Source organism: Onychomys torridus, chromosome 11 (genome assembly GCF_903995425.1).
Source record: "Onychomys torridus chromosome 11, mOncTor1.1, whole genome shotgun sequence".
Classification (NCBI taxonomy): domain Eukaryota; kingdom Metazoa; phylum Chordata; class Mammalia; order Rodentia; family Cricetidae; genus Onychomys; species Onychomys torridus.
Window position 1 is genome coordinate 57605854 of NC_050453.1, and position 69630 is coordinate 57675483.

Sequence of the window (69630 nt, forward strand, 5' to 3'; positions counted from 1 at the left end):
GGAGCAGTGACTCATTGTAATGAACATTTGCTAGCTGTGGTGGTTTGAAAGAAAATGACCCCAAAGGGAGAGGCACTATTAGGAGGTGTGGCCTTGTTGGAGGAAGTGTGTCACTGTGGGGGTGGGCTTGGAGGCCTCTTTTTCTTAAGCTTCTGTTAGTGTGACAGTCAGTCAACTTCCTGTTGACATCAACACAGACTATGGCTGCAGTAGGGCCATGGACCCAGACATGGCCCTCACTGCAGCTTGGCCTGGATGTCACCATGGCACTGGGTAACAGTGCAGCACCACATCTGCCTGCACGCCTCCATGCTCCCCATCCCACTGTGATGGACTGAACTCCCTGAAACTGTAAGCCACCACCCTAATTAAATGTTTTCTTTGTAAGAGTTGCCGTGGTCATGGTGTCTCTTCACAGCAGTAAAAATGCCCTAAGACACTCGTAAAGCTGGTTGGACAAAAGGGTACTCTGACACACCAAGGCTCCCAGTGCCACCAGCACAAATGAAGAGGCGTTGCAGAGGCAGGAAAGATGCAGGAGTGAAGAGGGTGTTTTGTCTGTTTGTTGTTTTGCTCTTGTTTTTGTTTGTTTGTTTGCCTTTTTTTTTTATTTTCCTTTGGCAGGGTGCTGCAGGGGTGAGGGGAGAATATGAGAGACTGGGAGGTGAGTGGAATTAGGGTGCATGATGTGAAATTCCCAAAGAACCAATAAAGAAATTAGGTTAAATTAAAAAAAAAAAGGTGAGGAGTGATAGAGTAGGACACCTAATTGCCTCTTCCCTTCTCATGCAAAGAGGGAAGTGCACCTGCACACACACACATGTATACACACACACACATACACAACACGAAGACACACCACATGTAGACACAACACATATAGATATACCATGTACAGACACACCACATATAGACACACCACATATAGACACACCATATATAGACAGACCACATACAGACACAGCATGTATAGACACACCACGTATAGACAGACCACATACAGACACATCACATATAGACACACCACGTACAGACATACCACATACAGACACACCACATACAGACACATCACATATAGACAGACCACATACAGACACATCACATATAGGCACACCACATACAGACACATCACATATAGACACACCACATACATACACACATACAGACACACTACATACAGACACACAGACACACCACATACAGACACATCATGTACAGACACACCACGTATAGATATACATACAAGCCAAAGGATGGAGGGAAGTGCCCTTGCTTCTCTTTCTTTCTTCAAGGACATTTCTCCAGACACAGGATTCTGATGGATGGTGGTGTTCCTCTTCCATCACGTTAAAGATGCTGTTTCTCCATCTTCTCACTGCCATTATTATTAGCAATCATGTACCTCTTCTCCAAGTGTATTCTGTCATCTTTTCCACTTTCCAGACATTACTGTTTTCGTCTGTAACAACAGCACGCCCAGATGTGGCCTCGCTCACACGGCTCGTGCTTGAGCTCTGCTGAGCTGCTCGGTCTGCATGCTGTGTCTTCCAGCACACTGGGAAGTTGGGGGCCATTCTGTTTTCAGTTGTTTTATATCTCCTTTCCTTTCTCCTCTCATGCTGGAACTGGGGTTCAAATGTGCTAGACCTCTGGTCATTGCTCCACGGATCAGTTTCTAGTCTCTGCTCCTCAGTGCGTTCATCCCTGTTGATCTGTGCTCAGGTTCAACACTTCTGTCATTTCAAATGTGAGCTTGAACCTGTCAGTGGACTTTCATTTTACATACACTTTTCAGCTTTAGAATTTCTATTTGGTTCTGTTTAATAATTTTTGCTTTTTGGAAATGTTCCTTTTACTTTTACAAACGTTGCTTATTTGTTACATTTTTCTTCATGTCTTCTAGCAAAATTATAATTTCTGTGTTTAAATTATTGAATTCCAATATTTAAATAGTTTGTTTCCCTTTATTTCAATTATGGACCACATTTTCTTATTGTTTATTTATTTATATTTGTTTGGTTGGTTTTTGGTTTTTGTCTGTTGATTTGTTTGGTTTTGTTTTTTATACAGGGTCTATCTACATAGCCCTGGCTATCCTGGAACTTGCTATATAGACAAGGCTGGCTTTGAACTCACAAATATCTTCCTACCTCTGCCTCCCAAGTGCTGAACTAAAGGCCACCATGCCTGGCTATATTCTCTTATTTCTAAATTTGCACCCCGAATGTAATGAATGATATTTGTGTATTTTCTGGGTTCTCCTCTTTGCCATCTGAAGGATACTGACATTTTGTCAGGCTATTAACTGCTGAGCTCAAACTCCAGCCTCCATTTCCCTTATGGTGACCAGCAGCCAAACCTTTGGTCAGTCCTTTGGGGTCTGTTTGAGCTACCCAGGTACTCTTCCACACATGCATGGCTGAAGAGCCGATCGGAGATTCAGGTGTGGTTTATTTATCGTTTTTAAATGTCTATTGCATCTTTACTTATTTCAGTGTGTTTAGTGTTCATGTCTGTGTGCTGCACACGTGTAGAACTAAGAAAACAATTCTCAAGAGTCAGTTCTCTCCTTCCACCAAGTGGGTTCTGCGGATTGCACTTGGGTCTTCAGGCTTGATGGCAAGCACCTTTACCTGCTGAGCCAACTTGCCAGTCCTTAGCTATAGCTCATATTTGAGATTTGAAGCATTTGCTCTGAGACTGTATCACATTTGCTATATCCTTTTTTTTTTTTTTTTTTTTTTTTTTTTTTTAATTTTCTGGCTGCCTCAAACAGTCTCCTTTGGTTCTTAAAGCCAGTGAAATGACAAGCTTCGATTTGACTCTTAGTCTGTATGGAGCCAACTGCAGCCTGCCCTTAGATGAACATAGAAAACTCACTGAGTGAAATTTCTTCTCCCCTGCCTGCCTTTGGCCAGTCTCCATTATCTTTGGGTAGTTGTTACTTTTTACCTGTGTCTGGAGGGTGTGGCTCTTATCTGCAGCCAAACGGTTTGGTAAGAGCCACTCCACCATTTCTGGAAACAGAACTCTCTGGCCACCAAATGAGTGGCATGGAAGATGTCAGTGTTTGCTACGTTCAATTATGATTGAGTGGTGGGGCAGACATTTGACTGGAGAGCATTCAAGCAGAAGGAAGGACTTACAAAAGCAAGGTGCTAGTTTCCTGAAAAGTTCTTGGTAAAGAAACAGGGGGGTGGTAACGGTTCAGCTCACAACTGGCTTCAACTCCAGGGGACCCCAATACCTTCTTCTGGCATCCAAAGGCACCATGCATGCACTTGGGACATAGATACACTATACACGTAGGCAAAGCATCCATGCACACATAATAAAATAATTTAAAAATTTTTAAATAATAAGAAAATAGGTGCTTAGGGGAAATGAACGTGGCATTGAGATGGGCCTTTCTGTGAGATGTTCTGATGACAAGGAGCAGCTGTTGGTCCAAGAGGAAAAAACTGTTGAAGTGAGAGGTCCTTGTGTGGATGAGAGAGGTCAGGACCAACTATCCAAATGGCAGCTGTGGCTAGCCAATCTTCTGCAGTCACAGACACAAGGGTAAGTTAATGTGACGGGAGCTTGTTGGTGTTCTCTCTGGGTCGTTTCCATGTTCTCAGTGAGACAAGCCTACCTGGGGTCCAGCATGAGGATAATGGAGACACATAGGTATTTGGAAAAAGGGAGAAGACATGAAGGGAAGGGGAGCTACTCTCATGGTCATGACCTTCAGCGCAGGTAAGCATGCATTCTTCTCTACCCATTTTGCTACCACCCAGGTGAAGGCACAGAGCAAGGCCAGAGCCATGCCCACTCCACCAAAGCCATGCCTCCTAATAGTGCCACTCCCTATGAGATTATGGAGGCCAATTACATTCAAATACACATGAGTATTTGAAGCTAGAAAGTAATGGCCCAAAGGTGCACTGCTTCAAATTGAAAATACATAGAAATGGTTGGTCATGGTCACAGCAAAACTGGTCAGTCATGGGGGTGAATGGCTAAGGTAAGAGAGGACCAACCAAGCTCTTGGAGAGAAGAGATCAAGGACCAAGAAGCTGGGACTGTAGAAGGATCACACAGCACATATAAGAGAATCAATAGTCAGTGGAGCAAATTTTGAGAAAGTGATGGGAGATCTTGCTGCAGGCCGCAAGAATGTGAAATAGAGATTCAGCTGTATATGATAAAGTTATACCTAGAAGGATCTAAACTCTTTAGGGAAATGACGGGAGTGTCTGGGACGTCTGTCAGTGTCTACAGCAGAAGGGACAGTGATGGTGTAGTGTACAGATAGATGTCTGCTACCTACTGAAATAAAGGCTCCAGAGCCCCAGCACACGTCCATTCCAAGACCAATCCATGGCCATTTCCGGGCAGATCACAATCAGCTGCTGGGGATGAGGAGAGCCTCCTTCCTTCTCAATCTTCTGACTACATGTTAGAGGGAGAAGGCTTTACCAGTCGGTTCCTAGAGTCCTCTAAGTTTAAAAACCCTGTGGACAAACCAGCTCTGCTAGTGGCTAGTCTACCTCTCAGCAAGGCAGGTGGGGAAGAGGGGCCCTCTGGAGGCTGGTACAGGGGACACTACAAACACGCCCATGCCGGTTTCCACCAGCTTGTGACCGATTATTACAAATGAGGGTTGAAATGGCGCAGGGGGTGGGGCGTGGATATGCAGGTGGGAAGAGGCAGAGGAGACTGCCTGGATCTTTAGCAGACAGGTGGGACAACGTCTGTTGTCGCCCCCTGTTCATAGGAAACAGCGAGCCCATGACACGCACGTGCCTTGGCTCGGAGTTCCATAAAGTTCAAAACCATCCTGAGCTACAGGTAGTTTGGGCTTGTTCGTGTTTAAGAAATAAAGACTGACAGGAATCGCTACCCACCCACCCTCCCAGGTGAGTGATTCTGCCCTCGTCTTTAAGTCTTCCTTTCCCGTTCAGGCAGCAAGTCCTGATGACTGAACTACCCCCTCACTAACCACTGCAGGGGAACATCAAGCCTGGCCCGTTCATCGCTCTATGCTGCCACCTCCTGGCCGGTTCACTCCTATGCCGGCCCACTGCCGCCCCAGGACTGTGCCTCCACCAGACCCATCTGTCAGTAACGCTACCCACACCCTCCACCTTTTGGAAAACATCAACCAACTCCGAGCTTCCACGGGTCTCTCAGGCCAACCTCTGTCTATCTGCCATGTCCCCTGTTTCTCTCTATTCTCTGGGCTTCCCCTAATGGCATCTCCCCAGGAGTTGCATGGATTCAAGGCCACTGCCCCTGTGTTGCTTCTGTGGCCTCATGTGGCCTTCCTCAGAGTGCGCTCTGTCCATCAAAACGCTGTTCACCCTCCAAGAGCCGACTCCCACGCTGTTCCCTACATGAGGTCTTCACATCCATGCCACTTCTCAGGCCGTGGCCTGTGCCTGTGGAAGGATGACCCACTTATTTTTGTGTCTCAACACTAGCCCAGAGTCCATCCCAGAGTGCATGTTCAGCACTCCGTGAGCTTCCGAGTGCAGATTCAGCCTTTCCCAGAGAATTGATCTTAAAAGCCTTTCCTGACTCTCCATAAAGATCCGATCCATTTCAGCTGTCTGTCTTAGCCAGGTACCAGCTCTGAGCTCTACAGGGAAGAGACCCCAAGATGTGCTGATTTCCAGTCATGTCTGGTTCCTGTGACAGCCACCGGCTGGCCTTGTGTCTGCCCACAGGGCCCATGGAGAGTAGGTCTCTCTTCTTTCCCTAAGGCGGCCATCCATACCTTTGAGTTTTCTCATATCCAGCCTACACCGTTTCTCCAGCCCTCCCTGAGCGGTGTGGTTTCATGTTCCTCTCCTGTCATGGTCACCTTCTCTGAACACATCTCAAGTTGTCCTCATTTCTCTTAAGAACTGGAGCACTGACTAGAGGAGGGGACAGAAGATGTCATCTAAGGGTGTCAAGTACAGTGTGGGGCTAGAATCCGGGTTTGGAGCATCCATTTCTAGTGTGTTCTGCCATACGGGACCGGGACCACCAAGTGAGGGTGGTTTCTAGGACTCCTTTGCTTAGAAATTCATGTGAAGATCTATCCCTCCCTCCCTCCCTCCCTCCCTCCCTCCCTCCCTCCCTCCCTTCATCCCTCTTCCTCTCCCTCCTTCCAGCCTCCCTTCTTGTAGAACTAAGGATAGAAACCAGGGCTCTTGCATGCTGGACAAACACTCTACCACAGAGTGGCATCTCCAGCCCACGAAGATCTCTTCTGACTGCACAGGCTCCACACAGTCAAGCTTCTTTGGCCCGCATTGGCGGCTTCCTCAGGAAGCTAACAAAGAGGAGAAGACAATAGGTGTGGTGGGCTGCTATTTAGAAATGGGGTTCCCCAGAGCTGGTGGATTCTGCTCTGGGATGCATTTATTCTCAGGTTATTCTGAATACAACAGGAAAGAGGCCCAGATGCCACAGAAATGGTGTCTCAATGTGACCATCAGGAGATCGCCACAGTCGATACCCAGCCTTGGAAACCTCCTCAATAGCTTCTTTCTACCAAAATAAGGGAGGTTCCTGGGGTCCCCCTGTGCTGCTGCATTAGGTCATTGCCTATGATCTCGGTGTCAGTGCCGGGTTTCTGTCACCACAGATCCCAGGGTCCCCAGAATCTCTGCAAACCCCAGACCTTGGCCGTAGCTCACTGGCCAGAGAGAGAAGCCCTCTGCACTGCATTCCTGCAGATTCCCACACGCTCCCCGGCCCAGCCTCCTCATCCACGCTGTTAGTGGCGGGAGGCGGTGGTTACAGAAGCCGTGAGTCAGGCTGTGGGAACCAACCCCGCCAGCTCCACCTTCCATCCAACCACAAAGTCAGCAAAAGGCAGTCCAGGGGTTGGCTGGAAACCGCTGTCACTACATACTCTGCGGGTGGGCAAGGCAAATGGAATTTGCCCGTGTGAATTGTCCTCCTTCTGGAGGGACCACGCCTTCCTTTCCTATGGCTGGCAGCAGCGAGTCTTGTCTCCTACATCAGGGACTCCAGCTCTGGGCACAGGCTGGAGCACTTGCTGGAACATAGAACCGTTGAGATTCAAAACAAAAGTAGAGGCATCCAGAGCAAGAGAGGTGGAGATTGGTGTGTTGACACTGCTCCCCATCCCCCAACCCCAGCCCACCTGGGAAATGAGCGCAAGGGTCCATGAGGGACCAAAGTCCCTCCAACAAGAACCTCAGCCATTGGTGTGTGGGTGTGGGAGTAGAGAAATTAAGGGATCCTGACATCATTTGTACAGGCTCACAGGTGCTAAGTGACAAAGGTCTGAATTTTGGAAGCTCTGAACCAATGAGTTAAGTAGTTTTCTTTGCCCGAGATTTCCTTAAGCTTTACTGTGCCGAGGTGTTTTGGGGCAGAGAGAGTGGGAAGAGAGACAGTACCAAACTGTCCCGTGAGCCTCTGCAGAATGCTTTTTAACGGAACGCTGGCCAAGGAGCCGCCTGGGCTGCAGCCTCAGATTGTTTAAGCTCACATGTGGAGAGAGATTTCATATTCCTAAGCCAAGGGCTCCTGGAACACACCATGGCAAATTAGTACACAAGGAGAGATCTGTCTCTGCTAAGCCTGTGCTGGTAAATGAGGCCTAGTGTGAGGACCCTTGGCAGGTCCAGCCCTTTGCCAGCCACGTGAATGGGCTGGCATAGGAGTAGGATTCGGGTGTCAGACAGGTCCATGGGCTGCTCTGTTGTTCATGGAATTGGACATGCTCTCTCCTCTGTCACCAGTCTATCTGTACCAGGGGACATCTCTGCCTTCTCAGGGATTGAACACCTCACCAAACCATGAGTCAGAGGACCACCCTTTGAACAGCAAGTTCCTAGACAACCTCTGAAAGCTTCCTGGAGGGGCGGGCTGATTCGAGTGGAACAACCTGGATGGGAAAGGCAGAAGAAAGCAGAGTCAGGGCTACAGAATGAATGTGAGGACAGTTGATCAGTGAGGCAGGTGCCGACAGCTGAGGCATCCAGGAAGTCGGGTCCTATGGAGACCTGGACTTTACAGAGAGGACTAGAACAGGAGACGCAAACATGTAAGATAGACTACAGCATCCAGTCCTTGACAGTCTCTCACAGGCCCATACTGTGACAGACAGAGATGGTAGAGGGACTGGAGACCATAGCCGGAGACCTGCTGACCCCTCTGTTAACAACAGGTGTGCTTGGGCTCTGGGTTCCTCTCCTCAGAAGAAATCTCTGCCTTCCTGATAGGAGATGGGATGTCACCAATACCTCACTTTTACCTCCTGTAGCTGGTTGGCTGCACGCAGCAGGGAGGCAAGGCAGCATGGGCTGACTCACCCCACCAGGACCATCTTCCCATGACCTGTAAGTCCCAGGCTTGGCAAGGGGAAGGAAAAGGTAGGAGGAGGGGCCTAGCTACAGACACCCTACGGCTCAACAGGGTGGGAGGAAATGGGGCCCTAAACTATGGGGAAGGAGGGGAGCAGGACACTGGAGGAAGAACAGAGGAGGCCAGTGGACACCCGCCATCTCACAGTGTCCCAGAGATCACAGTGAATGTTCACAGGCTTCCAGCCCGTGCTGTTTTGAGCCTGATATTTACACAAGCCCGTTTAATCCCCACAAGAACCCGGTGAGGTCATTGTTAATATCGTTCTCATTGTGGAGAGGAAGAAACCCAGACATCGTAACGCTGCCAAAGCCACTCAACAAATATGTGGGGGAGGTGGCATTGAACCCGAGAAGCCTGGTGCCACAGCTTGTGCCTCCAATGACGCTCAGAAGAAGCTGATTCTGAGCAACGCGTAACTTCTCCTCTCCCTACCCGCCCCCTCCCTTGACCGAGAGAACAGAATGCAGAACAGGTTGCTTGCTGGTGGCCAGGCCCAGAACTCCCTGGCTCCAGGAATGACAGTCGGCCCTCATGGAATCTCTTCAGGCAATCTCTTCTTCATGAAAGCCTTTTTGCTCACTTCCCTTCTGGCTGAAGTAACCCTGGCTTTATCCTAGATGGACCTCTTCAGACATCCAGCTGCTCCTCCCACCTGGGGCCTCCGAATCTGTTCACCTTTCAGAGTTGCAAGACTCTGTCTTTTCTAGATCACTGCGTGTGTGTGTGTGTGTGTGTGTGTGTGTGTGTGTGTGTGTGTGTGTGTGTGTGTGTGTGCTCCTGCAGCCTGTTCAACAAGAGGCCAGGACACTAGGAGAGAGTCATTCATCATTCCTCATACCCAGAGAGTAGTCACTGAGTGTCACCAAGTGCCACCATGTGCTTAGTGAGCAAAAGCAGTCACTGAGTGTCACCAAGTGCCACCATGTGCTTAGTGAACAATCCCAGCTCTGCTGTGCTTTCGCTCAAGTGGAAAGACGCTGTGAAGACAAGATGAGCCAGGGCAAAGAACAGCGTGTAGCAGCAAATAGAAAGGAACAGACAGACAGACAGTAGAGCACCTGCAGAGCCAGCTTTGGTAGCCAGGGGTGGCCTCGCCGTGAGCCGGGAAGACTGAAGAAGGTGAGAAGGTGGGGTTGACCACAAAGTTTCATTTGTGCTCCCGGTGGCCCTCCCCCCTCCAGGGGGCCGGCCTGCTGGACTGCGGGCCTGTGACAGCTTCCAAACCACCACACTCGCTCTTGCTTCCTACACTTGAGTTGTTGAGACTCCCTGATCCAGCTGGAGCTTGCTCTCCAGTCCCATGTTCTTCTTCCTCCTCTGACCAGTATGGACTAGCCTGTGGGGTGAACCGGGCGGAGGCGGGCTACTGCCCTGTCTGCTGCCGGGAAAGGAGAGGGCTGAGTTTTGGTTTCATGGCTGTCTTACTGATAGCCTGGGGTAGATGCTCCAGGTTCCTCTGACTTTGTGCTAGACTCAGAGAGGGTCAGGGGTAGGTGGGTGGAGGGTCAGAGGCCAATAGTGAGTGTCAGTCCCATACAGCAGCTTCAGGGACTGGAGAGTCTCCCACTAGCTCTCCAGACCCCAGCCCTGGGCCAATGCTGAGATGTATCTATCATCTTCAGGAAAGGTACCTTGTCATACTGCCTGGCCTCTCATGGCTTTCCACAATCCACCCCTCCAAACTGCAAGGGCAAGGGTAGTTGCTTGGAGCCTCTAAAGGTAGGAGAGACTCAGCCAGTTGTCCCAGGGCCCTGATTCCTTCATGGCCTCCAGAAGTCTAGAGGATGTCAGGAGAGCTTTGATTGCTGGACCGTGAGAGGCAGGCCTCCCTAACAAGACAGGGCCATCCTATTCCTTACTAACAGTCATCCATCTGACCCTACAAGGGACCCAGAGTCCATCCCAGGCCCAGATTCAAGCCATACACTGTGGTTGTAATTTGCTTGCCCAGACCCTGGGCAATAGTCATAGTCTAGAACTATTTGGCAGGAAATTGGAGTGGCCTAGGACATCTTTATTAGAAAGGAAGACTCTGTTTCTATCCACCATACACAAGAAGCTGGTGTCAAAATGCAGAATGGCTATATCCCCAAGTACACTGCCTATCCAGCTGAGTTTTGTCATTTGAGAAAGAGCGAGAGAGAGAGAGAGAGAGAGAGAGAGAGAGAGAGAGAGAGAGAAGAAGAAGGAGGAGGAGGAGGAGGAGGAGGAGGAGGAGGAGGAGGAGGAGAGGAGAAAAGAAGGAAAGGGAAGGGAAGAAAAGAAAAGAAAACTTGGTTGCAAGTTTTTCTTTCTCTGAAGTAGGGACTTGACGCCCACTGGCCAACCACCCTAGCCTACTTGGTGAGTTCTAGGCCAGTGAGAGATTGTGTCTCAGAAAGCAAGTAGAAACACCAGGGGAACAATTCCTGAGGCTGTTCTCTAATGTCCATCTTACGAACGTGCATACATGTACACATACACCCCTGCACTCAGATAAAATAAAACGCAGAACCCGAAGACACCCCTAGCTGCCAGTGTAAGGACGGTGCTGTAGGGAGCATCATGGGGGAAGGGAGGGGAGAGGAGGGGAGGGGAGAGGAGGGGAGGGGAGGGGAGGGGAGGGGAAGGAAGGGGAGAGGAGAGGAGGGGAGGGGAGGGGAGGGGAGGAGGGGAGGGGAGGAGGGGAGGAGAGGAGGGGAGGGGGGGAGGGGAGGGGAAGGGAAGGGAGGGGAGAGGAGAGGAGGGGAGGAGAGGAGGGGAGGGGAGGAGGGGAGGGGAAGGGAAGGGAGGGAAGAGGAGAGGAGGGGAGGGGAGGAGGGGAGGGGAGGAGAGGAGGGGAGGGGAGGAGGGGAGGGGAGGAGGGGAGGAGAGGAGGGGAGGAGAGGAGGAGAGGGGAGGAGGGGAGGGGAGGAGGGGAGGGGAGGAGGGGAGGGGAGGGGAGGAGAGGAGGGGAGCGGAGGGGATCCTCAAAGGCAGCACATCTCCTCCTCCCTGATTCTGTGGGCTTTGCCTTCACTCTGCCCGACCATTCTCTCACTCCACTTCCTGCCCACATCACCAGCTGGACCCACCAGACACAGCGTCTGGTCCAGTCTTCCTGTGTCCCTTCTGGTCCTCTTCCAACCAAAGAGACTTTTTTTTAAAGCATAAATCAGACTAAACTAGTTGTACACATTTGTAATCTCAGAAGGCTGGAGCAAGAGGATTGCAGAGAGTTGGGAGTCATCATGGACTACATAAGGAAACTAACTTAATGCCTTGTCTGTCTATCTATCTATATCTCCCTCTCTCTTTCACCTCTTTCTTTCTTTCTTTCTTTCTTTCTTTCTTTCTTTCTTTCTTTCTTTCTTTCTTTCTCTGTCTCTCTCTCTGTCTCTCTCTCTCTCTCTCTCTCTCTCTCTCTCTCTGTCTCTCTCTCTCTCTCTCTCTCTCTCTCTCTCTCTGTGTGTGTGTGTGTGTGTGTGTGTGTGTGTGTGTGTGTGTGTGTGTGTATGGACTGTAATGTAAGCGCTAGATAGTGGCACAAATCTGTAATATTATCTCAGTACTTGGGTGATGAAAGAAAGAGTATCTCAAGTTCAAGGCTATCTATCCTCAGGTACGTAGAGAATTATAGCCTGAGCTAAACAGGCCTTTTCTTATGAACAATAGGTAATAGGTAGATGATAGACAGACAGACAGATAAATAGATAGATAGATAGATAGATAGATAGATAGATAGATAGATAGATAAGATATATGAAGAGAGAGACAGGCAGGCAGGCAGGCAGGCAGCCAATGTGTTTCACTCTTGCTAAAAACCCTCAATAACTTCCCATGATGCCCTTCCCCATGTCCTGCAAGGACTGGCATGATCCTGGCCAGCCCTGGTCTCTTCTCCCATCCTTTCCAGCCCCCTCTCAATGCCTTGACCACATCACATCCCCTGCCATCTCTCTGCTACCAACATCCTCTCCACTCGATCCCTATGGCTAGCTGCTGTCAACCCAGAGAACCGAACCCAGGGAAGGTTTCTGCAAGGAAGCTTGCTCATCAAACCTTCAGCTAAATCATGTCCCATGCTGAGTATTTTCTCTCTCTCTCATTTTTTCTTCACAATTTGAAACAGGCACACACAGGTTTAACTGTATGTATGAATTATTTATAACACGTCTTTCTAGCTTGCGCTGGTGTAGTGTCTGCTTATTATTTCTCTCCCCTGGTCTGTGAAGATCAGTCTTGGTCTGTCACCATGGTAACCTCATAACCAGACAGTAGCTGGCATATGGATGTGTTCAATAAGTATGTGTTAAATTTATGGATTACTGAATCGATAAGCTCTCCTAAAAGAAACACCTAGACAAACAGACTCAGTGCTTACACTGACATGTGTATTAGGTAAGTACATTACTCCCCTTTATTCATTTTTTATTTTCTGTGTATGTTTTGCCTGCATGTATGTATGTGCATCGCGTGCGTGCCTGGTGCCCAGGGAAGTCAGAAGAGGGAATCAGAACCCTTGGAACTGGAACTATGAGTGGTTGTGAGCCACTGTGTGGGTGCTGGGAACCTAATTCCGATCCTCTGAAGAGGAATGAATGCTCTTAACCACTGAGCCATCTCTCCAGCCCCACCACATACACACACACCACCACCATGATGCTTTTTAATTTGTTTGTTTTTAGACAGGTTCTCTCTGTGTAGCCCTAGCTGTCCTGGAACTGACTATGTGGACCAAGCTGGCCTCAGACTCGTAGAGATCTGCCTGCCTCTGCCTCCTGAGTGCTAACATTAAAGGAGTGTGCCATCATGCCTGGCCACGTGACCTTTTAAGATAAAAAATTGTTCTTCTAGAGCAGGAATGCCTTTTGACATAGTGAAACGCTGTAGTCATCTACAAATACATTGGGGTCATGCTCATCAGTTTCCTAGGACCCAGGCAGTCTGTGACCTGCAATGTGGACAGCTTGTTATAAAAAGCTACTACTTTGATTTATTACAGGACACTCTGCCACTGCAAAAGATATTGTCTGTTTTGCTGTGTGTTCCAATTACGTTAATAATATCTGATGTCCACAAACCAGGTTCTATGTAGGTCACCTACCGTGGGAATGACTTCTGTACTCAGTCTGTTTGATAGGACAGTGGGATCTATGAGGAATGAGCTGTGGCTCTAGGCATCAATTGACATAAGAAGGGAGAAGAGGGCATCGATAGCCACAGCTAAGTGAGAAAGGGGCTTTAATTCACAAGCTGTGACCTGACTGACAAACAGTGATAGCATCTGACTGGCCAGAGAGTGATCAAAATTTTGCAACTGATAGATTCATACATTATTTCACACAAGTTTTCATATGACAAGGATTGGTACGCACATATTTTGCTTTGCATAATCAGAAATCATTCGAACATTTGTTGGCTAGAAGACTAAGTAATCTCTTAGAAACAGACTTCTTCTGTCTTCCTTCATCAGATAGAAAGCGTGTTGTGCAAATAACCTAAAATCATAATAAAAATGATCCTATGTGCAATCATAATAAAAATAATCCCTGCCCTACGTGACCTAGGATGAGTCACTTAATTTCTCTGGGCCTCAATTTCCTTGTGTATAAAATGGGTTTACTTATATAGGACCTAACTTTGAGTGTTATTGTAATTAGAGTTTACATAGCACAGTGTCTAGCACACTATGGACACCTGGCACATAGGGACTAATACTATTTATTAGTATTATCCATAGCTCATAAACTATACCTTGTGTCTCAGCGGAATCCATCACTCACTCCGTCTTTCTCTGTGAGGGCCTAAGTCAGTGAGAGATGCCAAGCTAAAGGGTCCCCTGGGTCAAATTCTCAAGGAAAAAATACTTTGTTCATTCCCCAAAATCTTCATCCCAGTTGCCGGCCCCTTCTGGGAGCTGGCAGGGCATGGTGGGTGGGAAGAAGATGAAGCTAGACAGCTCATCCTCAACAGGCCTTCAGACCTGTCACTCTGCTCTGCCAGCCCAGCACAAACTCAGCAGGTCTCGGCCTGGGAACCGCCCCACCCCATGCCTTGCCCACTGCTTTCCTCAAGAGCACCTCAGCCTGGCTCAGGCTCTGCATTGCCCAGGCCTGACTTTCCAGAGGAAGCTACTTTGGGATTGGTATGAGCTTAAGGTGTGGCTGCTGTGGCCCTGGCCGGCGCTGAGTGTAGAGCCACAGGGTGGAGCAGGGGTGGGGTGGGGCAGGGTGGGATGGGGAGACACAATGCACACCCACTCCCCAGGGCCTGGGTGCTTTGCACAAGTGTGGAAACATTTTTCTCCTGAGTCTTCAATTGAGAGCAATTTAAATTCCTGTAGCTGTTGGGGTGGAGGCTGAGAACCTGGGGTGTGCCGGTGGGTGGAGCCAGGCAGGGAGGGTTGAGCAGAGCACCCAGAGCTGACTTCGGGGAATCACAACCTGGGTAAATCCTCAGTGCGGGGAAACTGAGGCCTCTCCAGGGGAAACAAGAAGCACTAAGGGCATAGTCAGAGAAACAGGGATTGGCCACGGCCCGGAGAAATGGGGCCACGTGAGCTCGGGAAGGAGAAGCAGTGAGACCAGGGAGGGCATTGCAGAGGCAAGAGTGATAAAAAATGGGGGTAAAGGGAGCTGTGAGATGCCTCCGGGAGTCAGGGTGCTTGCTGCCAAGTCTGAAGACCCGAGCTGAATCCCTGGAACCCACATAGTAGAAGGAGAAAATTGACTGTTCTCCGACAGCCACACGTATCCCCACGCATGCGCACGGGCACACACAGTGTAATTTTTATCTTTAATTTTTAAAGGTAATGTTGATCCCCTTCTCTCTAGAAATAACATGGATGGCAGCTGCAGCAGGCCAGGCAGTGACTTCCAAGATCCACAAATCCTTCACCAATCCAGGACATAAGAATGGGCTATGGGTTCCGACCCACCCACCCACCAAGAAGAGGGAGCATCCTATGGTTCTTGAGTGCCCTCTTCAGGCTGGCCTCCCTCTGCTGGATCTCACATCTCCCATTAGGTCCAGGGTAGGGAGAGCAGGAAAGGGGCAATGGGAGCTGAGTCCCTGGACTCACGCTTTGGTGCCCTGACCCAGGTAGACCCACAACTAGTTCACAGGAGACTCCGACTCTGGCCCAGGCACTACATTTTGATGAGGCTTGGAATGCTTCTCAACCTACAAGGTCCAAGCGCTGAGAGGGAGTGAATGGACCTAGGTCAGTAGCAGTACCCCCTCTCATACCCTAGCTTCCTCAGGAACAGAAGCAGCAAGAACTTGCCCAGAGCTCCCAGAGTCAGACTTGGCAGAACCAGAATTTGACAAGTTCTCAGTCCAGAGCACGGGTCTACAGCTTCAAGAGTTGATCTCAAGGCAAGTGGACCCCTAGAGGCCCCTGATATTAGTTGTCCCGCCTCTAAAGTGGGCGTAGTAGAAAGGCGCTCTGCCCAGGACGTAAGATTGAGAGCAGACATGAGGACATGAGAGCAAACCTGTTGGCAAGATGGAGTCAGGGTCTCTGCCGCTCCAATCCAGGGCCAAGTGGGGCACGTGAGTGGACAAGGGGCACCAAGAGCTCCTTGAGGACCCAGAGTAGCAAAAGGTGGATAGAGAGGTTGTTCTTAGAGGTGTTTAAGAAAGATGGGCATGCAGGAGTCAGGGTGCCAAGTATGCACTGCTCCTACCCCCATCTTCCTGACACCCCCACCGACACTTAGGCAGTCATGAGGCCCAGCCCGTCGTGGCCATCCTGGCACCTCTGGTGTTAGACCCAGTTCCACGGTAAACACAACTGTGTTGTATGGAATGGACGAAACAAGTAAGGCTGTGTACTTGCGCTCCGGAATCTATCTGGCTGTTTCTGTGCACATGTCCATGGTCCCTCTGTTCCCTCGGAATGTCAGGCAGAACGTGGAAGACCACTTGGCCTCAACACATCCCTTGTCTGTTGAATTTAGAAGGGCTCCCTGACCTGGCTCTCCACCTAGGTACGGCCCTGCACTCTGTCATTCTCTTGTTCTCTCCTCCGTGAGTAAGATAAGACAGGGCTAACTCCTTTGGCTCCACTTATGAGTGAATACTTCACGACTCATGAAGGCCAGGGACTTCAGCCAGGCACAGGGTCTCACTTGGATATAGAATCTAGAAGAATGGAGCTAATAGGGAGACGGTAGAATGGGAAGGTGGGGGGTGGTGTATGAGTTCTTGGGTTCTCCCAATCGATAATAATTCATTGTGTGTCATGTATTTCAAAACAGAAGAGTCTTCCATTTTCTGAGGAAAGGCTCTCTCCTTCCCGACACCTGAAACAAGGCTAGTACCAAGCCCTGCCTATGTATGTGGTGGTTTTCCTATACACGCTTGAGTTTCCCTTGCAATTTAGGCACTGGAAAAGACTAACAAAGTAGGAAAGAGTAAACTAGAACAATAGCACTAACATATACCTAACATATACCGCAATAAAGAGTTATTTGTGTTCCTCCTTCTCTTTTGCCTCACCCTAACCTGTCTTGATACCTTTTTGAACTGCTTGTGGTCACACTTCTTGGTGACAGAGAGTGACCAAAGGACTGTGTACTGGGGTCAGGCCATGGGAACTACTAGAGCCAAAAGCTCACGACAAATATCCCCACTACAAAGAAATGGTGAACATTTGGGTTTTGTTTTTTAAAATCTTCCCAATACTCCTGATGACCTTCGGGGAAAAGATACGATTGGGAGCAAGTTCAGAGCAGGAGAACAGGCTGCCTCCTGTTTCTAAGATTTGTACACACACTCCCCCATACACACCTCCCCCGTCCCTGACTTCCCCTCCTTCCCACTAGGACTCAGTAGACACACTTTCCTCCAGAAGCCCTCCTGCCTGCACCTTTTATGCCCATCACAACCACTCCCTGTCTGGCACAGTGTCCAGCATATAGTCAGAGCTCAGGACATAGTTATGAGGGATGGATGTGATATGGTTTGAATGGGAAATGCAGCCTTCACACACACACACACACACACACACACACACACACACACACACACTTCTCTGCCCCACATGCACACTGGCTCATGTGTTTAAACACTTCATTCTCCAATAGTGACACTGTTTGGGGACGTCATAGAACCTTTGGGATGTGAGGCCTAACTGCCAGGCAATGGACCTTGGAGGTGGGACTTGAGGGTTCGAGGCCCACTCTACTTCCTGTTGAAGTTGCCTGTGCTTCCTGATCCACAGAGCTACGAGCAAGCCGTCTTACGCTCTTCCCTGTGGTTTTCCCACCAAAACGGGCTGTGCCCTCCGCTGTTGAAGCTGTGAACCAGAATGAACCCTTCTTTTCTTAAGCTGCTTCTGTCTGGTATTTTTATCACAAAATAGCAACTAATAGAGAGCGCTAAGTAAGTGAAGCCATGACCACAGGCTAAGCGCCTAGAATGGTATTCTTTTCATGTCTGTATCACTAATGTCTGTTACAGGAATGAAGCTCAGGATAAATAGGGAGTACAGTGTCCAGAAAGCAGGACAAGTGATGCCTATAGGAGCAAGGTGACCAATTAGTGTGCACCAGAAGACATACATTGAGCCCAGATGCTCAGTGCAATGAGAGGTGAATCCACCATGCTTGGTAGATCCCAGGGAAAGTTCTGAAACAGGACTCACAGGTGTTGCTGATGGATGGCACAGAGAGACCAGGAGAAAGGATTCCAGCAGAGCGAGGGCCTGAGAAAGGCCTGGTGGTATAGGAGAACCTGCCCCCTTGGGGGATTGCCCTAGAGAGCTGTTGATTGTTCTACTATGTCTTGTGGATTATCTATCCATCTGCTCAGAAACTGTGCTACCATGCTGTCTTTTTAGCTCTGGGATTTTTAAAAATAATTTATTTAAATTTATTTTATGTGCATTGGTGTGAAGGTATCTGATCCTCTGGAACTGGAGTTACAGACAGTTGTGAGCTGCCATGTGGGTGCTGGGAATTGAACCTGGGTCCTCTGGAAGAGCAGCCAGTGCTCTTAACCACTGGGCCATCTCTCCAGCCCCAGCTCTGGAATTTTTAAGCCCTGGGAGATATGCAGATCATGGGAAAGGGGAAACTGAGGCACTCAGACTAGCCCAAGCCTCTTGGCAGCCCTGGCCTGAACAGCTGCCCGATGAAACCATTTTTTCTTCCTCCCTCCAGGGCTCCCTGCCCCTCAGACAGTGGGCTCTCAGTGCCCAGGCCAGGAGGAGAAAGAAAACAGGAACCATCCAAAGAGGCTCCATTGTTCCCCAGCAAATGACTCACATGGGGAATGCTCCCTCCCTATGTGACAGCCCTCTTCCCCAGTGTGCTGTTCCTGGTGACTCAGAGGCTAAAATCACAAACCCTGTCCGCTGTTCCCACCTTCCTCCTGGGCTCTGAGAATGTATGTGCCTTACTCAGGCATCAGCTTCTCTCCTGTAGGTGGGTAAAAGCTGTAGGTGGGTAAAAGAAGATCAGACTGGCATAAGTTCCTCCAAGCTGGGCAGATAGGAGGGTCTTGATTCCCTGTGACATTCTGGAGAAATGACAGAAATACCATTCCGTGTGTGCAGTGTGCTGGCCTTTTATTCTTGGAGTGGTGCTGGCATAGGGGTCAGGCAGAGTACGGGCTTCTAGCTGGCCCAGCTCCCGCTTTCCAGACAGGAGTTTGCACAGGGTGCCCAGGAGGACCCAGAGCTGGGATGCTCAGGACAGGGACAGAGGCAAGAGGCAGAGCTTTGGCGAGAGCAGCGCTGTCTCTATTTCCAGCGCCCGGTGACTTTGGCCTTCCCACGAGTTTTGGAGCTGCAGGAGAAGCAGAACCCCATGAGATGGAGGGGGTGGCAGTTTCCAATGGGGCAGAGGGCAGGCTAAGGAAAGCTAAGGGCTGAGATGAACATTCTGGAGCAGGGGTGGGATATGACAACTGCCTTGCCCCTCCCCATCCCACCCTGCACAGGTAAGCAGTGGCTAAGGCCTAAAGAAGGAAGCTGTGAACTGAAGAAGAGGAAGGGCTGGGGTCCCAACCCTCACAGCAGGATGGGGAAGAGAGAGGCAGGATGCACCATGAGAGAGAGGCCGTAGACACTTACACTTTCTGGTTGTCATTGATCCTGTTTCGCAGGACATTGATCTGGAAGGAAAACAGGGAAGATAAAGGCTAAAGTGGGGGTTCATTCAGTGAGGTCTGGGAGGAGGAAGGGGGTTCAGCATAGAAGCAAGGGTGCAAAGTGGGAGGAGGTAAGCACCAGAACACTGTGGGGAGCTGGTGAGTGAGTTGAATGGACTGATGGAGGATGGGAAAGAGGCTTTGAGGGTCAGCCATGGTGGGGAGCAGGTCAAACCAGTGCACGGCAGAAGGATGGGCACAGCGGGCAACTCACCTCATATTTCTGCTGCTTGAACTTCTCCTGCAGGTCGAACTTCTCGGCCTCCAGGTTGTGAATGCTCTGCCAGAGCTCCTTGGCCTTCTCTCTGCAGGAGCCGCAGTGGGAGGGGAGAGAGAAGCAAGAAAGACAGCCACTTTGGCTTTCACCCCGGCCCGACTGGCCTACGCGGTCCCCCAGCCTGCCCTTGCACATTCAGGTCTGCAGAGGGTGCCTCCAGCCTGTGCTATGGGGCTAACCATTCTGAAATTCTGGGTCCCAGCTACCGTGCCCAGTGTTCAGGGGCAGGCACCAAGGGCTGCCAGAGCAGCGTTCTGAGAGTCCTGGAGTCGTGAAGGCGGCCTCCCGGTACTGTAGAGCATCTAGTTCAATCCTCCTTCCCACCTTCTGTGTGAAGGTGGGCAAGCAGGCGCTTAGACAAGAAAAGGGCCAGCTCAGTTCTCCTTCCCTGTCAGCAAAGGTCCCACCTGAGGCCTGACCTGTGAGGCCCAAGCCCAGCCCTGGTCATGAGCCTTGGTAAATGTGTGAGGGAATGACTCCCCCTGGTGGTTTGCAGTAAGAAGTACCCTCCACCCCACTCCAGAGAACAGAGCCAGAGGCCACCCAACTGGGCTCACCTGAGCTGGTCTTCATTCAGGTGGTCGATGGCCAGCACCTTCCTCCTCTCAGCCAGGATCTTCTTCTTCTTCTCTCGCTCGGTCTGTCTCTTTCCGCTCTTGCGCTCTGTCTGAAGGGGGTGGTGAGCAGGGACACTTGTCTAGAGATGGCTCCTCCCTGTCCCCTGACCCTCCCAATACCCTGGGGGCGTAGGGCCAGGTCTCCAGAACACCAGGTTCCTATCCTGTTGCTCTGGCAACATGACACACCATTACCTTCTAGATTCCCCCAGAGAAACTGAGGCAGGGGCAAGGAGCGGCCTAAGTGCCCTCCCTCCTCCCACAACTCCTCCTCCAACAAGGTGTGCTCCCCTCCCAGAGAGCACTCTACAACCAAAGGGAGGACTCGAGGTTTTGTACCCACCTGAGCTTGCTAAACCAGGAAACCATGAGAGAAAGACCCAGAGAGAGAGACCAAGACCGCCACAGAGACACGGAGAGAAGCAGGGTGGGAGACAGGAAGACAGTAAGGACAAGGTGATTCGCTGCTCAGCAGGGGCTGGCTGCTGTGCCAAGCACAGGTCTGGGGCTCAGGGAAGGGAAACTTTTAGAACATTTGCCTGGTATGGTCATTGTGAGGACAGAGACACGGGGGCAGAGCTAGGGACTTAGGGTATCTAAAAGAAAATATTCCAATGCCTCCATGCATAAAGAAAATCAGGCCTGGTTGGGCATGGTGGCCCTTGCCTTTAATCCCAGCACTTGGGAGGCAGAGGTTAGGTGGATCTCTGTGAGTTCAAGGCTAGCCTGGTCTATAGTCAAGGCTACACAGTGAAACCCTGTCTTTAAAAAACAAACAAAAGATGAAGAAAGAAAATCAGGCCCCAGCCCTGACTGGGTTGCGGGGGGGGGGGGGGGGGGGCGTATCTAGTAAGCATGAGTGTCCATGAGCAAACCACCCCACATTCGTGCAGCACACACTCTCCATGCTAGCTCGTTGCCTCTCTAAAGCTGCAGGGCAGGCAATACTAGGTCATGTGAGGAAACAGGATCGGAGGGTATAGCAGGCCATGCTGCTGTGCGTGACAGAGTCAGCTCTCTAACCAGAGCTCCAGGACCCATGATTCTCCCAGTTGCACCCAGTCACCTTGGGGAGCCAGCGTGAAGAGGCATATTAGTGTTCTAACCTTTGCCCACAGCAGAGCCCTCCTAGTGAAGCCACAGTCAGACCGATAGCCAGCTTGAGGGGGTGTTGGGGGGACTAAGCAAAGCATGGGGAGACCTTATACTTCAGCCACAGCAGTTGGGAATTTCTTCATGGATCCAACCAAAGGCAGTCTTGAAGATACACTGAGATCTCCTGGTTCCCGATGCCGCTTCCCACCTACCTTCTGGATGTACCCTCCAAAATGCATCATGTTAGACAGAGCCTTCTTCTTCCGGGCCTCATCCTCCGCCTTCCTCCTGTTCTCCTCCTCCTCACGCCGGGCCCTTTCTTCCTGATTTCAGGGAGGGCAAATGAACGCATTAGTGTCAAGGGTAGGAATCCAGACTCTGGGTTGAAGTTGGTGTTCTTTACAAATGAGCTCAGCTTTCTTCCCATTGGACAAGGAGCTTTCTGAGGTTACCCTCTGGCACAAGATGGGCAAAGTGGAGTTTACTGAATGGGTAGACGAATTGTTGTATGAGTGAGTTAATGAAGCACTGATTCACATCTGTAAAAGCCCACCATCCCCGCAGGCTGAGAGGCCCTCTGTCCTCACATCCTGTAGTAGGGAAGGGATGGGAGGGGGGGTCTTAAAATCATGAGCACAAGGCCCCAGCGAGTCTGTCCTGTTCGTTGGTGTGATATCAACACTGAGCCCATGACCTGAACTTCTGTGATAAATGCTGCCTCTCAAACTGTGATATCGTGACTGGAGAGGCCACTGGGACTTCCGGGGCTCCAGGGATGGTGTGGTCACTCACAGCCAAGCGGTTCTGCCGTTCCTTCTCTCGCTCATTGCGAATGCGCTGCTGCTCCGCCCGCTCGGCCCGCCGCTTTTCCTAGGGAGAGAGGTAGAAACTCCTATGTGTGCCCATGAGGGGTGTCATCCCCAGTCCAGGAACTGGGACGCAGAGGGAAGCGGCCCATCACAGGTGGAGACTGTCTCGATTCTGTGGGAGATGCCAAGTGGCTTCTCTTGTCTCCCTTAAGGGCTGTATCCACATCCTGGCCCCAGTCCTGGCCCTGGCAGCTTTTCTGTGCTCAAAGATACATGACTGGAGTGCACCTCTGAGGAAAGCAGGCTGGGTACAGAAAAACAAGGAATCAAGTCATCTCCTCTCTCAGCGTGGAATTCTGGGTGTCGCCTAGGATTCCGCAGGCTGATGCCGCGTCTCCTGCAGTAGTGAGGCAGCTATGCCCCATGGGTAGGAAAGATGAAGATGAACAGGGAACACAGACATTTGACGGCCGTTCCACAGCCCGTGGTGCCTGGTCAAGCCCAGCTAGAGCCAGAACTTATCAGGCTCCTGTTGGCAAGGAGCATCCGCCCTGATAGGCAGGTGGCAGGGACCCAAGGAGACCAGCATCCAACAGGTTGGGTTGGCAGCTTGAGGCAGACTGCGGGGTGGGGGTGGGGGAGCCGGGGGGGGGGGAGGGGCTGTGGAAGATTGACACGCACAATTCTGTCTTTGAGCGAGATTAGCTCCTCCTCCTCCTTCTTCCGGTTCTCAAAGTGAGCCTCGATCAGCGTCTGTAGCTCATTCAAATCCTTCTCCATGCGCTTCCTGTGGATGTCCTGTGGGGAGAGCCTGGCTGAGCCTGCCGCACCCGTGAAATGGGTGGGCTCAATGCAAAAGGTACTAACAGGGCTTGGGAACTGAACCTCTGCCCTCCCTACAGCATCCTGCCAACGGCCTGCCCCGGCCGGCCCCAGCCCACAAGATCGGGAGCTCGGTCACTCTCAGTGGAGTCCTTGTCCCCACCCCAAGCTGGCCTGCTCGACCCGCAGCCACCACTCACATCAAAGTCCACTCTCTCTCCATCGGGGATCTTGGGTGGCACCAAGTTCGGCATGAAGAGCCTGCTGCAGAGAGGAAAGGAGAGTCAGGGATCACCAAAGCGACTGGGGAGGTGAGGGACCATGTGTTCCTGGAGCCTCTTGGGCTGTCTTCCTGCAGGAGTGTTCGCCTCTGTGATGATGTCAGCACCAATGATGTCAGACTTTCAGTGAGCTCATTTCATTTTGTCCTCTCACTAGATCCCAGAAGGGGGCAGGGCTGACCCCTCATTAGGAAAATGGAGGCTTAAAACTACACAGCTGGGAAGCAGAAGAGCTGAGCTTGGATGGTGTCCTCGCCGGCCCAACCCCAGCCCCCTAACCCCCACCCCACCCCCGTGGATCTCTGATTCTTGATTTCCTCATATGCTCTTGGGCCTTTGGGAGCTAAAAGGAGATGCTCCAGGATATGCAAGGCAGCCCGCAGAGAGGATGAACAAAGCTAAGACCCACACAGGCCACTGGAGGCCATGAGGGCGCTATGGCGCCATCTGCTGGCGGCATAAGCATTGCCAAGAAGGAAATACTCCGTCCCAATGGCTCCACACTCACAGCCTCCAGATGTGGTTCCAGGTATAGGACAAAGATACCCTGTTCTGCCCATCGGTAGCTCCCCGAAGCTGTCATGCCTAGACTGGTATGGTTTCACTGCTCGGCTCCCCGAAGTTTGCACCCCTTCCCCCCTAGGTCCCACCCTAATTGAGAGGGAGGTCATCATCATCCTGTGGGATAGGCAGCGTGTCTGTCCAAGGCCATGACTAGCCCTTCCCCATTCTGTAGATGAATGTAGCGCACCATCCATGTTAGAACATAATTGGTAGGGAAGTTCAGGGTGCAGTTCATCTCCCGTTCTTCCCCGCAGGCCGAGATCTCTGGGCAGTACACAACCTGCTCAACCCTCTGAGGTAGCTGTGTCTACCACAGCTCCTGCTCATGCACGCCTGTCTCGTTCTTGTCAGCCTCCCTAACTGTCCTCTGCCCCAAAGGCTTTGCTACAGATCAGTGCATCCCACTCACCTGGGCTTGGGTTTGGACTCCTCTGATGGACCGTCTGGAGGAGAGAGAAGGATGTATGGGGTCAGCAAGCCTGGATATTCCCAGCTCCACCCTGAGCTGGACGCCTGTGGGTCTCTGTTTCCCTGCCTGCACAGGGAATCTCCCCCCAGCCCTGGTAAAGCTGGACTTCCATAATCACCAACAGGCATGAAGGTAGCCTTGAGGTGAGGTCACAGAACATGATTGGCTGTGTCTACAGGGACACTAAGCCTGGGGCCTCAGAGCCTTTGCTCATCTGTTCTGGGTTGGGAAGATTGCTTCTCAGACTTCACAGTGATTCAGGGCCTTGTGGGAAGGTTCCCAGGGCCTCCAGCCCTGGAGGTCCTCTCATTAATATTGTGGGCCCTGAAGTTCCTGGTGGCCACCTGGCCAGGGAAGTAGCGGGCATGATTCCAAGGCCTGACTGGCTATCCCCCCAAACTCCCAATCTCCCAACACCAGTGACTGGAGCCAACTGAAAGAGGCTGCAGCCTGCTGAGGACCTTGATGATGATGTCACTACAGCATGGCGCATCTATATCTTGGAATACCAGCACCAGACCTCACTGGCATTGCCTGGGTACCAGGAGCCTGGGGTGTGAATGTGACTTCTGAGTCCACTACCCTGCTGCACAGACTAGGGGGGATAGATGCTGGTTCCCTCTCCTTTTGGGCACAAAGGCCCCTTCTCTGAGGTAAAGAGGATAAAGGTTCAGAGCCACCCAACCCCTGCAAGTGCCACCAAGTTCTGCCTTTCTAACCCTTTCCTGTATAACTTCCAGTGGAATCCCCGGGCACAGTCTTCCTCAAAGCTACTATGAGAAATTCCCCTGTCATGTCTGACTCCTGTGCTGATACCCAGCAGCACTTACCTTCAGCATCTTTGGCTTCTTCATCTTGACCAGCCTCTAAACAAAACACGAACAATCAATAGAGTTTTTGTTCTGAGCTCATTTCCCTGAGAGCATGCCATGGTCAAGCATGCCTTTCGCTTGTAGGGTCAGCCAGGAAAGAAGCCCTGGATTGATGACCATCAACCAGGTAACGGACTGATGCACCCCCCAGCCCAGCCAGGAATCACAGGCACACAAAGCTAGGAAGCACCTGGACGACCGACTTCTTCAAACACCACCCCTGAGCCCTTGTCCCCTTACCCTGGCGTACCTTCTGCTTTGGTCTCCTCTGTCTCAGCCTCACCCTCGGGCTCAGCCTCAGCCCCGCCATCCTCCTCCTCCTCCACTGCCTCCTCTTGCTCTGGAGAGGTGAACCAGACACCATGAACAACCAGGCCCCTCTCTCAGCCACCAGACAGCACCCCCAGAACAGAGATCAACCTGGGAGACGTGGAAGGGGACTAGTGACATCCAGGTTCACATGAGCTGGGAGTCTTGGCCTCGAGTGACAGAAGGAAGCTGCTTCGCTCCTGGGTGACACCAGAAGGCAGCAAAATAGAGCTCACAGCCACACCCAGCCCGGGACAACTTCTGTAAGCAAAGGCTCCTAGGCATATAGCCTCATTCACTCTTCTATACTCTCATCCGTGGCTCAACCCCACACGTGAGGAAGTGCAGCAGGGACTGTGGGTCTGCAAGCCCAAAGTGCTCTCTGTCAGCTCCTTTGCAGGGAAAGTGAAGCTCCACAGAAGGGTACCATCTGGCTGGTAAGTGTCCCAAACTTACCACCCTGGGAATTTGGAAATCAGAATGAAGTCTTCCCCAGTGTGGACACCTATGTGCCACCTAGAGGCTTCTGGACAAGCCAGATATTTGAGGTGGGAGCACCAGTGATGAAGGACAGTAAGACTCACTGCTGGGGACCAGTTGGGGTGAAGGACTATCCAGCCTCTTTCTGCCCAAGTTAGAACTTGCTTCTGTGACCTCCCTGGTGACATGATTCCATCATTTTCCCTAACTTTTCACCCTGGAGGCTCCAATCAGCGCCTGGCACCACAGGACGGGTCCTGACTAAACCGAGGTGCCAGGGAAGGGATGCTGTGAATCCAGAGACTCTTCAAGTCTACAGACCCTTCCTCCATGTCTAGCAGAAACCAAAGCCACGAGTGCGGGTGGATGAAACGCCCAATATTTAGAGGGTTGTGCTACCCAGAAGGTTGCCAGGCATTTCTATTTCCATCATTTGCTTGGCAGGATGTGGACCCCGCCTCTCCCAACATTCAGAAGGGACAGACAGATTAAGGAGGCAAGATGCCATCCAGACCATGACTCGGCTTGGCGGAAGTGCTTGTAACATTCAGTGATGGATAGGCTGACAAGTGGTGGCCCTTGGCAGAGGGAGAGGACAACACCTCCTGACAGAGAGAACCCTCAGAGGGAAGAGGGCACCTCCACCGCCTCTGCTCATCTCCTCTGGCCTCCTTTCCTAGGACTGGATCCTCACTGAGGTCTGGGGTACTTCTTTCAAACCTTCAGGGGGTTTGCCAGTAGTGTGAGAATAAAGGAAGATGGCCAGTTCTGGGGTCCACCTTGAGGCCACCATGCTGGCACCTCTTCCATACACCCTAGGCTTTATCTCTCTGTGCCACGTGCCCTTGGCCCAGTGGTCACACAGAAACCCAATGAGCAGGTCACACTTAAGGCCTCCCTTGGATGTCACTGTGGGAAAGCTGCTCCTGAAATTAAGCCCCACTCTGTCCTCTTTGCCCTCCTGTTACCCCTGGGAGCAAGTCCAGCCTCACCCCACCACTCACTCAGCAGCACACATCCGAAGGCCTACATCATGCCCTCTCTGCTATTCTTCAGGGACTTTGTCCTCAGAGCCCTAACCCCTTGGCCGCTGTGCCTTGGGCAAAGCAGAGAAGGTCCCCACATGGAACACTGCCATGCACGGCAGAGCAGTTGGGGTTCGTTCATTCCTGCCATAAGAATCCCTCTGTGACCACACGTGGAGCACAGCCCAGATCCTTCCCACTGCCCACCCCAGAGAAAAGTCAAGAAGGAAAGGAAGGAATGGGCAAGGGGTCCTGGGGTCCCAGCCCTTCTGAAGTGATGGCCCTTCCTAGCCCAAGCCCAGAGCCCGGGGGAACAGGAGAGCAGGGAAGAGGACAGAGGAGGCTGTATACCGTCTTCGTCTTCAATCCAGTCTTCTTCTTCCAGGCGCAGGTGATGGCCGCAAAGGGAGCAAGCGGAACAGGTTAGTGTGCAGCAGACAGCCCGGTGGCGGCGGCGGAGGCCACAGCCAGCCCAGAGTTAGGCCTGAACTCCGATCCCCAAGCCAACACTCAAGCCACATGGCAGGCTCACTCCTCAGTGACATCCCCACGCCTCAAGTAAACAGACACCATGACAGTCAGTTCTCAATCACTGAGAACGGAATGCCTAAAACCAAGTGGAGCCTGGCACCTGAAAGTGTTCCGCCCCGGCCTGCTTCTAGGTTATAGGACCCAGCTTCTCCCTCACTAACATAGTGGACCCCCGTATCAGAAAATGGGGAAAAAATTACTCCCTCTTCTCCATCTTCTCCTACATTCCTGCCCTGAGTGAGTTTTGGAACTATCCCACAGAACACCCAAGACTCCCAGAATCACATCTAGGACCGCCACACCGGGGGCCATACCAAGGGAGCTGGCCTGACCTGTTGGAAGGCATACATAATCTGAGGAGGCTGACTATGTTTCCCCATTGTTTTCCATGCAGATCTCTGCTTAAAGAAGAGTTTAAGAAGCCAGCAATGGTGGCACATGCCTTTAATCCTAGCAGGCAGATCTCTATGAAGTTGGAGGCCAGCCTGGTCCACAGAGCTAGCTTTAGGACAGCCAAGGCTACACAAAGAAACCCTGTCTCGAAAAACCAAAAAAGATATGTGTGTGTGAGAGGTGGGGGTGGGGGGAGTGTTAACATCAATGGGAAGATCCTTTGCCCTAGCAAAAAAAGACCCTAAGGACTATCTGCCCTGTAGGTTTCAACCACTTATCTGGACCCTTCCTTTCTGAGCCAGAGGTGGTGCCTTGGACCAGTAAGGCAGAAGTAGATGCTGCAAGACGCTCACTCCACCAAGAACTTTGACTCTCAGACAGAGCCTGCTGTGTGTGTAGTAGTAGCCAGGCTGAAGGTCCCAAATCTGGCTGAAGTCTGTTTCCAAAACCCTACTACCCAGAACCTGCTGTAAAAATCCCCCAAGGCAAAGGAATCTCCAGAAGATGGAGTTCATTCTATAGGAAAGTTGGAGGCAGCTGAGCTCTTGATTCAAAACACATTTTTGAAGCTGGGCATAGTGGCTCGTGGCTCATGCCTGTAATCCCAGTACCGAAGCTGAGGCAGGGAGATTGCCACAGTTTGGGACCAGAGATTATCTCAGTGGTGGAATGCCAGGTGGGCCAGGATGAGCAGGATGAGAGATCTTTCTAACGGCTCCTGAAAACCACAAATGGCATCTGTGGACCCTTTGTGGGCATGGCTCCTATTTGGCTACATGATCCAAAACAGTCTTAAAAGAGCAAGAGGCTCCTCTCTTTTCCCAGAAAGCCTGAGGAGCAGGGGAGGTGCAGCTCCCTAGATAGTCAGAGACCCTTTTCTTTGTGCACACACAGGGCATGACTTGGCCAAATCATGGCAAGCCAGGCTACAGACTGGCTGTGGTGTAGAAGCCAAGAGCCACAGGGTCATTCTGGGCCTTCCAAGAGGAAGGAGACAGAGAGAGAGCTTCCAGAAAGAATAGAGCCCAAGCCAAGGAGGGTGACATGTCATCATATCCAAGATGAAGGGACAGCAAGATGGACCTTTGCCAGGTTGTAATAAAGCTTCATGCCCATAGGAAAGGTCCCACGTAATGAAGCATTTTCATAGCCACATTTTAAAAAGTAGTCAACGGAATGTTCTTTGGTTTGTTCATGGCATTATGGCTGTCTTTGTTTGTTTAATGTGCTTACTTTTTCTAACTTTCAATTTAATTTAACTCTTTATATATATGGATGTTTTGCCTGCACGTATATTGGTGCATTACTTGTGTGCATGGTGCCTATAGAAGCCAGAAGAGGGTGTCAGATATCCTGAAACTGGAGTTATATATGGTTGTGAACTACCATGGGGGTAGCAGGCATTGAACCTGGGTCCTCTGGAAAAGCAGCCAGTGCTCGTAAGTGCTGAGCCATCTCTCCAGCCCATATATCTTAAGATATGTGCTGAAATAATGAAGTGTATATCCGGGAATGATTTGTGGTGCCTTCTCAGATCAGCTGAAGTAGAGATGAAAGGTTGGCCACATGGTTATGATTGCAGAGGCTGGGTGATGAGAGTGTGAGGGCTCATTATTCTTTTCTTCTTGTCTTTATACATTTCAAAGTTTTCATGGTAAATATATATATATATATATATATATATATATATGTGTGTGTGTGTGTGTGTGTGTGTGTGTGTGTGTGTGTGTGTGTGTGTGTGTGTTTTATATACATCACACACACACACACACCAAACACACACACACACACACACACACACACACACATATATGCATATGTGTGCAAAAGTGATTACTGGGGACATCTCTGCTCAGCTAGGAGTTCAGGGCAAAGGAAAACAAGCTGTTACCCCAGAAACACTGGCCTCTCAAAACTCCCCTCTGGCTCCCCATGTGCCCGAGGTACATACCTTCCACCGCTTCTGTTCAGAAGAGAAGACCAGGGCGAAAGAGAAGAGAGAAGAGGTGGGTCAGTTTCCAGCCGAACTGTCCTCCATCTGTGTGTGCATCCCCATGAGCTCTTACCTTCCTGTTCCCTGAGTATGAAAGAAGACACTGTCAGAACCAGGACACATGCTAACATGCTAAACACACACACACACACACACACACACACACACACACACACACACACACACACCTCCACACAATGACCTTTCCTTGAAGCTAGCCAGCTGCCTTTTCCATTTCCTTCTTGTGCAAATGGCACTCCATCTTCCGGCTCGACCTGCAAAGGCCCCAGCAGCCTGGCCCACCCTTCTTAGCCAGCACTATTTGCCACTGTCCCTAGCAACCTCTTAGTCAACAATCATCTCAGCCTTCTTCCCACTTCCCGCTCTCACGGCACCTCGGAGGTTCTCCCAGGAAGTGCTCCTTTTCAGAAAGCCCTTTCCTCCCAAGTCTCTCTACAAATGCTGCCAGGGGAGGCCTACCTTCTCTGTCTCTGACCATCCCAGCACCCACTCTCCCTCTTCCCTGAGCTCCTGTGAAACCTCGGCCACATCAGCCCAGTGCATCCCTTTGCTAAGCCCTTCCGTGGTTCATATCTCAGCGGCCCAAATGGAAAGGAGGTTCTGTGTGGGTCCATCTGACCTCCCTGGCGGCATCCCTACTCAGAATATTTGTTGGATTGCCTAACTGTAGCTCATCTTTGGCTTCTCCAGGACAGGCCTGTAGACAGGTACTATGAGGGACTAGGGATCTGCTGTGCCCTGGGGGCAAGATGGGGGAGGCCACCATTTCTGTGGCCTCAGGAGAGCTGTTGTACTGTTAGCAGCTGCAACAGGCCCAGCTTCTCAGCTCCCCCACACCCCCATGGCCAGTGCACTAGCTAGTAAGACCCTGCTGGTCCTGGAACCGGGTCCTGTGTTCCCAAAGTCCCCAGCTTGAGGTTGCCTAGGATCTGCTAACCAGAGCTACAGAAATGGGAAGGAAGGGGAGAAATCCAAGTCCTGGAAAGGGGTGCAGCCACTCTACCAGGACGTGGGGTTGCTGGGCAGCTCACTGACTGAGTATGAGGAGACAATACGCAAGGCAGGATGCTCCGGTACTTACTCTCCGTATTCCTCCACCACCTCCTCCGTGTCAGACATGCTCTCGGCTCTCCCTCCAGAAAGAGAAAAAACATCATTGCAGGTAGTCAGAGAGAGGTGGCTCCCCTCAGCAGGAGCCTTCTGCACCTAGCTATAGTGGGCTCAAAGAAGCCTGGGGATGCGTTCACTGTGTGACCCACAGTACAAAGCCAGTATCTCCTTCTGCAAGGAGGCAGCCATGACACCTGAATCACAGCAAGGCAGCAACTGGTGTTCACCCATTTCTGGCCCCTGAGCAGGCATGCCAGCCTGGATTTCTTATGTTCCTATTTGTAAGTCCCAAAGACATGTGTTTCTCGCTTCTCAGGGGAGCAGAGTCCTAGTGGATGGCTGTTCTCATCATACCTTTCATCCTGACACAGAGCTCCCTTGGGATACTGGTGACACCAACTCTAACCCTGCACAGCGCAGAACTCGGCAATTAAAAGAGATAAACAACTGGTCTATTCTCTCAAGCTATGGTTTGAGAGAAGCCGACTGTGACGGTCATAGGCTGTATGACTCCATTTATAACTTTCTTGAAATGGCAAGATTATAAATGTGAAGAGTAAGTCACCAGGGCTCATGTGGAGGGCAGGAGGGAAGTGGAAATGGTAATCGACATATGCACAAGGGACCCTTGTTGGCCTTTTTGAAAAGTGCATGTTTATTTATTTATGTGTGTGCACATGAATATCACAGCACGTGTATGGAGATCAGGAAACAACCGGTTCTCTTCCACCATGGGGGTCCCAGGGATCAGACTCAGGCTGTCAGGCTTGGTGGCAGGTCCTTTTACCTCTGAGCCGTCTCCCAGGTCCCCTTGTGGGTCTTGACTACAGGGATGAATACGTGAACATACCCAGGTTGAAACTGTGTAGAACTCAACCCACACAAAGGGCAATGGAAGCTGGGGTGGTCTCAGTGAGGGCGTGGATGGACTGGATCTGTCTGTGCACAAGTTGTGATATCACATTATATAGTTTTGGAAATGTTTGGTCTGGGGAATGTAGACAAGGGGACACAAGAAACTTTTCTGTTTCTTTCTCCCTTATTTGGACCTATTTTTATTTTTTATTATGTGTGTCTGTGTGAGGATGTGCACATATGAGTGCGGGTGCCTATGGCGTTCAGAAGAGGAATTCAGATTCCCTGAGCTCAGTTCCAGGTGGTTGTGAGTCACCTGACGTGGATGCCAGGAATCCACCCTGGATCCTTAAATATGTGCTCTTCACTGCTGAGCTAGCTCTCCAGCCCTTCTGTATTACTTCTTAGACTTGGGTATTAATCCACACAATCTCAATGAAGATTCCAGCTTTAAAGCTTTCCTGGGAAACTGGCTGAACTATTCCTGTAACTGTGGCGGCAACAGCGCTGGGCTCAGGCTCTCCTGTGTTAGTTTGCTGAGATGTGGATGTGCTTGTAGCACAGTTGAACCACGGTCCTCTCTGAATGATAAACATCCTCCATAAGGGGCTGTATGAGGATCCAGGGGATGTTAGTGAGTGGATGCCTAGGCATGGCCAGATATAATAATGTCATTCATCGTCACAAGAAGCCACAGGGAGAGGTGGAAAGAGCAAGGCCTCAGTGTGAGAGTCACCTGGTGCCCTTGAGTGTGACCTTGGGAAGGTCATTTCATTTTCCTCCACCAATATTCCCTTTGGGAAAGTTCTCCTCCCTTGCGGTGTATGCAATAGAATGAACAGATTGGAGATGGTGTAAAGTGCCTGCCCTGAGAACGAACTCAACCCATATTATTACAAAGCCATTCCCAGAGGCGTATTGGTGCCTAACCCGGGGACACTGTCAGGTTGCCTGAAATGTGGACGGTGCCCCCTGTTGTTTGCAATATACATAGTTACAAAGGAGAAGGAGCACACCATGTGGTGGGCTCGAGCAGCAGAAGCATACTGATTGACAGGACACCCCCATAGCTTTCCCGTGTGCCCTGCTTCCTGCCCACACTGAAGCCACCCCCTGGGACGTGATTTGACGTTGCCAGTATGGAAGGAAGGGTGGGACCTGGATGGTCCTGCCCCTGCCTTCTCCAGCTTTCTGTGTATATTCCAGTGCAGAGAAGAGGGCTGAGACCCAGGCACACACACACATCTATGGACATCCATGAAAGGCAATGTGTTGTGGGATTGAACTGATAGTCAGCACAGAGCCACCCTTGAGACTGGGCTGTTTGCAGAAAGCTGGCACTCGCCAGGTGTTCTGAGACTCAGAAGTCACTGCAATCTGGGATTGGTCCAGGCCTGCTTGGTTGGGGACAAGCACAGCAAGTCCCCACTCTGCTCCCTCTGCTGGAGGAGGACAGGGACAGTGGGGATGGGGGGGGGGGAGGCACAGCAGCCCTGTGCAGCTTATCACTCTGCCTCCGCCTATGTTAAGATAGAGGAAACGGGATGTCAAATGTGTAAGGTGTCTCAATGGGGGTGGGGGGGTGAACTGTATTCTACTGAGAGAAGACTTGAACACCAGATGACCACCACTTGCATCTCAGGGTGAGCAGGCCACTCCTGAGCCCAGGAGTCTGGTAGTAGACTCACCTTGGGTGAGACAAACCCCAGGGGTAGACAGTCAGAACCTGTGAGGAATTGAGGGTGTTGGAGGTGTCGGGGAGAGTTCTTGTGGGAAGGTGTGTGGCTGTTCCAGAGCTTATCATCGACAGCTTCTCTCCTGCTCTCCTACCAGCTTAGAGCCACTGGACATCTTGCTGAGATCAGAGGAGGTAGGATCGACTCGGACTCCCCACCTTATCCCCAGGAACACCATCCAGATCCCAAAATAGCACAGACCACAGACTTCAGAGTCTGAGGAATGCTTCCAACAGAGGGGGCACACCTAAACCAGGTAGGCTAGGAAAAGGAAAGGGGAGGCTGAGCCTGAGGGCTCCAGAACACCAGCTTCTACCATCTGACCACGCTCTCAGCAAGCCACAGGGGTCATCTTTCACTGGTAATAAAGCAAAACTACAAAGAAACAAAGAAGACTCTCTGGGGAGCAAAAGATCCACGTTTTAAGCCCAGCTTTTACTGTGTGGCCTTAGGTAGGTCACTAAACATCTCTGAACTTTTACTTGATTTACCTATAAAATAGATTAGCTTCAGATTCTGGCCTTGCAAGTTTCTAAGGAGTGTAGGCTCTGTCCTTCAGCCCTGGTCCACAGCATTGAACTGGGATCTTCCTAAAGCTACAGCTGTTGGCCCAGGAGACTGAGGAATCAGCACAGGGTGAAGGGGAGGGGCGTAGGCAACTTGATCCCCTCAGATTTTTCTGCCTTGAGAGAAGGAGGATCTGTCCTGTGAGGAGGGTCAGAGGGGGAATCTTGGAGGTCAGGGAGCGTCCCAGCTGGATTCCCTGTGGAATGTGTTGGAAATTTCTTAAACTCCAAGCAATTACCTCCCAAACTATCCTCCAATATGCCCAGAAGTCAGAAAACCTGCTACAGTTCAAAGGCACAGAACAAGAGCAAGTTGGCGTGGGGCACAGGTCACCTGGAAGGGACATAGTGGGTCCCAGGGATAACCTTCCAATGTTGACAAGCTTAGCTCACCTCTCCTGGGAAAGGGATCTGGACCCATCGCCCCCTCCCCATGCTAACCACCCTTGACCTCCTCCAGAAGTGGAAACACACCCGGTCCCAGATGCTCAGTGGTCCACATCTGCTTGGGGAAGCCCCATCAGGCCCACATGCCTCTGGCATTTGACCTTTGCCAGGGCTCCCAGGGTAGCATCTTTCCTGGACATGTGAGCTGGGTCACCAGGATTCATTGGCAAATATAGCCATGGTCTTACCCTGCTCTCCAGGCCTCTAGAAGAAGGGTTCAGGCGGCCCTTAACCTGAGCAATCGAGGATGCCTGTTGGCTAGGGTTCTGTTGTATTTAGCAGCCCAACAATAATCTAGGCCACTCCACTCATGAAAAAAAAGTAAGATCTCTGGGGAGGAAAAGCAACCTACTGAAGACTTTAAAACCACAGTGTCTTTAGTGGCAGATTGGGACCTCCCATTCACTTCTCATCAAGAACGCAGGCTCTCTCCACTCCACGGCACTCATGTTGGAATCTATCCTGGAAACAGCTCCTCTGAATGTGGAGGTGTTCTCCCCCTAGAATGGGCCATGGGTTTCCATCAACCTGGGACCACTCAGAGTAAACACAAACTCAGGCCAGGGAAAATGCCAGTGACGAATCCCTCGAATTCTCCTACCTGCCTCAGCCTTTCCCTAGATCCTCCCCCCCCCAGTCTTACCTCTGAACAGGGGCTGCACACGGGTCCTGGGGTATCTGCTCAGCCTCAGCAGGGACTGGCCGAGGGCAGGGCATGGAGAGGGCTTTAAGCAAGCATGTGGGCTGGGGCCTTGAGAGCCAAGCCCTGCGGTAGGAGGAATGTGCAGCGGGAGATGGGGAGAGGGGGGAACAACACAATGGAGGGTGTTGGCTGTTATTTTGGCAGGTGCCAGGCACAGGGCTAAAGGAACAAGTACCCCACGCCATATAAGCTCATGTGGTCCTCCAGCTGCCCACATAAGCTATTTTAAACCAGAGCAGATATGCTGGGAACATAAACCAGCTGTCCCTCTTGAGAATCCTGATAAAGCAGATGCCAAAGCCCGGGGTGGGGGAGGGGCTGGGAGCAGGGTTGGGGGCAGAAGTCAACATTAGAGACACTTCAAGAGCCCTGGGGAGCGGAGGGCAAGAGCTGGGGGACAGACATCTTCTGGGCTGCTGCTGCTGCTGCTGGACCAAGAGGCCTCAGGCAGATGGCAAGCTCTGCAGGCCTTGGAAAGAGCACCTGGAAAGTAGTCTCCATGAGCCCCAAGCCACATGCCATGTCCTCCTCACAGGAGTGGGCTCCAGCAGCCAGAGGAGGTTGGGCCCAAGAATGGAGACTCTCCTTAGTCTGGCAGCAGGAGTATGAGTGGAGTGCAGAGAACCATTGGGGTTCCCCTTCAGGGTTGGAGACTGGGGTGCTGGTGAGCAACTTTGTCTGCTTGCCCACTACATCAAAAGGCCCATAAGACCAGGCCCCAGCTTTTGCTGTAGCCGGAATGTTTATGTCCGTCAGCCCACAGAGGGTGACCGGCACAAGGTGGTGCAGGGTGTGAAGGAACTAAAAGAAAAAACTAAGTTGGGAGGCAGCTGAGCTCTTCCCCAAAGTCTCCCTCCCTCTACCCCATCTCCTCAGCAGGCCCCACCAAAGTCTGAAGAACAAATACCTCCATGGACCAGGCCCAACTTCCTGGATGCCCTGAGCCCTAATATCCCCGGCCCTTCCAGACATTCTTAGTGACTCACCCTCTTGCTTTCCACACCAGACTCACCCAGCCCCTGCCCTTCTCTTCTTTCCTGACCATATGCCCAGCCTTTCCTTTGGTTCCACCAACTTAAGAGGGACGGGGTTGCCCTTGTGTGAAAGTCCTTGTCAGGACCCTCTGTACACAAGATGTCCGCACTTCTAGCCAACTTACCCAGAAATCAGCTGACACCACTCCCCTCCCATGGTCCCTAGCAGCCTCTGAGCCCAGTGACTTTGATCCCCAGCTCTAGGCTTATACTGAGCCGTGTACCATTCTGCCAGCAGGTCAGCAGCAGGACCAGCTGGAGCCACAAGCCTGGGGGCAGCAGGAGAGGGAGGGTTCAGGAAAGCTGGGGAGGTTGGAGAGGGGTTGGGAAAAGCAGAGGGAGGGAGAATACTAAGAAGGATAATGAGCCAGAGCCAAGATGGCCTCATAAAGAGCATGGCAACTTGCTTCCCATTCAAGCCCACCAAGCCCCATTTTACGTTGTATCTCAGTCTAGAATCTGCTGGAATTTAGGAGTTGCTCTTCCTAAGCTCTCCCTGAACTTAAACTACTTTCCAAGAAAGCTGATAACCTTTCAGACAGGCCATAGCCAGTCTTCATGGATGCCCGAAGGAGGAATCTGAGCATCTACCTACACAGAGCACCCTCCTCTGGAAAACCAGTAGGTTCTTAGTATCAGGAGACCCTAGGTGTGGGGCTTCATCCAGACAGCCACTGCTTGGTATCCATACTGGTATAACTCAGGGTAGTCCCAGAAGCAACTTAGAGGTCTAGTCATGACAAATAATGTCTCAGCAAATGAGCATAAAATCAGAACTGCAATGATCTGAAGAAGCATGTGAGTTGGTGCATGCACACTGGGGTACCCACCCAATGACAGGATGCTCCTTGGGTCCCCAGGCCATTGCAGCAGCAGAGTAGGGAGGTAGACTTACTTCCAGGGTGCACTCAGATGTCATTTCCTACACACACACACACACACACACACACACACACACACACACACACACACACACCTCTGGCTGCAGCCACCTCCACATCTTGTGTAATGGCACACACGGAAAATGTGGCAACAAATAGATTAACAGAAATGGGCTGAGTTTAAGCGTAACAGCTAGTTAGTAGTAAGCCTGAGCTAATGGTCAAGGAGTTTTAATTAATATAAGCCTCTGTGTGTTTATTTGTGTCTGAGCAGCTGTGGACCTGGCGGGACATAGGAAAACTTCCAGCTACAATTGGTGCCCACACACAGTGGCAAGTTTCCACCTAAAATCTGAGAGAGCTTAAGAAGAGATTATAAATGTAGCTAAGAGCACCTTTCTAGTTCATATCGCTCATGGCAGGCCTAGGTACAATGATGTGTCCCCTGGCTGTGGTGGGTTCACGGCATGCAGGCTGGAGCTACAGCATTTTGGATTCCTACTGAATTACGCAGAGGTTTCTGTAAACTGCACAACATGATGCGTGGTGGATACAGCTTTTGATAGTACAAAAATAAATTTCTGGGCTACACACTGCTTTGATAGAGGCATAGACCCACTGTCTCCAAAAGTCAGCAGAAAATTAACTCCGCCGTGTTGGAAAGCTGAGGTGGGTGGAGCCAGCAGCCAAAGCTGCCATTTCAGTCCTAGTCATGATGCAGTTTAAAGCAATAGATTCACAATAAAACAGATTCAGATAAGATAAACCCTAAACTGGTTACATGTGTGTAAAAGTGTACATAGGCTTAAAAGAAAAAGCAAATGGAGAATAGACAGTTATATAAAGAAATAGATAGTTTTTAAAAATAAAAATAGTTTTTAAAGAGAAAGTAAAAGTAATATAAAAAATAAGCCACACAGAGTCTGGATTATGTTGTCTTTGGTATTTTTGTTTTGTTTTGTTTCAAGACAGAGTTTCTCTGGGTAGCTGTGTGTGCCTTTGGGATTTTTAACTACAGAGAGATATTTGATTGTAAAAGCTGATGAGTTAAACCTGGATGGAGTTTGCTTTCTTTGTGGCCAAAGTTAGCCACTGGACAAAAAAGTGTCCTTGCGTTGACTGCTTGATGATATGTTGTATAAACTAGACATGCAACACTCATAGGAAGGCGACCACTGAACTTTGCAAGGCAAGATAGTCCTTCAGGTTCCTGCTTCTCAGAAGAAACTGCCAGACATTCTACAGGACACACACACATACACAAAATGACTGAGAGGCTAGGCCTATGGGCTGAAGATGGGTGTCCCAACATTACAGAGGAACTTTGGGTAACTGTCCAGGCAGGCAGCTGTCTCTGTCATTCTAGATTTTTGGAAAGTTGCTTACAATGCTCTTCCTGTTTACTTAGGTAAAGTTGTATCTTTCTGAGGTTTTTGATGTAGTTGAAGACTAGATAGTTATAATATAATGGTTATGATAAAAGACAAATTAGATATAAAACTTTAGATTCACAAATATAGGACAGATAGAATATTTTCTTTAATTTTGCAAAATACAAAGAGACTAGATATTGTAACTGTAATTCTTATTGGTTGTATGTAATTTTACTATGTTAAAGTTAAAACCTTCCCTTTTAATTAAGCAGAAAAGGGGAAATGCTGTGGGATAATGCTTTTATACACTGGTTTAATAAAGCACTGATTGACCAGTAGCCAGGATGGAAGTATAAGCAGGACAAGCAGAGAGGAGAATTCTGGGAAGAGGAAGGCTGAGAAAGGAGACACCAGCCCGTCGTCCAGGGGGCAGCACATAATGGCATACAGGTAAAGCCACAGAAAATGTGGCAACATATAGATTAACAGAAATGGGCTGAGTTTAAGTATAAGAGCTAGTCAGCAATTAGCCTGAGCTACTGGCCAAGCAGTTTTAATTAATGTAAGCTTCTGCGTGTTTACTTGGGTCTGACCAGGCAGGACACAGGAAAACTCCAGCTACACCTTTGCTCATCAGTTGCCTCCAAAGCAAAGCAGGTGGCAGAAGAAGTCGTGGAGTGGAGCTGCTGCCACCCACACTCTGCCCAGCAGCCTGCTCACAAGGGCCATCCCAAAGAGGGGATGCGGGCAGAGCTCTGCACTGAGCTGCACCTGATAAGCATCCCCTCCACTGTCTGAGGGGAGCACCCATGAGCCTCTCCTGAGAGATGCTCTGCCAGCTACGAAAGTTCACCTGCCAACGAACTACTCAAAATTTGCAACATGAACATCCCAAAGCCATTTGAGGTCACCTGCTTGAACTCTCAGGATGCAGAGAAGGGAAGGGCGTGGGGTAGTAGTCAAGGTGCTCAGCAGAACCAGAGCAGTCACAGCCTCCATTGTCCAGGTGACACACAGCCACCTCCTCTGCCTTGCCCACCAACCCTCAATTGCAGATCAAGTTCTTGGCAGGATGTACAGGGTGTTCCAAGCAGGTCTTCAGGTTCTGCTCCCCTTTCCCCAGCACCTGCCCCAGCCTAGCAAAAGTGTGAGACCAGCTACAGGGGACCCACAGAGGTAAGCCAGCTCTGGGTACTGACAAATGAGCACATCCTGGGGCTGAGGGTCTCTGTCCTCGGGACTAGAGGGGCCTTCACCCAGGACACAAAGGCAAGTGGGACTGGCTGCTTCTGCCCCATCAACTACGGAGCAGGGGGGCAGTGCTGTACTTATTAGCCACGTTCTGAGAAACTGTGGCATTGCCTCAGGCTGCAAAGTTGGTATGGGCAGCCTTTGCACCCATTCCCCCTCAAGCTGGTTCTAGGTGAAACCAGAGCAATCAACCATGAGGAAGAGCTGTAATGACTGAAGACCTCTTTTTAGGCTCCAGCCATAATGGGGCTGCAGGGCACTGGACTGTCTTTCTCAGTTTGCTGTGTATTTTCAGGTGGCTCAGCATTCTACACACACACATGGGGCCATACTACTGGACTGGGAAGAGGAAGCCTGGGGAGAAAGATGGGATGAAGGTATGTGGCAGTTCTGTGCTCTTAAATGTTTTTATTTTGTGTGTGCTCTGCTTACATGGATATCTATGCACCATGTGCATGCAGTGCCCACAGAGCCCCTGAAACCGGAGTGTCAGACATTTGTCAGTTGATACGCAGGTGCTGGGGACTCGGTGCTCGGTTCCCCTGGAAGAGCAACCAGGGTTCTTAACTGCTGAGCCATCTCTCCAGCCCCCAGTTCTGTACTATGAAGTCACCAAGCTAGGACCACTGAGGACAAACCTAACATCTTAATAAGAGAGAATATGGGAACAAGGAGTGTGATTCTCCTTCCACCAAAGCCGGGGATCCACCTCTCCCCTGCAGCTGACCCCGAAGGAAATCAGAGCCAGTGGGGACAAACCCATCAACATCACCAGCCACTTACACCTGAGGATGAACGAGTTTATCAGTTCCTTCCTGAGAAAAGAGTTTTCTGGGTGATAGTAGGGTTTGTGGTAATACAAAAAGGCACTGAGCTCCAGATAAGGGGAAGGGGTTGGAGGGGGGGGCAGACAAAGCCGGGAGATGCAGCACATGGGCATCGAGCGCCTGGTGACGCCTTTCCTGTCTGGCTTGAAAAAGCCCCAGGGAGCAGTGACTAGGTCTAGGACTTAGCTTGGGGAATATCACAGGCACACAGAGTACCTGCTGGGAGCAGGCAGGACGGATAACTCTGGAGTTGGCAAAACAACCCAGCCTGATGCTGGAAGTGAGCAGGAGGAAGGGGCAGTCTCTAGACAGGACATGGAGACGCCATGGCTGATGTGCCAGGGCTGTGTTCTGGGTCCTGCTGGGTTCAGGATATATTGTGCCTGCAGCAAGGCAAGAAAGCTCCAGAGCATATCGGCCCCCCAGGCAGGGCTGGGGAGGGGCCGGAGGAATGTCATTCATGTTCCTGGCCTCCAGGGGCCCTGACCAGCCTGGCTGAGAGACAGAAAGGGAATGGGGACATCAAGAGTCAGGAGTGCCGCAGGGCATGAAGAAGGGCCCTTGGGGTACACATTTGCAGGTCTGTCCTGGCAGGGCTTGTCACACCTGTGAGACAAAGGCCAATTAGAACAAGGAAAACGGGGTTCCTGGTGCCATGGGGGAGGGCACCTCTAGACAAGAAGATAACCCTTCAGACAACCAAGCCTCCACCCACACTGGGTAAGTACCCAAAACCTGATGGCTAGATGGGAGAGGCTTTGCCAAGCTATGGCTCAGCCAAGCCAGTGTAGGACTCCCATTATCTCATGGGTGAATCATCTAGGCACACAGGGTTTGACAGAACCTGGGTGCTGAGACCACACAATTGCAACCCACTGAGAGTATGCATTTAGATAGATGGGGGGGGGGCTTCACTCACCTCTGCATCCAAGGACATGGCCGACTTGTTTCCCCACTGAGCCCTCCTGGTGACGGATGCCTCTTTCTGTACCTCCTGATTGGGACATGAGAGTAGAGACCAAGAGCTCAGGGTAAAGAGGGACTTGGGAACTCCCAACTGTCCCCCACTCCACGTGGCTTTGTTCTTCCTGAAGTGACAAGGACCTAGACCCACTCCTCCCTGCAGCTGTCACCCACAAGCTGTGTCTCTCCCCTCTCCCCTCGCCACCAGCTCCACTTCTGAAATGACCTGTCATGGCTGTCAGGCCCATCCCTCCTCCGACCTGACATGCGGGTAAAAGTACCTGAAGGCCCTGGTCTCCGGAGTCCTGGGTCTTGCTGATCCACAGGTTAAGTCTCGATGTCACAACCCCTGAGAGTCGCAGATTCTCCTAGAAAGAAAATTCCCACCTTAAGGTTCAGAGTCCCTGGAGGCACTAAGATTCTTCCAGAGGCCCCGAAATGGGGACAAGATTCTCTCCACTACAACATCCACTCAGCACAAACTGCGTGCCTGGGACAGGCCCCACCCTGGGGAGGTCTGCACCCGGCTAAGGAGACTCAATGCAGAGCGACACAGTTTCTAACGCTGCCGAGGCCGCGGCCCAGGCTTCGAGGGTGTCAGTCTAGAACCCTGGCCGTTGGGATCTGGCCCTCACCTTTCGGATGGTTGGTTCTGCGCGGTTCTGGCCTGCCAGCTCCTTCTCAAAGAGGTGGCGCTTGCTGGCTACACCAGCAGGAGCCACAAGGACCTCAGTGCGGGAGGAGCCTGGAGACCTGACGGATTCGGATCTCTGTAAATCGGAGACGGGAGCAGTAGAACCATGACTGTATGTTCATCAGTAGTGCCCTCCACCCTGGCGGGGGCTCTGGAGGACCCCTCTGCTCCTACCTGGATGGCTGTATGGTATCTCTCGAGTTTCTCTTCTAGCTTCAGTGTGCTAGCCGGCAGCCTCACACTGGCGCTGGAGGATGGGAAGACAGATTGAGATGAGCCAGCTGAGGCTCTTACCCCAGGCAAGCCAGGCCTGCCCTCAGGCTTGAAGAACAACCCCCTAATATCCCCCCCCTGCTGGCAGAGAAGGACGGGGACTGACGAAGTCACCTCTGTTGCAGAGCAGATTGTACTGGTCAGGGTGCCATCTCCAGACTCCAGGAACTTGCACACCCTGTCACTTCCGCTCACCTCAGTTCTCACAGGCTGCGCGGTCATCACAGCCCCTGTGCGCCCGCCCACACCAGCTGTCCCTGCATCTGCCTGCCTGGGTGGTTCCGGGTTTAATGGTCTCAAGTGAGTTGCTTCGGGCTAGCCACTGACTTGTCTTTGTTCTCTGCTTGCTCCAGCCCCAGCCCCAGCCTAGGAACATAAGCCCTTATTAAAGGTTTAGCAGGGAGGTAAGTACATCAAAGGTGGACGGAACTGGTAACACCAGCAGTAGATTTCAGATTTGTGTTTGCCACTCCCCCCTGCTCCACCTAATGTACCATTCTCCATCTGCTTGGCTCAGTGTTACAGGGGAGTTACTAAACACGCCGGTTCCTGGCCCCGCACGCTAGGCCTGCCACTGCTGAGTCTTTCCCTTCTTTGTCCTAACCATAGTCTTCCTTCTGGAATGTTCTCTTACCCTCTCCCACCCCAACTCCAAGATAGAACATAGCCTCCTCCCTCTTCAGAGACCCATCAAGGCTGCATCCAAGCAACTCTCCCAGGGACCACAGGGTGAGTACTCAACTCCCTGAAACAGCATGCCTGCCCCACATTGGGCAGATTCGTCCAAGATCTCAGCATCCAGAACCACAAGGTAGCCAAGAGAGGCCAGTGTACATGCATCCCAGGTCTTAAGGGTCCCAATGGCCACGTCCAGAGGCCGGTATCTCAAGGTCATAGGCAGATATAACAGCTACAGCTGCCTCACTTGGGGCAATGCTTCAGGGCATGGCTCAAACAGCTACCCACTACACAAAGCTATTGTGACACTTCCATCTCACCCAATCCCAGGACCACCTATCAACCCTGTCGCCCTGCCAGATCTAGAGTCACAACTCACTTGAGACCATTAAACACACTAAACACATCTGCACCTCCCCTCATGTACGCTGTGGCATAACCTGGCACATGACAGCAGATGAAAACAAACAGATAACCAGGCCAAAGAGAGTCAGGCCTCCAGGCAGGCTCACCTGCGGGTCAAGGTTGTTTCTGAGTTGTCTTTCCTGGGGCTCATCTGAAATGAGAAGGTGAGGTTGGTAAGTGAGGGTCTGAGGAAAGTCCAAGCCCCCTCTCCAGTGAGGCAGCTAGCTCTCAGGATGCATCTTCTTCCTGAGACAACCTCACCCCACCCCCGCGCCTCTCTAACCCGGTGCAAGTGCCAAGCCTTCATTAAAAGTCTTAATCTGGAAACGCCTGCCTTGACCCTTCAGTGTGGGTCCAAAGCCCTTCCTCTGCCACCCGAGCCTTGCCAAGGTACCTATTACAACCTGTATTACTATCTGCCTCTCCACTACCCAAGAGCCTTGAGGGTACTACTGGTCAACCTCAGATATGTGGCCCCTTTCCCAGGGCGTACATCAAGGCACAAGGCAAACTCAATCAATGGATGAGCAGATGACCCAGTAAACAAAAGAACCAAGAATAAGCTCTGAGACAGACCAGATGAGACTTTCCAGTCTCATCACATGGAAGCAAGGCAGGGGCAGAGAACACTGGAGAGAAACCTGCAGCTCTCTCCTAAGGAAGATACAAGACGCCATGACAGGCCAGTCTGGTCTGGCAAGTTCATCTTCCTGCAGTCCTGTTCTTATCCACTAGGTGGGGCTGCTCACATTTATTTACACATTCCCTCCCCGCTAACACATATTTTCTAGGTCTTCAATCTGCTCTTCTTTATTTAACATTTCTCGTCTAGTTTGGGCGCCCATGGAAATTCAAAGCTCCTGTCTATCCAGTCTCTAAAGAGACTTCCGATTGTATACGAAAGCTCTTGCTTAATGGGCACTGGTTTCCTTTGCCTGCTCCGCAGTGGATTGATGACAAGGGTCCCAGGCTCTTACCCGAAAGGAGATGGTCCTGGGGCTGGAGCGTTTGAGGGAACTGCTGTAGGTGAACAGGGTAGGTGAGGGTGTGTCTGCTTCTTCATCCTTGCTGGGAATTTTTACCTGAGTGGAGCAAAGGTGTCAGACAAGAACTCACCTTCCTCAGGACAAGGGGAGAGTGTTCCTAGGCCCAAGCAGCCCCCACGCCCAAACTTCCAGGGGGCCCTTGGATGGCCTGGCTAATCCCAAAAGATAGAGATGGAAGGGTCAGCCCAGCTGCCTGTGCCTCACTCTCCTGCCCCTGCTATGCAGTAACCACATAGCCTCGTGTAGCCCGGCCACCAGGCAGAGCTTTAGTTTTGGAAGGCTCTCAGGCGCCCTAAGAGCTTGCTATCTAGCCTAAGGCTCCCATGCTTAATGAGTGCCAGTTTCTTCGGAGGGCTCTGTAGTGGACAGGTGATGAGGTTACCCTGGCTCTGAGCAGAAATAAATGGCTAGGGGGCTGGAGTCCAGGACCTGGATGAGGATGTGGTTGGAGACCCCAGGTGCTCTCTGCACATGGCTCCTTTTGGCTCCAACAATCTGCCTCTGACTCGGGGTCCTATTCAGACCATAGCTAGGAATTCTACTTGCTAGGAGAGAAAAAACTGCCGAGGCCAGCCCAAATTCGGGAGGAGAGGAGGAAGTGTGGGAAGTAGAGGCCTCAGGGCTGGCAGGGACGGCAAGGGAGAAAGGGGCAGTGCCCACCTGGAGTGTGATGGGTGGGAAGCAAGAAGCCTTAGTCGGAGGGTCTGTTGTGCCCTGCTCTGCAGAGGAAGGAGGGCTCTTCCCAGGGGCGGCCCTCCCTCTGGGCTCCCTTGTGGCAGCCTGGCTTCCCCCAGGGGCCTGGGGCTGCTCTGAGGCTGCTGCTTTCTTCGGAGCCAGCTTTGTCTCCGAGACTAGTGACTTCTCGAAGATGGATGCCTTCTCGGACACCAGCCTCCTCTCTTGCATCTTCTCAGAGACAATGGCTTTTTCTAGAACCGGAGGGGACCTCTTCTCTGGTGCTGCTGTCTTCAGAGACACGAGTGTCTTCTCGGGTACTGTCGACTTCTCTGACACACTCGTTCTTTCTGGAACCAACTTCTCTGGGCTGCGTTTCTTCTCAGTCAGGGGTGCTTTCTCTGCTGCTGCCCCCTTCTCTGAGGGGCAGGCTTTCTCCGGAGCCAGTCTCTTGGTAGGCACCGGAGTTTTCTCTGGGACAGGCAGTTTCTCAGAGATGGAGGTCTTCCGCTGGGCCCCTGCCTCCTCTAGAAGCCCCTTTTCCCCTTCCCCAAGCTCTCTGCCCTTTGGGTGCTCTTCTTCCTGGGCCCAAGGGCCTCGCTGCTCCCGACTCAATCTCCGGCGAGGCAGGGGCTCCCCTTTCTTCTTAGGCACAAGAGGCTGCGGCAAGGTCTGCTCAGAGCCGGGGCCGGGGCTGTCCCTTTCCCCCTCTCCCTGTAGCCTTTCCTGCACGGGAGCCTGGACAGCCTCTACCACTTGACGCCTCTGTCTCCGTTCCTTCCGAGTCCTAAGGATGGCCTGGAAGTCCTCATCTTCATCTTTGGAGGCTGGGGGTGATGGCTTAGGGACCTCCGCTTCCTCCACGCTGGGCAGCCTGAATCAAAAGACACAGGGAGACAAGGTGGACAGAATCAGATGACGTCAGGAGTGAGGGTGACCCTGGGTGTAGCTGACTCAATGAGATGCCCCCAGGGCCACCAGGGAGGAAGCAAACAAGTTAGACCCTGCTCTCCCAGCCCCCACCACCACTATTTTCAAAATAGTCACTTTTATCTCTTCTGTACATGCTGCCCTTCCAAAGGGTCACTTGGATGAAGCACCTCAGGGCTCTAGAAAAATCAGAGTCCTGTACAGTGTTCCATGTTCAGCCACAATCACTAACACTGAGCAAGCAACTGCTTTATAGGTTCTGGACCTGGGGCAACATTTGCCAAGAGGGCTCAGAGGAGTGAGTTCAGTCCCTGTCCATCAGAGCCTAGAGGAGACGGTGGGAGCAAACTGGTAGGGAGCTAAAAGGAAAGCCCAGGCTTCTGAGGCACCACTCTAGTATCCTGGCCATTGCAGGGGTATATCTGGAACATGGTGGCAGCCATGGGTTTGGCCCACAGACACACCTGGCCTTTCTTCATCGGGATATGTAAAGGAACAAGAGCAACATAAAATAACTGTGCAAAACCCAGAGGCCCTAGTCACCCTGCTTTTCATGTGATTTCAGGCAAGTTAACTTACTGTCTGAGCTTTTCAAACCTATAAACTGAGCTTGTTACACAGCGAAAGGAGAGCCATCCCATGAGAGAGCAATGGCCTAGCCCACAGGCAGCACTCAGGAAGTTCTGGGACCTTCTCTTCCTTTCCCTCATACTCCCCAAAAACCGAGATGTCAAGATTGGTCCCCTTTTGCCCCCCTCGGAATGGGGAGGCTCCGAGTATGGAAAGGGAGGTAGCCTGTTTAAGGGAAGTCTGACGAAGCTGGATGAACACTTGTGGCCACGCTCACGGGACCTCGACGAGTTATCTAAGCATGCTTCCCTGAGTCTCTCCCACAGTAAAACAAGTTATTAACAGCGACCTCTCACACATCGTCAGGACTGAGGGAGCCACATACATAAAATGTCCAGCAGAGGAGGGCTCATGGACAGGCTCACCAAACAGCATCTGTGAGTGTCGATGAGGAGGATGGGGACCATGCTTGGGCTGAGGATGGGTCTAGGGATGATGAGGAACTTGAATTTTTATCTGCCCACCATCAGCCTTACTGCTGGAGCAAATCTCTAGCAGGTCAGATTTCACATAGTCTTCTGGGGCAGCTAGGTCCCTCACTTGTACTCAAACTGAAGGAATGATGTTCAGCTCTAGCACCACCACATACCTCTCCACAGGCCTCTGAGCTCCATTCTGGGTGAGTTTTGGAGATTCATCGTCCGTGGTTGAACTCAGGTTGCGATGCCTCCGCCTGCGTTCACGCTCCTGTTCCTCCTCATCCTCCAAAGTCCGCTGCCGGGCCAGGCTGAGGGAAGGAGGCAGGGATCAGCACAGACTGGCCAACATCTTCCCTAGCCAGACTCCAAACTCCCACAGGCTTTGGTCCCACAGATGACAAACTGCCTCTAGGCAGCCCTGCCGCCAGTGGCCCTGGGGTACTGCAGTGCAGGTGACTTGGGACAAGAATGTTATAAGTACGCATACACAGCATATTTCAAAGACCCAGGATGGAGAACAAAGTGTAAAAATTTCTCGTTGAAATAGTGTGACTTTCTGTGATGGCCTGTATCTGTAGTTCCAGCCAGCTAGAAGGCTTGAGCCCAGGAACTTCAAGCTCCCCTGTGATACACAGTGAGAGTCTGTATCAAAAAAAAAAAAAAGAAAGAAAGAAAGAAAGAAAGAAAGAAAGAAAGAAAGAAAGAAAAGAAAAGAAAAAAGTGTGTATTGACTACATGTTAAAATAATCGCTTTTGGGTAGATTAAAGCAAGTGGAGATATATCATTTATTTTTTCCCCTTTTACTTCTTTAACATGGCTACTAGAAAATTTAATTTTTAAACACAGTTCCTTTCTTCACAGCTTGCAGGGATCTAGTCAGAGCGGAGTTTCTCCGGGCTGGCACCGCTGACATTTTGGCCAGATAATTCTTTTCGAGGAGCTGCGCTGGATTAGAGGGAACCAAGCAACACCCCTAGACGCCAGCAGCAGCAGCACCCAGTTGGGACAACCAAAGAAATTTTCCAGAATTACCAAATAGCCCCTTGGGGTACCAATGCCCCCAGCTGAGGACCACTGTGCTGTATTTTACTGTGGGAGCAGAACGTCTCTCGATGATGGGAACAGGGAAGGGGGCGTGGCTCTGTCCGAAGGAAGAAGGTGACCTTGACAAGGGCCACTCTCTTCCGAGTTCTTTTTTTTTTTTTTTAAATGATTTATTTATTTATTTATTATGTATACAGTGTTCTGTCTGCACACATCCCTGCAAGCCAGAAGAGGGCACCAGATTTCATTACAAATGGTTGGGAGCCACCATGTAGTTGCTGGGAATTGAACTCAGGTACTCAGGAAGGGCAACCAGTGCTCTTAATCTCTGAGCCATCTCTCCAGCCCCTCTTCAGAGTTCTTGACAGACAATAACTGAGGAATTGCCTCAAAGTAGCTCACAACCCACAAAATTCCTTAGCCTCTGGTGGTAGGGGAAGGGTAGGCTCACAAATACCACAGAGAGGAAAACACCATACCCTTTCACTTCTCAGGGCGTCTCTCGACCTTTAGAGCTATCTTCTCCCTGCCTGGAGTAGCAAGGGGACTCCATACACTCTACATTTGGTTTCTGCTCTTTTGTGGAACTAACTGGACACTTTCAGGCAGCTGAACAACCCCCCACTAATCCATTCCCCCAGCCAGCCAATCATCTGGTGATCCAGTCAACCATGCACCTGCTCTTCTCACCATTTTTAAACACCTACCCACCAGAAACCCACCTATTGCCCACTCCCAGCCCATCTTCCCTCCATCCACCCAGACAAACAACAAATAAACACTCAAAGGCTCTAGTCTGTAAGTTTGGGTATTAAGGAAAGTATGCCTTGACATATTCCTTTTTCTTATGCATAATTCTGTCCTTGAAGTAGCAAATTTTTAAAGGCAAGTCATGTTGGCTTGCAACTGAAGAAGGGAATAGAGATTAAAAACATTCCTCAAGCCAGGCGGCAGAGGCAGAGAGGCAGGTGGATCTCTGTGGGTTCGAGGCCAGTCTGGTCTACAGAGCGAGATCCAGGACAGGCACCAAAACTACACAGAGAAACCCTGTCTCAAAAAACCAAAAGTAAAAAAAAAAAAAAAAAACAAGCTGATGCTCACAGGAAGATGATAGACCAGGGACAGCCTACAGAGGAGCTAGGAGCAAGGTCAGAGCAGCATGGTGTGAAGACCTCTGCTGTCTAACATGGAGACCAGCATATAGCAAGTGCTAACAAATGTGGAAGAACCAGTGTAAATGTCACTAGCAGAAGCCAGGACTCTCCTCTTCCTGAGAAATCACCAACTTCTGCCTTGATGCAGAAGAATACAAAGAGGGAGCCAGCAGTGAGCTCCTGAAGGCAATCTGTCCATCTCTCTACATAGGGAAGGGGGTGTCTGCTCATCACCCCAAGGAAAGAAGCAAGCATAGCAGAGAAACTTCTGGAATATCCCAGTTCTACCATTATGAGGGCAACCTCAGTTCCTCTGTTCATCTGAGTCATGATTGCATTCCACCTCAGTGCAAATGAAAAAGGGCCAGGGTTTTTCCCTATGGCCTTGACCATGGATCTTAAGTGGGATTCCCCTGGACCTTCACCTGAACCCTGTAATCTTTGTATATGTATGGACTGATCCTTCACTCTCCCCCACCCTGCACACAGTCTCTTATGAGCCAGAGCCTGGGGTCCCACCTCTCCCCTGCCAACTTCTGCTGGCTTGCAAATGAGGACACTGTTCCCTCTCTCCCTCTGCATGCACCCTGTCCCTGTCCTGGTTTAGGAACAACCCCAACCCTCCAGAGAGGGTCCACATCCAGAGGAAAGTGAACACTCCCAACCCACACCCAGTAGAGCTGGCTGGATCCTGCAGGATTCCTTGACCATGAGCAACACTGTTCTCATAGGCTGCTCACTGCCCTTGGGGAAGCAGGGGCTTTGTTTGCCCTCCTCTGGGGCCCTCTGTGGTGTGCCATCAGCCTGAACCAGGTCTCTTCAAACATGATTCATAACCAGGTTGGGCCAAAACCTGGCTGCAGAAGTCAGGGCCCGATGTACTTTCGGGTTTCCAAGCTTTACACCCAGACCCCAACACTCAAGAAGGGTGATGTGGTCACCAAGACCTGCTGCTCAGAAATCATGGGGCTACTGACACCCAGCAAAGCATGAATCCTTTCATTATCTCACCCCACCCCGGGGGAAGAATGTTATCTCCAATAAGCAAAGAGTATTGGCCTCCAAAGGAAGAAATGGACAGAAATGGAGGAGAAGGAAGGCAAAGGTCAGCTTCCTTTGCAGGTGCAATTACTGGAACCCCGGAAATAAATCCATTATTTGGGGGGCCTAAAACAGGGCTTGAAATCCAAAAACGGTGAAAAAGAAATCAACAAGTAAAAGAATGAAGGAAGGTGGGGTGGCACCAATGTGTCAGGGCTTACTACAACGCCAGAGGCTGGTCCAAGCACTTTACGAACACCACTGATGTTAATCCATACAAGGCTATGAGCAAGGTGGTGCTACCCACCTTGACTTGGAGAAACCTGGGGCTTGGAGGAGCTCATAACTTTCTAGAGAAAGCATGGCGACTGAAAAGAAGGAACCAAGACCTCCCACCTACGTCATCCTCTCAAAACCTTGTGCCTTAACCAAGACACCAAGGGCCAGGAAAGATGCCCTGCAAGGAAGGTCCTAAGTCAGAGCCTAACAGCTGAACATTCGGAAGGAAAGCGGGGCCTAAGCAGGAGCAGGGCCAGCCAAGCTCAGGGTGCAGTTGCAAGGACAGAGGTTTAGGGAAGGCCAGCAACCATGGAGCCCTAGGGCCAGGCCCTGTGTGAAACCTGCAGGCTCTAACAGCCCAGAGACTCGGCAACTGACCCTGCAGGCCAAGCAAGCAGCCCGCCATTCACTCCCTTCCACACCCTTTCCTCCACCTCTTGGGGGGACGCACGTCCCTCTCTGCACCTCCAGATGAGGCTGCTATCCCTCCCCATTCCTGATTCACCCTTTCTCCTGGATGCCTAAGACATCACTGCCCTGTTACACTTAGGAATAGACCCCATTTCCCCCAGTGGTCACAGACAAGCCTCTTACAGGCTCAGCTGCTCTAGTTTAAGTAGCTAGAGGGTTTGTGAAGATGCCCCAGAAGCATTTGGTGAACCCTGGGGCTCAGAGACCTGGGCCTGGGGAAGGGGGGAACAGTGGAAGGGCCCTCAGTGTGGCTGTGACTTTGGGCCAACCTTCAGCTCCTGTGCAGGCAGGTCTCAGGCTCCCCTTCCATTTACTGAGGAGTTATTGTGGGTGGTCTGAGGTCCCTTCGGCACCAGACAGTCTGAAGAAAGGTATCAGGAGAATCCAGAGAGGCACAGGAGGTGAGAGGGCCGTTAAAGGAAATGATTAACCACTGGTCACTTAGTCCCGGGGCTCTCAGATCCACCCCTCACCCCCCACAGACAGGCTGGCATATCCTCACTGGTCACCAGGTCAGCACATTGAGGAAAGGAAAAGACTGACCCGGGCAAGCAGCTCACCCACTACCCCATCCCAGGCCCGCAGCTTCTGAGCCTCCCGGCTGAGGGCAGTGAGTGCAGGCTCACATCTCCGCCTTGGTTCTAGTTGAGGCTACCCTTGTCACGCCCTCAGCACAGGCCTCCCCAGTCTGGGAGGCTTGGTGGATGGTGACTCACAGCCCCTTCCTGCAGCCCGCTGAGGCTTGTTGCTCACTCAGAGAGCAGAGCAGGAGCGGTCCTCTGTTCCAGGTGCCTCATCAGGGAGACTGTTGGCAGCAGCTGCAGCTGCCCACGGGGTTCCATGAAGGCTGGGACTGGGCAGGGAGGCCAGACTAGGTCCTCCAGTGGCAGGACTGGTTCCCCAGGGGTTCACTATCATTAGCCTGGACATCCCATGGGAACTCAGCCCCACCCCTGCAGCCACATGAGTCTGTCCAACTGAGCAGTGGACAAGCTAAGACCAGACCTCATTCCCATTAAAAATCTTAGTGCTCCAAGCCAAATCCTCTACACACACACACACACACACACACACACACACACACACACACAGCCAGGCTTTTAAACAAAAAAATAAGTAAACAAAAATCACAAACACCTGTAACAGGCTGGGCACTTCTAAGGAAGTCAGATCTGTTTTGTATTTTTAAGCTAATGTGTAGTACTAACATGTTCAACCACCATTTAGATGAAGCATACTGGGAGCAAACTCATCTGCCCACACTGGCATCGCATCTCTACACAGGCCATAAACAGGCTCACCCACACAGAAGCTGCACTCTGTATCTGAGCATGCATTCATAGGCACTGACGTGCCCACACCCAGAAACAAAGACACTCCCGCAACAACCCCGTGCACACTGACCCACAGGCAGAGTCCAAGGCCTTGCCCCCCACACCAGCTCCACCCTCAGCACATACCTTCCTTGGGGTGTGTCTGACCTCTAAGGCAGCCTGGGTTCCCTTTCCAGAGCACTGGATCTTACCCTCCTTGGGGCTTACCTTTCCCCTTCTCTAAATACTATGGGCCCCTCTGCACCGAGGCTGAGGGCACCTATACTTCAGAGCAGTGCCCTAAGTAGGTCTGAGGAGGTAATCCTCAGACCAAAAGCATGAACTTCTGTAAGAGACTGAGACAAAACAAAACAAACAAAACAAAACAAAAAACAACAACAACAACAACAAAACCAAGCGCTCAGAGGGGCAGCTGATCTTAGGTGATGAAAAATGTGTGAAAGAAGCCTTCATAAGCAAGGTTACGGTACCCACGCTGCTAGAGTTGATGGACTGCATCTACAGAGCTAGCTCTGACCCCACAGCAGCCTGAAGACCCACAGCCCACTTGAGAGAGCCAAGAGGCCAATTCCACCCTGACTGGAGCCTAAGGAACAGAAAGAGCAGGGCTCCAGTGTGAGCCTCTGTTCCCTTAGGACACAGGATGCATTCCAAATTAGGGACTCAGTCAAAGGACATGGGGGAAAAGATGCTATTTCATCAGTCCTGGAGAGGGAGGGCAACAGCTCCGGGAGGAGGCAACAGAGGGGCTGCCTCTCAGATACCCACCCTCCTAGGTTTCTCGGACCCTGATAGGCTGTCCAGCAGGCAGGAAAAGCAGATACAGTTTCCGACCCATTGGGACCAGTTCACGAACATGAACAGCAGTGCAGACAGGGATTGCAAATGTCTTGCCCCCAGCGGGGATGCCGCCCCAAATGCGAACTCAGAATTTGAGCTTCTCTTAGGATGGGGGAGCTGCTTTCTCTGATCCTAGTCACAGTCCCCGGCTCTGTTGACTCCATTAGGTGGGGCTATAGGACACTTCCCAGACTCACTCTAAAAACTCTTAGCAGAGGCGCGGAGACTGGGGGTTCACTCAAGAAGAAGGCTTGGGGTAACTCTTGAACCTCCCCAGCCCGGTAAAATGTTCCTTTGCCCTCACAGACAGTGGCACCCTGGGCTGTCCAGGTTGCGGACCAGCCTTCTCCTAGCCCATTCTCTAGGACCTAAGGGGACAGGAAGCTGCGGAGCAGGGAAACCACCCTCCCTGTCACCTGAGGGGTCCCGAGTTTGGTCTCAATTCTGTCCCCACCGAGGAGCAACAAGACCAGGATCCCGCTTCGGCGGGGGCGTTGGGGGGGAGCAGGCCTGTGTCCGGGAGAGGCGATCCGAAGGGGCGAGGCTGCCCCCCAGCCCCGGCCCACCCGGCCTGGGTGGCGGCTCTCACCTGGACAGCGCGGACCAGTCCTTTCTGCTGACCGACATGCTGCCGAGCCCCGCGGCCGCCGCGTGCCGAGCTCCGCGCTCCGCCGCTCACCTGCGGCCCCTCCCCCGCGCCAGGTAGGGTCACATGGCCGCTTATCTCAGCCCGGCTCGGCCCCGCGCCGCCGCGCTCCCATTCGCCGGCCCCGGGGAGCTGCCTCGAGGGTGTGGACGTCCCAGACAAAGCCGCGCCGCCGACCTCCGCCGGGGCGGGTCCCTCTCCAGCGCGGCCGCTCAGCGGGACGGTCGCACCGGGCTGCGGGCTGCACCGGTGCCGGGGCTAGCGCGGGGCTGCACTGCGGTTAGGGGGCGAGGGCGGGAGACTTCCTGCTCAGAACCAGTTGGACCAGCTTGGCGCCGGCCCGCGTCTCCTCTCCGAGTCGCGGTCCCGAGTGCCAGGGAGTGGGGCGGGGGGCGGGACCCAAAGATCGGGGTCAGGCTGAGCTCGCTGCCTGGAAATCGACTTAGCCCGCAGAAACCCAAGAGCTGGAAGCTGGGCAGAAAAAGTTAGAGCAGGTACCGTAATCTCGGGTGTAGAGTGCCCGCAGCTGTGAGAAAGTGGAGGGGAGGCTCCCAGAGAACACCCCAGGAGTCAGAAACTACCTTGCAGACTCTGCTGAGATGAGCAGACACTGCGTGAGAAACATGTCCTCTAGAAAGTCAGCCTCTACCAAAAGGGGATAAGACTCAAACCCGCCAACAGGGAGTGCACACAGATATATATACCAAAGGCACAGTCCTTGCTCTCTGATACCCCACGGTGGGCTAAGGGGCAGGGTTTAACTGTGACATGGAAGCACACTTTTACTCCCCCAGGAAGAAAGAGGGCCATATATAACTGAAACTAATATTGCTCCAACCTAAATCAACTCGGACATCACCCGAGGACACCCATTTGGGCTGGTGCAGCACCAGCTACTTCCCACGAGGGTACCTACCTCCTGACTGAGCAAGCCAGGGTCAGGTACCTGGATGGGGAATTGTATCTTCCCGGAAAGATCAGAAATGGAACCAATGACTGTTGCAGGCCCTGCTCAGAGAAGGTTGGGGTGCTGCCCAGCACACAGGATGTGCAGTCGGAGCAGGCATGATCGCCTCCAGAGATCCACCTACCTCTGCCTCCTGAAGGCAGGGAACGCTGGAATTAAAGGCACGAGCCACCACACTGAGCTAGGGGGCTATTTTCATAATCTACAATAGAAACGAAGGGGGGGGGGTTAATCAAAGGTAGCATTGTGCAGGAGATAGGGTTAGCAAGAGCATCTGAAAGTTGAACTGTCGGCCAGAGGTGATTGACAGGGCTGGTGACTGCCTGATGAGAGAGGGATTGAGTCCAGTCAAGGGATTCAGAGAGCCAGGGATTCCAGAGGACTTACGGAGGAAGGTGGCTATGGGCCACAGAAGGTTTCTTGATATTTTAACCTGATAATTAATTCTCGGTTTGGGGAGCTATCTCCCCCATTGTCAGATGGTCAGCTGCACCCAATACTCATTTGAATTAAAGGTCTTGGAAGGAGCTGTCCGGGAGATCTTTGGATGTTGGTGTGGGAGCTCAGGAGATGGCTTGGCATTGTGTGTCCCAAAGCCCAAGGACAGGGGTTGAGTAGGAAAGTGGAACGAATGATTTTTCAGCAACATAGAGTTGGTATCTGTGCCCATGTCCTGGCTTCCCAAACATCTTGAAAACGAATCTCCCCTCAGTGTCCCCTTAACACTTTGCTGAGCACACTGGGTGCTCAATAGCAGTTTGGAGAATCACACTAATCTTATTTGAGAAGAAAATCTGTACCATTGAAGGTGACATTTGTAGTCTGGGTCATGGGGAAGCTGAGATCAAGGGGGTTCTAGGCGTCCAGGACCCCTGGCCTCCGGGATCAGGTAAAGTCCGGGTGTGGTGCCTCGGTAGCTCCCACAGTTGCAAATGGAGTGTAAGTGGTACAGCCGGCAAAGGTGACTATGTTCTCGTCCTCCTTCAGCTGCATTCCTGGATAGAAGAGCTCTTGGACATGAACACCAGAAGAGATGCCTGTGAATATCAAAGATGCACTACTGGGAAGCAGGAGCCAGAAAGGGAATGGATAAAGGATGGTATCTTCATCATTTCATCATTTCTTGGCAGTGAAAAATGAGCAAACTGCAGAGGGGTGAATTCCTGACCCAGCGTTGAAAGAGAAAAGGCAAAATGCATGCATTTATATATAAAGCTTACAGGAAGACATGAACCTCAGCAATGCACGGATTAGGGGTTCATAAATCTAGCAGTTATAGTTATATAGCAGTCCCTTATCCTCAGAGGATCTGCTAGGACTTCTAGCAAATGCCTGAAATCACAGATAGTATCAACCCTGTATGTGATGTTTTTCCTATACGTGCTTAAGAGAAAGCTTAATTTATAACGGAGACATAATAAGTTACAAATAGTGGCTAAGAATAAAGGGCTGGCAGTGGTGCTCAATGGGAAAACTTATGTTTAGCATTTACAACGTCCTGGATTCAATCACCTGCACAGAAAACAAGCAAACATAAAACCTAATGAAATAGAGGAAGTTGGGTGTGGCTCATGCCTATAATCCCAGCACTTGTGGGGCTGAGGTAGAAGGATTGCCAAGGCCTAGAGGCCAATCTAAGCTACAGAGTGAGTTCCAGGCCAGCCTGAGATACAGGGAAAAAAAATGGGGGGTGGGAATGGATGGGGACACAACTGTAATCACACACTGTGAAAAAATTGCCAGCTCTAGGGCCTTTATGCTTTGGAGCCGTTGAGAACATAGGGGTGACTTCAAGACAGGAACTGTGGACACCACACAGCTTACCCGGGAACAGAGATGGCCAATGGCTGGTAGACAGAAGCCACACCTGGAACACAGGACAAGAGGAGATCCAGGTCCTGGGCAGGATGGCATAAAAGTTCATTATACTACTTAGAATAACATGTGATTTAAATGGATGAATTTCTTGTTTCTGGGATTTTTTTTTTCCTATTTAGTATTTTTAGGTCAGAGTTGGCCACAGATTGTGGAAAGCAAAATCTTGGAGAAGGGAGACTCCTGTAAACATAAAATTGAAGATCATGTTTATTTACTTTTATGGAGAGGAAGGTATTATGATGAGGGAGGGGCCCAAGGGTTTCAAAAGTATTTCGCAATATCCTAGATCTGAAACTGAGTGGTTGGGCGCTAAGGGTGTAGTTCCAGGACTGAGATCTTGTCTGCAGGCCCAAGAGTTCAAGCCACAGCACCATAAAAATAAAAAAGGTCCATAAAGGGTTGCTCACTTTTAATTCTTTATTTGCACATATGTTTAAAATGTCAGCATGTGATGGTCACTTCCTTCTAGGAAAATCCATCAAGGTAAAGCCTGTTGTGACTGGGAAACCCCTGACCAAGGGCAGGAGGTTTCTGCCATTTCCCAGCCAAAGATAAGGAATAGGTCACCCCTCTTCTTCCCTCCCTTGAGGTTCTGAGGCATCCCACAACAGACATCCAGGCTCCGGAATCCCCCCAAACACAAGACTCATGGGGTATCTTTTCGGGGGAGGATAGAATGGAAATCCGGGGGATCCCCAGCCCTGACCAACTGACCTGAACACCCTGACATTTCAGTTCTGGCCCCATTTTTTTATCTCAACGGAGCAGCCACTGTGCCTTTGGCACTGCTGGAAAACAATAACAACAACAGAAACCTGAAGCAACAAACACCCACATACTTAGGACCACAGGTCAGTGGTCCCTGGCTGTTGGTTATTGAAGTGGTTGCCGGTTTCTTAATTTGTGACTTAAGAACATTAGAAGCCAGAGTGGTACATGCCTCAGGAGAATCTGAGTTCAAGGTCAGCCCAGACTACAAGAAGACCTTGTCTTAAAAGACATCAGAAAACAATTAACACACGAAGGATATTTTAATACTAAAATAGCAACTTGGAGGCATGCTTGCTTTGGAACGAAGGGAAGCCCTTTTCCCTTTTCTGCATTAGCTCTGGGATCCCCAAGCATCTGTGGTACTGTGCCTCAGCAGAGCACAGCCCATGAACTAGGGTCACAAACAACCATTTGGGAGGGCATCTTCAGGGGAGCGCTGACATCAGACCATACAGTGTGTGTACCTCACTAACTAGTGGCAGCCTGCTCCCCATGGTGTGCTGCATAACCCGGCTTACCCTTTCTCTAAGCAGCCATGGCATTCACACACTTTCCCCCCAGGGGCCTCCATGTTGAAACACCTGCCTGTCACCCAGGGGAGGCATGCTTCTCCTGAACCCAAAGCAAAGGGCTGGGCAAGGCCACTTGAGTCAGGCGGGGGTCCTGAGATGGGCAGGCTCCTCAGAGCCCCAGCCTCAGCCCCTGGCTGGAAAAACCAAGCAGGCTGGAGTGAGAGGACCCATGTCCTAGACCCATGCAACCTTGAGCAAGTCATTTTCCCTCTGAATGCTTCCACACATTGACCCCAACACTGTGCCAGTGCCTTCGGGACACCGAAGTCCATCCTGTCCTTCTCCTGCCTTGGTCTCGGGGTCTAGGGCCACAAGCCAGCTTGGGCATATATCCTGGGAATAAAGAAGCCCCTGCTCTCCTTGCAGCACAGGCCCCACAGGCTGGTAAACATTTTGAGGAAAAAGAACCCTGAGGGCCTCAGCAGAGGAAGCCACCATCTACACTGGTCCCAGAGAGCTGGTCCCAGACTTCAGCAGCTTGGTCACCCACCTGGAACAAAACTGCCCCCATGGCTGCCCAGCCCAGAGCCCTGTGGGGGGTGTGACTCACTTCGCGGGGGGCCATTGTGGCTAACGTTTAACCTGGCCCCTCCTTCAGAATGACACTTTAGCCCCAGAAGCTCTGAGCACAGGTTTGCCCTGAGTGTACCAGTCACTGAATGAGATTCAGACACACCACTGGGCTTGGGGCCCTGGGGCCAGTGGGAACTGGGCACCTCATGAAAGAAAGGGAAGATACCAGCTGGCCTCCTGAGGACTCTAAGACAGGCAGGGTGGTAGCAGGTGGCATCCTGCCCTGCTTGTTCCTAACCAGGAGGGAAGAATATCCTGCCATCTCCAGCTGCAGAGAGAGACATGCCCACACAGCTAGTGTGGGTTTGTTCACACCAGGCATTTCCCAAGAAGGTCCTGGGCTTCCACTCTCAACCTAGGTCCAACTATTTGAAGAAGACCTCCCCTTTGCCCATGTGGGTCTGTCTTGCCTCTCACATAATGGCTTCCCCTTTTGGTAGGCATATGGGAACTTCATGGTATACAGGTAGGACTCTAGTGGAGTCCCTCCTAGACAATTAAAGCAAGACCGATCTTAGAAAAGAGTCACCCCCAAGGCAAGTGGAACTGGGGACCCTGTGAAGCCCACAGCCATCAGTCTCTGGCCTGTATAATCTAGTGTCCCAAACCCTCTGGGGCTCCGTTCCTAGAGGTCTACCTCCAAGCTTTTTCTGAGAATGTGTGACAAATTCTGATAAAGCATTTGGCATGGTACATTTGGCATTGTTATTACTGGAAATAGTGCCGTGGAAACAGTGAATGAGAGTCTGGATGCTGGCAAACTTTCTCAGTGAAGTCCCACCTCCCTCCTTGCTTTGTGAGTATGGGAAGTCATTCGACTCGCTGGAACTCAGCGCCTCCCTATAGCACGGGGTGTCTCACAGGGCTGATGTGAAGGTTAACTGACTACAGTATCTAAAGCAGTGCCTGGCACATGGTCACATGCTATGTGTGGGAGCTGCCAATCAACGGGAGGTCCCAAGGCTCACTCCTGCTTATAAGCCATATCCAGGCATGTGGACTGTGGACCTCCACGCAGAGTTAGGACTCTATAAATATGACATTTCCCACCCCAGGCTACAACAAAGATCCTTTCCAGAGTTCCCCCATTGCTGAAGCCCATCTTCTCCTTGCCAGGCAGGGGTTCGGTCTTCCCCAGATAAGTGTGGGTATCTGTCAGAGAGCCAGTCCATCCTCAAGGAGATGGCTCAGGGCACTGGAAGCAGAAGTATGGGGCTGGTGACCTTCTGGAGTTCTCTGCCTGGGTCCTCTGTCCTTTCCCAGAGGGCCATAGGCTTGGGTGTGTTGGGAGCCCCACCCCCACCTCCCAGCAGCCCTCTGTAGAGCATGTTTGCTTTGAGTCAGGATTGGGGCTGGCTTCCCTCCTCTATAGGGCAGGGTGGAGACCCCAATCTGTCAAAGCCCTAGGTTAATGGTCTACTGGCAGACTGAGATTTGCCTCAGGAACTTAAGGCCAGGTTCTATCAAAGAGCTGGGAAGAGACAAAACATTGAGACATGCTTTGGAGCCAGGCCAGCTGGGAGGAGCCCGTGAGGTAAGGAAGGGTGGGTTTCTTGGCTGCCCAGGCACGAAGCCTCACCCTATGCTCTGTGGCATGAACCAGCCCTGTCAGGTTCCCCAGAGATCTTGCTCTCTCTCTCTCTCTCTCTCTCTCTCTCTCTCTCTCTCTGTTTGTGTGTGTGTGACTGGGTGTATCTATGACTACAGGCATGCATGCACAGTAAGTGTGCTCTTTGCACACCCCTCACTCTGTGCCTACTGTTGTGTTTGTAGCAAAAGCCCTGTGGCTAGGTGCTGCCTTTCCTAACGCACTCCAAGTTGCTGGTCCCCCCTGCCACAGGCAGGCTGAGCATGCCTGCCCCAGACTGTGCCCCAGGAGGTAACCACTCTGCACTTTGACCAGCCATTGGCATTCGTGACAGATAACACACGGAGATCAGAGGGCAGAGCTGGGTATCTCCAGGGGCAGGTGGATGGGGCTCTCCAGACGGCTCAGCCTTTGTGGGGGCTAGCCCTGAGGACCAGCTACTTCCCTGTAGGCTTAGCTCAGGAACTGCCATTAACACCACCCTACAAGCCAAGTTCCACTCTGGCTCAGAATCTTGCTCTTTGCTCCTTTAAGGGGAGAGGAGGGGATAGGGAAACAACTCAAGGACCCAGGGCTGACCCCTCCCTCATTACACCCACTCCTCTCCCCCTGGTTTAAGCCCTTCCCAGGTTTGGGGCCCAAACATTATCGAGACAGGGAAAGGAACTGACCCAAAGGTCAGACCACTGGCAAGACCACCTTGGAGAAAGAATGAGTCTTGGGGGTGTTTGACTGGGAGTTTGAGGAGAGACTGGGGTCCCTGACACACTCTTGCCCTCTGGGAAGGGCCCGTGCAGAGGACTCGGGAAATGTTCCTCCTCTCTCCCGCCTCCAGTAAGAAAGGAAGTAATTTGGAGCAGAGAGCAAGGACTTAGGACCTGAGCTGCCAAGCACAGAGATGAGAGACAGAGTCTCCTGGTGGCCAGACACAAAACTGCAGCAGGTCCCTCCTCAGAGGTCAGAGTGCCAAGAAACTCCAGCCCTGGGCCCTGCAGACCAGAAGAGAGGTAGAAAGCCCCTTGCCCTCTTGGCCCGCAACAGTTAGGAACATGTGAAGACACCAGAGAGCCCTTGTTTGTGGAGGCTCGGGAAATCAGACAGGGTATGCTACAAATGGGAAGCCCCTCTGACCCCTAGAGTCTAAGGTAGGACGTGTCTCTTGTCAGCATTCCGTGAGCTGAGAGATTCCTGGATGGTGAGAGTGTGTGATGTCACTGTGACCTGGAAGAAAGATGCCTTGGGGCACATTAGCAGACAGCCACCAAATCCTTAGTCTTCCGTTCCTACGCAGAACTCACAAATCAATCCCTCTCCACAAACTCCTTTTCCTCACTTCCTTCCGAGCACTAACCACAGAGCTACAGAAACCACCAGGAACCTGGATTTTTAATGGAGAGTTGTGATGCCCGTGGACACTACAGGTAGCGACAGAAATGGAGAGTAGCGATCTGGGGCTGTAGGGAAGGTGTTCTCTCTGGTCCCTCCTCAGCCTATGGCCCCTCGGTGTGACTGGGTAACACCAGCGTGCCTCGTACGTTGAGTTCTCAGTGACTCGCTTCTCTCTTCTCCTCTGTGTACCATTCTCATCCTGCCTCCAAAGGTGGCCATGTAGGCTGGGGGGAGGGAGGCGTAGCAGGGGTGCTCCAGGCATTGGCAGAAAGATAGGTGAGTGGGGCTGGAGGAAGGGGCCCAAAGCACGATCCCAGAGTGCCATACAGCAAGGCAACCTGTAAGGACAGAGCGGAGACGTTACCAAATAGATCCTTAGTGATGTGTGCTGTTTAGGCGTCGCTGATTGACACACAGCACACACGTCCCCCACAGTCCCTGGGGCTTCTCCCTTGTACCACCCATGAGACTCCTCAGCTGCTCTGCCCAGAACCTGAGCTCCCTCTCTCTACACCCTTCCCAAGCACCTCGGCTCCAGCCTGCTCTCCTCATCTCCCACCACTGGTTTGGTCCCATAGCTGACCTTTGCACCCTCAGCCTCCCCTTCATTTGTGAGCCCTGTCCTATCACTAGCTGAAATCTGCTCTGGGGAGAAAGCCTTGCCTGCTCTGGGAGGCCTGCAGACTTGTCTATCACACCTCTTTTCTGCGCTCTCTCAGCAAGGCTTTTGTGGCCCAATACTTCCTCTTTGTCCCTCGACTATTTCTCTGGTGGGGGGATAGCTTCTCTGAACTGGTGTCCCCCTTGTCAACAGTGATTGAGGTACTTCTTTGAGGGTATACGAGTAAAGGATGTCACAAAATCACATGTCAAAGACCTGAGATCCTTGGAGAGTTAGAGCCGAAGGGACCTCCGGGATCATCTAACCGTGTATTCTCAGACTCTGGCTTGCCTCGGGATTTCTAGGGTCCCCCAGCCCCACAGTTTCCAGTTCAACCATTTGCAACTAGGAACACATGGAGGCTGCCAGTCCCAGGACCACCGATCTGGTACAAGCCCCAGTTTTATAGGTGAGGGGACCTGACACAGACATGTGTTTGAAGGTACTAGAGTAGGCCTGCGCGCAAGAGAGCTGACTCCCAAGAGTTCTCCTGCATGTTGCCTGGGCCTCTCATCCCATACTTATCCCGAGTGCCCTGGGGACTCTGAGGGACTTCGAAGACAAACAGCCCTAGGCACCTCTACTGTGAGGTCGGGGACTTGGCGGCATCGAACATCTTCTTGCGACCTTCCATGCCAGACATGGCCTCCACATTCTTCCTCCAGTCTCCCACCTCTACTGGTCGCTCCTGTGGGCAATTCACAAACATGTCAGAAACTCACCAGGCTGGAGGGGCAACGAAGGCCTCCTGAGCTCGAGACACCAGGTGAAAGAAAAATCCACCTCTTCTAGAGACAGGAAATCCTGATGTGTCCTGCCCAGCATGTGATGGAAGATGCCTTAGCCGGACAGGGACACGGGTTTAGCTGAGGCTCCACAGAGAGTGTGAGGCTGTGTGGGTGGGAGGTTCTAGGTGACTGTGATGGGGTCACAGAGCTGGTTTTCAGTGTATCACAGGCCAGCCTCACCTCCAAGACCCCCACAACACCCTCCTGGGTGACGTACTACAGCTCAGGGTCACCTCCTCCAAGAAGCGTCCCCTGAATCGTTTGACCTGTGTCCATTTTGTCAGCAGACTGCTGAGCCTGTTTATTTTACCAGGCTTCCTGGACCAGAGAACGCTCTCTCACACTTGAGAACACAGTCCTGTCAGCTCTGGGCATATACTGTGAGGCCAGCAAACTTGAAGGTGTTGTTTGCTAGCCAAGTGAATGAACTCAGTTCTCCAATTTCTATACACTCATGTTCCTACAGCCACAACGAGAAGCCATGGTGACTGGGGCAGTGGCCGCCCTTTCATTGACACTGGGAGCAAAGTTTTTACTTCATTCCTCCGTCAGCCTTTCCCCTGCCCAGTCTTCCCCTCAGACGGGAAGCAGCCTGTCTTCCCTCCTCTGACACTGACTTCAGTAGGTAGGGGGTTCTAGAACATTCTGGATCACAGACTGACTAGAGCGCCTCAGACTGTAGGCAGGAGGAGGAAGTGTCTGAGGAGAGTGGTCCTCACCTTCTCTGTGTCTTCTTTCTTCACAGACTTCAGGTTGGCCCGTAGGTCCATGGACACCTTGTGCTTGGAGCCCAGCAGGGCTCGGAGCATGGCGTCAGCTGAGACGCGGACCCGGCGCAGGGGTGGGCGCTTGAACTTCCCACGGAGGTCCAGCACTTTCAGTTTCAGGTCCTTAATCTGTAGGAGGGAAGGAGCAAGGCTCTGTGGAGGGGGCACTAGACCTGGACCTCTCTTCCTGCAGATCCAACTCCTGGGCTTCCAGCTAGAGCCACCCCCCAAGTCAACCAGGCTCCAGGCTAGACACTCTGAAGTGCTCAGAACCACCTATCTATTCTTTTCCAAACAGTCACCACGAACTTTTAAGTTAACCTCACCCTCTCTCCTTCACAAAGCCTCAAATAAACGAAAAGCCTCTCAGCCATCATTCACATTTGGAAGCCTGGTGTGGAATGTGAACTGCTTTCTTCTGTCCCATCCTTGCTCTTGCTGCTCAGGTCCTGCCCAGGGGACCTGCAAAGCAGCTGAGCCTAGACTGACCCAGCAGGTAAAAAACAAAACAAAACAAAAACCCAAATCCTACACCCTAGGAATCCCAGGGTGTGGTCTAAGAGGGAGTTCTCTGGAGCCTAATGACATCACACAGCAGCATCCTGGCAAGTGGAAGTGGGTTGGGAAGTGCCTGATCACTGTAGGTGAATGCTCAGAAGCAGCCGGCCTGCACAGGAAGTCCCGCCTTCTTCTCTACTAGCTGGCCCTAATGCTCACACACCCCACGCTGAAGGAGCACTGAGTTTTGAGTACAGTAGCATGCATCAGAGAGCAGGGTGCAGACTAGGACTTCCCTTTCGTGACTCCAGCCAAGCAAGTTCTTAGCCTTTGTGAGTCTGATTTGTCAGGGTCTGGTAATAGTCCCCATGTCACCCACAAGCATGCAGGGAGGATCAAAGGTCGCAACACACACGAAAGCCCTTCACAGCGGCAAGATGTCATTCACCAACAACTGATTACTTGTGCGGCTGAGCGCAGACAGGAACTTCTGAAGCGCTCACGTGGCAGGTGGGGAGGAAGTTTGTTCTCTTCCTGTGTGTCTACCCTTCCCGCTCATCTCCCAGCCTACGTTGCCAGGGTGGAAAACTAAAGCTTCGTGCTCAGAGGCTGCCTCCAAGGCTCCATAGAAAGAGGTGAGGCATCCGATGCCCACCCTACCCTACCCTACCCCGCACAGGCCCAGCCTCCTCCTCGCCCTCCCTAGGGCTTACCTCCCTCGTGTTGTGGAGGCATTTGGCCTCAATGTCATATCGCTCCTCATCCACCACCTCCACCTTGGCATGTAGCTCTCGGCACAAGTCCTGAGGGAGTAGATTGATGGCGTGAGCGTGGAGGAGAGGCGGAGGGCCCCCAGCACAGCTTGACGCTATGGCCTACTGTAATCCACCCCAACAGGAGCCTCTGGGGTTCCATTAGAGGAACACCTCAGAGCATGAGCCTTTGCTCTCCTTTTTTTTAAAATGTTAGATCATGTCAGTATGTAGCCCCGCTGGCCTGAAAGCCCCCGACCAGGGTCTCAGTATGTAGCTCTCTCTGTCCTGGCTCAATTTGATCACAGATCTGCCTGCCTCTGCCTCTCAGTGCTGGGATTCAAAGTGAGCACCACCACACTCTTAATTTTCTTTCTTTCTTTCTTTCTTTCTTTCTTTCTTTCTTTTTCTCTCTTTCTTTCCTCTTTATTTTGATTTTGATTTTTTTGTGTTTTGTTGTCTTTCTTTTATTAGAGAGAGAAAAAACATAAAGTTGAGTGGCCTGGGAGATAAGAAGAATCTGGGAAGAGCTGGGGAAAGGGAAATATGATCAAAATATAATGTATAAAAATGTTTTAATTTAGTTCACAATCCTCCAGCCTCTCCCTCCTGAGCATTGAGACTACGGACATGTGCATCAACACAAGGCTCATAGTTGTTTTCTTAAAAAAATAGTCTTCTTACCATAAAAGTAACATAAGTTAATAGTAGAAAATTTGACAACTACATGTTAAACAAAAATCATAAAATTAAAATAGCCACTGCCATGGGAGATACATGGAGGTATTTGCATCTAGCCTATTCTCTTCAGTCACTGGAGTTAAAGCTATTCCTAACTAATTAAAAACAGTAAAGACTCATCTCTAAACAGGGGGGCAAATCTTTGGAAGAATGGGCCTTCCTAAATCCTGCCCATCCTCCAGGCCATACCACTGCACCAACTGATGGGAAGCCAGTCCCCGGTTCTGACCAATAAGTCCATTCTCCCCTCTGGGATTCCCCTCTCAAGTCTATAAAATGGGGCATCACATTAGCATGGGTAGGTGGGAGGGCACCTTGTAGGTTACAGAGCTGTGTTAGTTCAAGACCCACAGAGGGGCCTTCCCAGCCGGCCAGGCTTACCTGCAGGGCGCTGAGGGACAGGCCTCGGGTCTGCAGTGTGGGGATGCGCTCCGCTAGATAACGCACCTTCTCAGCCTCTCGCTCCTCATGTTCCTGCTCCCAGCACTCCTTGGCCTTGGCTAGCATCAGGCTCTGGAAAGGTCAAAGCCACTGAGCCAAGGTTGGTTCCTCATAATCCCTAACCAGCATCATCAAGCGAGGGGAAAGAGCCTCCAGACTCAGCAGGTCTGAGGCCATCACTCAGTGTTGGCTGTGTGTGAGCCTCACCGAGTGGCATTCCTGAGCCCCAGAGCTTGCTAACCCACACAGTCTCCCTCTTCCCTCCTTGTTAGCCCTTTTGTCCCACAGAGCTCCAAAGAGAGAAATGTACCAAGATGAACCACGTCCCTTCCTCTCCCTCCACCAACGAATCCCTCCCCAGGCTATATCCCGCTGTCTCTCAGGTGCCCAGGAGGAACAGGATACAAGTCACTGGTCACCAGTCAGCTCTGGCAATGGCCAGGCTTCTTCCCTTACCCTTGCATGGTCACCTCCTTCCCCTCCCTGTCCTCCACACCCCTTTGAGGCTGCATGGCTGCCCCTCCATCTCCCATGGGACCAGCCTCACCTTCAGCATGAGTTTGCGGGAGGCAGTGATCTTGGATTTCCTCTGAGGATGAGAAGGAGAGACCAGCGGTAAGGTAAAGGCTATAAAACTGGAATTCTGGTCCAGACCAGCACAGTACCAGCTGTGGTGCTTCATCGTTACCCAGAATCCTCTGCTCACTTTAGGGCTTTTCAAGCTCTTCTTAGGGACTGAACCAGTCAAGTTCAGAGAAGGCTGTGGGCAGCTCTTGAAGCCCCGCCTTCCAGTGCCCACTCTGCGGCTGGCAGAATTCTGCAGGAGTCTGCAAGCATGCCTCCTACGGGTACCTCCTCATCTGCAGAGGAGCATGTTGACAGCTGTACTGAGTTCACAAGGCCACCAAGATAAAATGAGGGCAGATAAGCAACCTTTGCGAAAAGCCTAAAACAGGCGTGTGTTTTAGCACTCCAGGAGATAATGAAGCTATATTTTGATGTTCTTTCCTGCCAGAAACATGCTACGTTTCCCAAATAAGTGAAGCATGTCTATGTGGACATCAAACTGCCTTCTAAGTCACCGTCACCCACATAAATCTCTACGATATGAAAACACTGCTATGTCTTCTAATCAAAACAAGCAGGCAAATTCTGTTTGTTTGTTTCGGTTTTTGTTTTTGTTTTTTTTTTCTTTTTTGAGACAGGGTCTCTCTGTGTAGCTCTGGCTGCTCTAGAACTCAATCTATGGACCAGGCTGGCCTTGAATTCAGAGATCCACCTGCCTCTGCCTCCCGAGTGCTGGGATAAAAGCCGTACGCCAACAACCACATGGCTGCAGGCAAATTCTTGATGACTGGATAGATACGTTTTAATAGCTCTTTGTAAGTTCCCTCCAGGGCCAGGTATGGTGGGTCATGTGTGTAATCTCGGCACTCGGGGTCTGAGGCAGGAGGCTCACATGTGGGCCATCATGGAAGAACGTGGGCCACATGGAAGAATTTATCGGAAAGAATTGATAAAGTCCCTGCCCTGTGGCAGTGTCCCCAGTGTGGTGAAGGTGACAGAGCCACCTCACTCTAACTAATGGGATGAGAGGACAGGAGCCCTGTGTCGCTCCTGGGTTTCTCCTTGCTGCTCCCATGGAGTACCGGCCTGTTTCAGGCGTGATCCACCCTGAGAGAACACAGCTGTGGTGTCCCTGCAGCATGTCAGGCAGAAGGGATGAGGCTTTGTGGGAGTGGCTGGGAGAGGCAATGGATGAGCTTCTGGTCTGCTCACAGTGGCTTATCTTTTTGTCTTTGAAAGCCTACACTCCAGGTAATGAGAGAAATGGCCGGTTGCTGTGGCCATTACAGCCCCTGGTTCACCCACCCAGACACACCATGGGGAATGACTTTTCACAGTCTTGTTTCCCACCACTCAGGAAGTATATGGCCTCTTCAGCTAACCAACAGTTCCTGGGGGACCCACTTTAGGAGGAGCCTCAGCAAAACTCAAGTTCATAGGTCACTGGAAAATAGTATATTTGCTTCTCCTGAGACTATCCAGGCCAAGTGTCCCCACAGCCAGTGACGATAACCTCTCTGCTTAAGTCAGCACATCACCTTTCCTTCAGTCCCCACCCCCGGGCGATGTGCAGGCTGCGTTCTCAGCAGCCTGAAGAAATCTGGACCACAGGGTGTCTGGAACCAGGGCGACCACAGTCCTGAGGGGAACCTAAGGCCACAGCTTCGCTCTTTCCTCAGTGTTCAGCCTTCACCTTTCAGATGTGGCTTCGCACAGCATCAGCTTTTCAATAGGCAGAATGATGGCCCCTGGGATGCAGGAGCTTTGAGAGAGGCTGGGGGTGCACTTTCACTCAGCAAAGGTACGAAGTCATGCCCCATCTGTGGTCCCAGTCACATGAATGCCTGTGAGGGGCACTGTGCCCTGGAGCATCAACTCCCTGCAACCTGGGAGCCCCAGCATCACATAGCATCTTCACTCATAGGTTCTCATCTCCTGGGAGTTTTCTCAGCCACAGACATCCCCATCCCTACCTTGGCTTTTTGACCCAATCTCTGACTTCTCAAGCCCACCCAACCTTTATCAGTCTGAAGAACTAAGAAACCCTGAAATCACTCACCTCACTTTAGGCATCCATCATAGGAAGGACCAGAGGAAAGAGCAGAGCATAGAGTGAGTTGGAGCAAAACACATGACCTGAGCAGCCACAGACCCAAGCAGATTTGCTTGGGGAGGAGGGCACAGGTAGCAACGACATGTCTGAACGACATCAGCTACCGAGCAGGGGGACCACTTCAGGGTTTCAGAACATAAGAGTATAAAAACCCAACAACCTTCTAGGCTACTGGACTTCCTTTTTGGGAGATATTGGTCATTCCT

At 51.5% G+C, this 69630-nt stretch overlaps 3 protein-coding genes across 4 annotated transcripts in view; all 3 read right to left on the reverse strand.

The window, feature by feature from the left end:
• Positions 1–18886: 18886 nt before the first annotated feature.
• Tnnt2 (troponin T2, cardiac type) lies at positions 18887–35515 on the reverse strand. The gene is made up of 16 exons (XM_036203032.1): positions 35410–35515; positions 31134–31185; positions 30105–30115; positions 29990–30001; positions 27466–27492; positions 25551–25640; positions 25259–25294; positions 24369–24402; positions 23315–23378; positions 22974–23090; positions 22276–22353; positions 21696–21806; positions 20329–20438; positions 19709–19799; positions 19418–19458; positions 18887–19130 (listed from the first exon to the last, which is right to left on the reverse strand). The coding sequence occupies exons 2-16, from the start codon at positions 31169–31171 to the stop codon at positions 19085–19087; spliced, it is 906 nt and encodes a 301-aa protein (XP_036058925.1). The 5' UTR covers positions 31172–31185; positions 35410–35515; the 3' UTR covers positions 18887–19084.
• Positions 25621–54730, reverse strand: Lad1 (ladinin 1). The gene is made up of 13 exons (XM_036203030.1): positions 54302–54730; positions 47719–47856; positions 45555–46443; positions 44826–44930; positions 43956–43999; positions 42667–42739; positions 42434–42568; positions 42080–42166; positions 41755–41829; positions 31134–31185; positions 29990–30115; positions 27466–27492; positions 25621–25640 (listed from the first exon to the last, which is right to left on the reverse strand). The coding sequence occupies exons 1-11, from the start codon at positions 54337–54339 to the stop codon at positions 30006–30008; spliced, it is 1746 nt and encodes a 581-aa protein (XP_036058923.1). The 5' UTR covers positions 54340–54730; the 3' UTR covers positions 25621–25640; positions 27466–27492; positions 29990–30005.
• Positions 54731–62138: 7408 nt separating this feature from the next.
• Positions 62139–69630, reverse strand: part of Tnni1 (troponin I1, slow skeletal type) — a 10860-nt gene continuing 3368 nt past the window's right edge. For both annotated transcript variants that reach the window (XM_036202800.1, XM_036202799.1), the window contains 7 exons: positions 69371–69374; positions 67292–67333; positions 66685–66816; positions 65524–65613; positions 64265–64441; positions 63336–63445; positions 62139–62434 (listed from right to left, as the gene is read on the reverse strand). In XM_036202800.1, the coding sequence (XP_036058693.1) occupies positions 63338–63445; positions 64265–64441; positions 65524–65613; positions 66685–66816; positions 67292–67300 (516 nt within the window). In that variant the 5' untranslated portion in view covers positions 67301–67333; positions 69371–69374 and the 3' untranslated portion in view covers positions 62139–62434; positions 63336–63337. The remainder of the gene's footprint in view (positions 62435–63335; positions 63446–64264; positions 64442–65523; positions 65614–66684; positions 66817–67291; positions 67334–69370; positions 69375–69630) is intronic.

Bases quoted from the DNA above. Each gene is read 5' to 3' on its own strand.
- Lad1 (XM_036203030.1), bottom strand. From the start codon at position 54,339: ATGTCGGTCAGCAGAAAGGACTGGTCCGCGCTGTCCAG. The intron at 42,569-42,666 runs GTAGGAGCAGAG...TCCGATTTACAG, and splicing joins GATACCATACAGCCATCCAG to AGATCCGAATCCGTCAGGTC. The intron at 30,116-31,133 runs GTAAGTACCGGA...TTTCATACTCAG, and splicing joins GTGGTGGAGGAATACGGAGA to GGAACAGGAAGGTAAGAGCT.
- Tnnt2 (XM_036203032.1), bottom strand. From the start codon at position 31,171: ATGTCTGACACGGAGGAGGTGGTGGAGGAATACGGAGA. The intron at 25,295-25,550 runs GTACGCCAGGGT...TGTTTTGTTTAG, and splicing joins AGAGGAGACCAAAGCAGAAG to AGGCTGGTCAAGATGAAGAA. The intron at 19,800-20,328 runs GTGAGCCCAGTT...CGGCTCCTGCAG, and splicing joins CTGAATGAAGACCAGCTCAG to AGAGAAGGCCAAGGAGCTCT.